This window comes from Rhopalosiphum padi, chromosome 2, assembly GCF_020882245.1.
Source record: "Rhopalosiphum padi isolate XX-2018 chromosome 2, ASM2088224v1, whole genome shotgun sequence".
NCBI lineage: Eukaryota > Metazoa > Arthropoda > Insecta > Hemiptera > Aphididae > Rhopalosiphum > Rhopalosiphum padi.
In genome coordinates this window covers 9955056-10019040 of record NC_083598.1, presented here as the reverse complement: position 1 = coordinate 10019040, position 63985 = coordinate 9955056, and the positions used below count along the sequence as shown (strand labels likewise).

At 27.5% G+C, this 63985-nt stretch overlaps 3 protein-coding genes across 6 annotated transcripts; 2 read left to right on the top strand and 1 right to left on the bottom strand.

Moving 5' to 3' along the window:
• The first annotated feature begins 14685 nt into the window (after positions 1 to 14685).
• On the top strand, positions 14686 to 18534 carry LOC132921496 (UBA-like domain-containing protein 2-B). Its single transcript, XM_060984550.1, has 4 exons — positions 14686 to 15286; positions 16802 to 16879; positions 16938 to 17046; positions 17800 to 18534. Exons 1-4 carry the CDS (start codon positions 15179 to 15181, stop codon positions 17901 to 17903), a joined length of 399 nt encoding a protein of 132 aa, XP_060840533.1. The 5' UTR covers positions 14686 to 15178; the 3' UTR covers positions 17904 to 18534.
• Positions 18535 to 20795: 2261 nt separating this feature from the next.
• LOC132919709 (dedicator of cytokinesis protein 1) lies at positions 20796 to 39710 on the top strand. 4 transcript variants are annotated; one of them, XM_060981499.1, is made up of 34 exons: positions 20797 to 20976; positions 21053 to 21267; positions 22350 to 22530; positions 22589 to 22685; positions 22743 to 22888; positions 23073 to 23196; positions 23265 to 23507; positions 23584 to 23798; positions 23860 to 23986; positions 24061 to 24270; positions 24347 to 24622; positions 24695 to 24866; positions 24925 to 25112; positions 25184 to 25284; positions 25355 to 25486; positions 26282 to 26461; positions 26554 to 26728; positions 29512 to 29622; positions 32413 to 32568; positions 32772 to 32965; positions 33684 to 33916; positions 34019 to 34209; positions 34303 to 34431; positions 35214 to 35327; positions 35403 to 35657; positions 35716 to 36052; positions 36244 to 36337; positions 36422 to 36649; positions 36707 to 37046; positions 37128 to 37231; positions 37595 to 37931; positions 38003 to 38126; positions 38199 to 38344; positions 38431 to 39710. In XM_060981499.1, exons 2-34 carry the CDS (start codon positions 21216 to 21218, stop codon positions 38521 to 38523), a joined length of 5805 nt encoding a protein of 1934 aa, XP_060837482.1. In that variant the 5' UTR covers positions 20797 to 20976; positions 21053 to 21215; the 3' UTR covers positions 38524 to 39710. The 4 variants fall into 4 exon arrangements, with proteins under 4 accessions (XP_060837483.1, XP_060837482.1, XP_060837481.1 ...); XM_060981500.1 differs by having other exon boundaries at positions 20796 to 21267; positions 38202 to 38344; XM_060981498.1 differs by having other exon boundaries at positions 20797 to 21267.
• Positions 39711 to 45494: 5784 nt separating this feature from the next.
• Positions 45495 to 46865, bottom strand: LOC132923084 (uncharacterized). The gene has a single exon (XM_060986893.1). The coding sequence runs from the start codon at positions 46863 to 46865 to the stop codon at positions 45495 to 45497; it is 1371 nt and encodes a 456-aa protein (XP_060842876.1).
• Positions 46866 to 63985: the final 17120 nt, after the last annotated feature.

Sequence of the window (63985 nt, the reverse complement as noted above, 5' to 3'; positions counted from 1 at the left end):
TATATCTATGAACATTTTTCCAACCCAAAATATATGACGGACAAGCTTAAATTATACTGTTTTCGTTCAGGGTCTTTAATTTCAAGTAGATATAACATATAAGAAATCCATGGCTTTATATATATAGTAGCAATATAATATGATTACGTGCACAGAATCAGTATACCTTATAAACGACCGAGGATTATATAAATTGGGTAAACAAAAATGTAATCGACTCGAAGTTCGATTTCAATAAGACATAATATCAGTGATATAATAACCACTCGCCGCACAGCGTATAATTTAACGCGATCGGCCAACACAACCACATCGACGAACCGAATAAGGGTGGTGATTTCTCGACAAGTAAATACGCTGCGACGAGTGTCTACGTCTATATATACTACCCCTCGCCATCCACTCAACCCTACAAGATTTTCTCTACGGTGTGAGATATTATTATTATTATCGCTATTATTTATCTCCGGACGTCTTCGTGCGTGGACAACAGCTGCTGAAAATTTTAAATATGACACCTTTAGCTTATGATCGTTAGCGGGGGAGGATCTGGGTCATCATCGCCCGTATTATTTTAATAGGTACACGTCAGACATACGATTAGGGGTCTGTGCCTAAATAAATAAAACTGTTCCATCCGCTGCAGACTACCCCTCAAACAGCGGTTTCGTTCGTCTACTCGTTATAAATCTTGCATTCGTTTGGCTGTGATGCAGTGCTAGTGATTTTACTCGAAAAACGTATATTTTGTTTTTCCATTCGACCATTTATCATTAAATAACCACACACATTGTCTTATGTGTACGAAATGTAATATGATACTATGGTAAATAATATTATGTAATATTTCATTGATGGTGCATTTGTATGAGTTGCGTTTGCGTTGTTAAACATATTATTATATTTATTCGCTCAACGGTGATATTTTCATGACAAATTATACTATAATATGATAATCCAAAAATACGTTCAAATTGAGAGATTCCTAGGACATTTTTTCAATACTTTAGTCTAAATTAGTATGAATCACTATATAGTCTGAACACAGTAATGAAAAACATGGAATACCATTTTCACGGTTAATCTATTAGCAATACCTACAGGTAGTTATAATTTTTAGTTTTAGTATATAAATTTAATTCCAGGCAATAATTCGTCGTTCTATCCAATAAAGCAAATATTGTTCAAGATAATTTTAAAAATATCATATTTTTAAACTAATAAAAGCGCTTTAAGCCAATTATAGTCTAGCAAATATTTGTTGTGCTTAAAACTTAAATGTTATAACATCAAATTATTATAAGATTCGTAATTTCAATTTTCCACCATCGTTCGTTGTATACACATTTTCATTACTCATATTTTCTATATTCTTAATTTATTCTTTACGATAATCAGTATAGTGTTAAATAAAACATAAGTTTTGCATAGTTAAATTAGTTTATATATAATTAATTAAATTATGAGGTCATTGATTTGTTACTTTTCGATAATTGCATGATAAAAATAAAATATTATAACATTTTCAGCCAAGCTATATTATGATATTCAAATAGTAAACACTAGTAAAAAATGTTAGATATTTTTTTCTTATATTATAGGTATTTACAAGCTTACAACATGATATATTGATGAAATAAACAATTATATGATAATTTAATATTTATAGTCATTAATCACTATGATTGGCAACTGTATCGACTTTGTAATATACCTATGCACATGACTTATCGTATTAAAAGTTGATCAAAAATATCAGCTAGTAACTTAACTGTCTTGACTAATGTATTTTTTAGCGATTTAATCACAGTTAATTAATGGTTTGGCAAAATGGCATGCTTGGAATTTAGATTTGAATTAAAGCTTAATCTGTGAAAAAAATTATTTCAATATTTATTATATTATACTTATATTATAGCTAACTCTATTTCAAAAAAACTAAAATTATAAAAAATGTAAATAATAAATTGTAATAATATAATAACTATATTTTATATTTATATATCATTTATCTACTATAACTTATGTGAAACATACATTTTTAAAAACATTTTATAACTGTTACAGCTATTTTTTTTTAAGAGTTGATATTTTTATTTTATATAATAACGTGTATTGCAAATAATATTAATTAATTGTAATCAAAAAATATTAGTAAAAGTTACTAAGATAATATTTTCGAGGTAAAATAAAAAAAGTGTACATACATAAAAAGTTAATACTAATATTTTTCCCTTAAATGAGGGAATTAATTTTATATTAATTTTATTAGAATGTTCTAACATTGTTAATTATTATCAAAACCAACATTATACACACATTTTTTTACACAATAGTACTTTTTCCTGAATTTTGTTAGTAAAAACAAACTACTGATTAACAAGTTAATAGTAATAATATTACCTACTACCTAGATCACGAAGTAAAATACATAATATTGGTAGTTAGTAGTACTTGCTTCTAATATGAGATTAAATTTTAATTAAATTTGTGTACCTACTTAAATTTCTTAATTATTAAACAAGATTATTTATCTAAACAAATATAGTTTTTTTTTTATAAATGATCATATACCATACTAGGCATTTTAAATTTAATAAATTAAAAATTTGAAAACAATTAATATCTACTATTTAAATTTTAAATGTCTCTTACAATTTATTTAATAAATTCAATATTATAATTTCCAATTGAACAGTTATACTATAATTTTTTTTTATTATTATTATTAGTACAGCTTCAATAACTTAAATTATTAGCGTACGACAATATTAAATATTAATGAATATGATTGAAGACAATGGTCTTCCTAGATTAAGTTGCACATATCAATATGTTTGAGAAATTATATGATTTTTTTTTTATGTCTTCGATTTGGCTAAGGATTTCAAAGAGGTTATCGGGTATTCTAAGGGTTTTTCTAGTTTCCATATAATTTCAACAGTACACAAGGAGGCGCTTGAGTGTTTGACTATAAGAGGTTCTCCGCAATTTGGCGCAGAATTGGTTTCTCCCTTTGCATAAGATGGTCATGGGGACATCTTCGAGAGTAACCTATGTTATAAAATATTATAAAAACAATATTTATTATAATACTTATAAGTAAATAAATTGTAAAATTAAATAGAAATATAAAACATTAATACTTTTTTTTAATTTCGATGAACTCTATGACGTCATTGATTACAAATTAATTTGATAACATTATTTTTCTCTTGTACAACATAACATTAGATAATATGTTTATATAATTAGTTATAAATGAAAATTTTGATAACATAGTAGCTTGATAAAATATTACAACTAATTATAAAAACTAAATATTAATTAGTCGAGTTATATACTTTCAATAGCAAACGTTATCAAAATAATGTTGAAAAGTCAGATAAAATATTTAAACTAATATTTAATAACAGTTCAAGTAAAAATTAATTTAACACATCATTTGAATGGCGATAAACTAATTTAATAAAATGTATTTATTTATTTATTTATTTTACAATAATTATGATAACTGTCTTTTTACTCATCAAATGTTTATATTTTATTAGATATAAAGAATAAATAAAAATATCAAGATTTTTTTTATTTATTACCTCAGCTATTAGTATTTATAACTTAATTTGAACATGACTTAGTTGTTATGAATAAAGCGCCTATTAAAAATAATGATATAATACGTATGATAATTAATTTATTGATTTAAAATCGAAACAAAACATTAAGTATATACATTTATTATTAGGATTGGAACACTTGCTACTACGGTATGCTGTTTAAGAGATGAGTTTGCATAAAACTAACACTACAAAAAAATAAACTATCGTTGATTATTTTCTTTTAAGAGCATCGCCAGATGCGTCATGTCAACGTTAAATCCCTACGAAGACACGTCGCCCATTACGTCTATTTTTTGGGATGTCAGCGAATTTAGAACAACATCCGTTAAGTTCCATATCTTTTACTGTGGCCATTATTTCAAACTTAACCCGACCAAAACTTCTCGAGGTAATCTGTAAAAAAATATTTGTGTGTCCAATTATCAAAACGTTCAACTTATATATATATATATATATATATATATATAATAAAAATATAATATGTATATTTATTATTTATATTTATTATATATAGTCGGACTATGTATGACAATATTAAATTAAGTGAAAACAGTATTTACATAAGTTGTGTATGTATTACGTACAATTATTATTAAAGTGTGAAATGATAAAGCCCGTATTGAAACAAGGATAAAATTTAATTAACATTAATGTGATACACTGAAATTTTATATTTAATTATTACTCTTGTTATATTTTATAGTAAAAAAAAATGTAGGTACCTACGCTATTACCTATTAATGTTTGGTTCCAAAACTGAAATATTTAACATTCAATGAAAATATAAATAAATGTAAATAAAGCCGATAATGACTCTTGAGTCAAATCATTGCGATATTATTTACGTTTTATAATTTATACTGAATTTTATTTTGTAAAATAGCAAAATAAAGTATTTCATATAATACTAATTGTATTTTTACGACGAAATGACGTTTCTCCGGAAAATTCAATTGAATGCTTTCACAGAAATATTTTACTCGAAGTGATGAATGATGATTGAGAATTATAACTTTTTTTCCTTATTATTTATAATTAGAAATATCTTATATCATCTTCAATTTAAACAAATATAGGTATATATTTTATATAATGACGTATATGTAAGATATATCGTAATTGTAGATATACAATTTAGAGGTAGGATTGCTTCGTAAAAATATTTTAAGTTCAATACTTATTGGTTACCAATTGTTATAACAGCGAATATAACAATAATAATTTATTTAAAAAAAAAACATTTTTTCCTTATAAAAGACTTAAAAATATAAATATGATGTACCTTATATTAATATATAAATGTATTATACAAAAAACAACTAACAATACAGTTAGTGATAACAGTTTATGAGCAAATAAAAGATTTGTTTGGATATTATTGAGCTTGGAAGTATTTTTTCTATATTTAATAAATATTATCTTATTAACAGTATGTATATTATACTATATGATGATAAGAGAAATATTTTTGATTTCCATATCAAAAACTAATAAATATATCTTAAAAAAAAATAAAAAATATCAAAAATTTTATTATATTCATCTTTAAATATGATTTATCTTACGTGAATAAAACCAAAAACTTCCTTTTTATTGTTTACTCGTCTTGCTGCTTATATTATACTATTGAACAATAGATTTTACTCAAAGAAGTATTGCAGAAAAGAAAAAACTTAGTTCGTACCGCTACCATGTTTACAGCTCTTTATAAATTGCTGATCAAAAGTAATTGAACAGAATACGTCATCAACAGCTAGCTGAAATTAATTAAACGGCAGCATCATAACAATACCTTCATGAGCTATATAAAACATACATACCTACCGTAAATATTCACAAATGACTAATGAGATGAGAATAATAATATTATATTATTTTACGACGGATGGGATTAATTTTTGGATTTTTTTAGTTTCCCAGCTCGTTCTAGTATTTTGCAATTTGCACGTCTTTTACTATAAACAGTATAAACATCGATTAGCTGCTTACTGGGAAAGCTGAATGTAGAATTCATCCTATTTACAAAACAGTAGTCTATTGATCTAAACTAGACCTTTTTTTCGGAGACAATTAACAAACAATAGGTTCCAATATACAAGATGTACTATGAATTGTGATTCAATAGTTAGGTTATATACATACTCGCACAATGAAAAATCAGCTTACACCAGAAAATTGATTATATTAATCATAAAAAGTTTTTATTATTTACATTAATATTTGAAACATACTTCATTTAATAATTTAGCATCGTGATTGACATTATCAACATGACTTACGTACATATTATTATAAACATTTTCTATAAGCTGCATTATATTATTATAATATGTCGTAGGTATATTCATGTATGTATAACTATAATTCCACTCTTTGAATTGTTAGTATAAACCTATTTAATATTCAAATATAATATTACAAGATTATAATTTATAATCATAATTTATGCTTAGGTATAAGATAACTTATAAGTGCATAGTCGCACAGTTAATTACTATTTACATATAAACTACCTATATTAATGATATGTATTATAAATCCAAGTTCAAATAACCCTATAATATTGGCCATTAAAGTATAATGAGGTGTTTAAATAAATGTGATATGGTCAATAACTAATAAGTTATCAATATTTTCACAGCTAATAAATGATGCAAAAATTGACATCATACAAGTTACCAATCAGTAATCGTGGTGTTACATACAATATAATGTTTTTCCTACACTGTTAGGATAAATAAAATATTTGTAGCATGTAATTTGTATGCGTATATATAACTGGTGACTTTTTTAATATAATTTACATATCACTAGGAAAATATATATATTGTATATACACTTGAAATGTAAACATTTCGTACCTTCATTAACCGACTATTGATAGGTATTCTGGTACAAGTATATAGTGTATATTTTTCATAAATTTAGTTAAATGTGTCATAATAATAATCCACTTCAATTTTATACGATTAATTTGTAGAAACCACTCAAAGATGTGCAGTTCAACACTTTACGCACTCGCGAACGGAGGACCGAAAACGGTTTGTTCGAATATTGGAAAATCGTTGAAAATCCGTCGGTGCAAGCGTGCGCAAAATAAACCATGATCGGCGGTAACCATATATTTTCATTGAAAACAACCGACAATGGAAAAATATTGCGGTTACCAGATTGCGAGTAGGAGTCCCATCATATATAATGTATACAATATAATATGGATCGTGGTCGCCGAATTTAAACCACCATTCACACCTGGGCTTTATTATCTCGCACAACCTCTCGGCTCTACCTACAAAGAATATCGAGGTATTACACATATGTTGTGAAACATTCAAATTTTTAGGTCTCAAACCTCCGGACCTCCCGTGATTTCCATCTGGTTACACCTCTCAATAGACATTATATTTCACACTTGTGTACGCTACATCCAAGCAGTAATGTCCTATGAGATCCATTTATGTACTATATACGCAAGTCTAAGGTAGTAAGGTTCAAATAATCCAATCATATGTATATGTTAGCCTAGGCCCTCCATCCCTTACTATACTCACCATCACGATTATACTTCTGTCCAACGTCTCCCGAATCTCTAAAATCTTGCTAACCACAAGATTGTATGTTTCATTTATCGTGTGTATATATAACTATTAATTTGTATATGCAAATATCTGATTACTAATATTAAATATCTAATTTAATTATATTATCTATAGGGCTAGGATTTCTACGCAGTAAAAAAAAGTAAAATATGTAAAAACAATTTTTTTTTAAATATTATAGTTAATATTATTACATGCTGTTATTAGATCATGTTGTTTAAATTTTCAAATGTAAACAACCAGCGATTAAATCGAAGATTTATATTGGCTGAAACTGCTTTCCACATCACACGATGTTGTTGGAGCATATTTAAATGACGTGATTTGTCCCTGATTTTAAGTAATATTAACATCTTTTTCTTCCGTTTTATAATCACCGTTTATAATACATTTTTAGAAATGTTTTGAATCCCTTCACCGAAAAAAAAATCTTCGATCATATTAACAAAAAAGTATGTTGGATTGACATAAACTTGTTGTTATACAGCCAACAAGATGTTTGTCAAACCAACTAATATATAGTTGTTAATAAGATAATAATGTCAACAATATAGCACTATTAGTACTATTGACAAATATATTGTTAAAATACTACCTGAAATTATCAATTGAATATACTTATCAGTGTAACATATATTATATGAATATACAATATACATACATATATTCTTCTTTAGTATTAAGTTCATTTTAGTTTAAATAGGTAGTATATTTACGATAATTTGACAAATAAACCAATAATTATAGACGTTTATTAAATAAATACCATTTAAAATTAACAAGATTCTCAATAATTTATATATATTCAATTATATGCATATTGTTCAAAATATGCAAAAAAAAGTGTACTATTTAATCAAAAATAAGCTAACTCGTGGATATATCTGACAACCAATGAATTTGGACTTAAGGAAAAAACATACAAATGCATAGAAATCCTAGCCCTAAATTTATCTATAAATACTATGGGTACAAATGCTATACCTTAAAAATCTATAATTCTATACTAAACAATTTCATTGCAATGGCTTTAGCAAAAATAAAATAAAATTTTCCAATACAAAATTATATAACAATAAAATTTCTATCAATAAATTTCAATCTTCTTCAAGAATATAAAAACAAATAATAAAAACTCTTATAACTAACTAACTCTTTTTTTTGTAAAATTATAAATATAATAAAATTTATAATTATTTTCAACTGTTAATACTTAGGTATTATTAAATAATAATAACTTATTTATTTATTTTATATATATATATATATATAATACTTTGTAGCAAAATTACTAGACATTATAGTACTTACAAACTTGGGAATAAGGTCCGTTACATAAGATCTCTTCTAATTTACGGATGGAAAATAATTATTGAATAATGTTATGAATTTATGATGAAGTTCTATACTTCTATGTAATTATCAAAAATTGTTAAGGCAAAGCTGTTTGTATATAATATTATATTAGTACCCTTTTACAAAGATTTTAGTGAACCTTTCAACTGAGTCGACCATATATTGTTGGTAAATGTCTTCTAACATTCTGATTTTGATGAACTATTGTTATCTTGATTTATTAGATACTTAAACAGTCATAAACAGCTTGCAAAACTCTTTAGAATATAAATTCATATTGTTGATATGCATCAAAGAGCCATCTGTCTCAGATTATTCTTGCGTTATTCATTAATAGTATTAACAGTGTTATATATTATCTACCTTTCTCATTGTTATTTTCGAATGACTTTAAAATGTCCAGAGAGTCAAAACAAAACAAGGATTGTTAATTTTACAATACAATCTAAACGCTGTGTAATTATTTAAGCTGCAAGCTTATGCAGTATTAGTATTAATCATCTTTTAGTGTATAACTACCAACTACGGTATCTCTATATGACATTATTTACGTACACATTTTCAGCGATATAGATTATATTATTAATGACACTTATCTTAACCATGTCAAAAATTCGATTATTTATCTAGAATATAATTGCTTAACAATAAGTTTATAATGCTTAATTTTATCGAATCGAATATTTTTGTTTCCAAATCACCAAAACTATTCTGTATTCATCAATGAGGATTCATTATTTTAATCTTAATTATGGCAAGCAGGCTGATCTTACTCCTTTGGACATTGCAAATATGAAATTTGCACCCATTACCATTATTGAAGTCGAGCCCTCGTTTAGTACAAATCTGTGTTACGACCAAACCGTAGATCATTTAACTTTGAAAATTTTAGCATGTATATGGTATCTCATTGCAATCAAGATCAAGATGAATACGGTTCAATTTCATAATAATTTCAATTCAAGTGTCTTAATTTTTTTTTTTTTTTTGTCATTTGTAAAGCAATTTTTAATTTTTTTTTAAGTAATGTTTTTTTTATAATTTGTTTATATTCCATATTTTTTTTTTTTATCACATATAAAGCGATTTGTTATTACATATATATTTACATATTTTGGTTTTTTTAATATTACATATTATATAAATCTGAGCTCAATTAATGACTAATGAGTATAGTCACGTAATACATTCTTACTTCTTACATGTTTATAATTTAGGTATCTAAAACCTATTATTATTATTATTATTATTATTATTATTATTTTCGTAAACTGTTTTCCTGTTTTCATTTTAGTTATTATTACATTCTTCACTATTATATTTTATACATGTATTGTCTGCACACTCACTGCACTTCCCTTCTCTATTCAATAAATTGAACAATGCCAATATATTTTTAATAGCATTTGAGATATTGATAAAGAAATATATTTTTATATTGCACCATCAATTCATATATATTTTACTTTATTTTATTAACCTTTTGGTTATCGTCCTTTTTTTATTAGATTTATTTTCAATATTTTCTTATTCGTCATTGAATAGCTGTATAAACTTGCATTTTATTTAAATTACTTTTTAGTTTTTTCACATATCCTTTTGAAGTACGTATACATTATAATATATTTCTAGTGAATAAATTATTATTTCTTTTATCTCTGAGTTAGGTAATTCTAAATAAAAGTTGTAAGTTTATAGATATAGATAATTCCGGGAACTTAAGTTAATGCAATATATTATTATCATAAATAATAATAATGAATAATATGGATAAAGGTGTTATTTTAAAGAATCTTTGAATGAGACATTTTTCATGAAATATAAAGTAACATAATATAACAATTTATTTATTTATTCATTTTTCCAGCATTTATTTTGTTATTAAATTTTTTATTTATGGAGTGATACATTTAACATAAAATACCCATCATAAAGCACTCATTATAAGTCATATATGTTTTATACTAACTAGATCACACTGTATACTATAACGTCGAAACTCAATACATTTCTTTAAATAGTTTATTAAAAAGCTGGTTAAGTGTGTACCACTGTACTACTCTACTGTTCAGTATGTGTCGATTGGGTCACTATAATGGATGTGTTGAATTTGAATTTAATGATATATCATTTTACTAACGAGAAACAATTCTTAGCAGAGACGATCTGTCAATATCACTAACTATATTTTATAATATTATGTTTATTGATATTACTAATTGCTATTGATGTAATTTATTTTACTATTATTACTTATTATTAATTTATTTTTTGCCATAAAATTGCATTTACTTGTATTATGTTATTGATATTTAATTATTATAATAGTATATACCTATTAATTATGTCATATTAAATTATTGTTATTAACTTTTGAATTAAATTCCTCAAAATTATAACATCCATCAAACGCTTATAAAAAAATATTGTTGGTACGTTATTAGTTTTCGATATTTTTTAATTTTTTTAACTCATAAGAAACCTATAGCTTTTATTAAATTTTCAAGATGTTTGAACTATTACAAATGTTTTTACCTATCTATAATAATTGTAGAAATGTTTTTAAAAAATTTTATCATTCTATAGAATTCTGATATAAATATTTACTGCATATTAATACTTGAATATTTGCAGTTATTTTAACAAAATTTTGTTTTATTTTATAAGAATTTACATTTTCTCTTAATATTTTATTTTTATTTTTCAAGAATGTTACCCAATTTATATTTTTTAAATCTTGTAGTTTTGAAATATCTATGTTTAATAAAAAAATAATAATAATATAGATGATTGATAAAATATAATTTATATAATAGTGGAGAATGGTGATGCTCTCAAAATAAATAACCATTAAGTTGTTGTTGTGAATTACAAATTTGTTATGTTTATTCTTAGAAAAATGTTAAATAAAAGAAACCTGGTTAGGTTTCTAATATACGCGTGTGACGGTGGTTAAATTATACTTTATAAGATTCAAAACATTTTTATACGAAATAAAAAATACCATACAATATTATACATCAATACTGACTGGCTTTGTTTATATAACGGTCACAAATAAAATTGTTATTGCTTTTTGATAAATATTATTCGACAATTATGTATCTAAAAACACTAATTATAGCTCAATAATTTAAAAAAATGCAGAAATAATTATAATATAAATTATAATTTATGGTATGGATTTATATTGTTATAAAAATACAATATATAAAAATATATAAAACAGTACCTACAGTTAAATTTTTGCGAATTACTATAATAATTATAATGATTTCTATAAAAATTAAAAACTTAAAAGTGTATACTTTAATGAGACACAATAAGAATATAAAACGCATGAGTGAGAATTTTAATTTTTTTCTTTGTATGATAAATGTTATATTATGTATGGTCTTTTAAATAAAAATGATATTTTATATTGTCAGCGCAATATTTTTTTTCTTACTCCGCGTAGAACATTGAAAAAACGCATTTACGTAAAATATTATTTCATAATTTTTGATAATCTTTGAATAAAATCATTTACCACAAAAATTACAGAGAATAATATTTTTCGAATTTTCATCATATCAGCTTAACATTTTATTATTATTTGAATTTATACTATGACTTTAAAAATAAAATAATTTGTTTTAATTTGATTTTACTCTATGATTACTTACTCAAAAACATAAAAAAATGATTTTTAATGAATGCATTTATAGTCTATGTAGTATGTTGTATTGTTGTGTGTGGGTCATTCCTGCTTTTTAGAATAGAAAAAAAAGAAAAACAAGTACACTAGCATCCTCTCATAAGATTGTGGTTTTGTGGTTATGCAAGACCCAACAATCCATTAAGGTATATACTATATATTATAATTCAAATACTACCTACTCATCAACGCCCAGACCAAACCACTGGACCAATAAAAACTTGAAATTTTGAATAATGGTTCTATAATGCTCTAGACTCTAGAGTTCAGATATGCAATAAAAAGGGATTTTAAAAAAATCGCAAAAATTCACCTAACCGGATAGACTCATATTATGGCACACACAGAATATTTTTAAAATCTTTTTTTGTGTATATATAATATGATTGCTATTATATACAAGAAATAAAATAAATATTATAATTGGATATAATTTTGTCAAAATCACAGGGTAAATCCTCTGGTATTATTAAATTTGTCACAGGCAACGTCGCGCGTACAGGATCAGGTATAATTAAATAATCTACTTTTCAAAATCAAAGGCTTTAAACGGATGACCCTCATGTGTTATGTAAATGTACAGTTTTCGACTGATTTTCATAAAAGTAGGCTAAATTTTATTAGGTCCTTACTTTTTACAACTCATAAATAATGAAAATAGCTTACTCACGAAAATTATAATTTTTATTTATATGTTGGTTACATAAAATAAAAAAATTATTATTAATAATTATGATAAAAAAATCGTCATGTTTGGAAAACGACTATGCAAATGACGGTTTAGATATCTACCTACTGCAACTTCAACATAGTATTTGTACAAAGTTTATAAATTTAGAACACTGAAAGTGAGTAAAAAAAATATATACATTCGTCATTCCATATGACCATATATATATACTACGCGAATCCGATCACAATATATAGGAACGACAGCAGTGACATAGCAAACCACGTTTTTTAGTAGTAATTGCTGATGAATCTTGCAGGGTGGTTAGGGGGTAGTAGGTATGATCATGACCTCATAAAACTCATTGGCATTTACTAATTTTTTGTCAAAGGATCAAGGATAATATAGCTGTAAAACCTTATATCTGTTTAATATAATATAGTATATGTTGTACTACCTAGGTACTATAATAATACGATACGACAATATATATAAATAGGATATAGGTACTTAGGGGTGGGGTGGGTCGTAAATAAATTGTTCGCTTCCGTATGAATTAAAGATACCCATACGCCACCGAACGACCAGTTCGAATGTTGTAATTTTTTTTAACGATATTACGCGCGCCCGCCGCAACTTGTGTAAGTCCACACACATCACACATACACGCGAGTACCCTAGGCGCGAACGCAAGAAAAATTTCGGAGGTGGTGTGAAAAAGTGTTCATAAATATCATACTATTCATTTGTAGGTCAGGTAATTAATTTTTTGTTCATGATATTTTGGAGTAGGGAGGGGGGGTTAAACACCTAAACCCCTTTGCGTTCTCGCCTTTGGGTACCAAACGATTGCAATATTTAAGTTTTTATTTGTGATTAGGTAGTAAAAATTAAATTTTAAAAAGATGACTCAGTCAAAAACATAAGCCAAAATATTTAAAAATAATAAAAGGTTAAAATACCTAGTAAGTTGTAAAAGTGTATTTAATTAAAAATAGAAAAATACAATCTATACATCACTGACAAATATAATATTTTTATAAATTGTGACATTGTATACTAATTATATTCTTTCGTGGTTTCATTTATACGAATTAAATCACAATTTTCCAATTTTTTAATCCGACCTTTATACTGATTGCATTTTCAAACATGTTTCCAGAAGAATGGGAGCTATGGAATTGAGCGTTATAAGTTCGATGAAAACTTTCGGATTAATTCTAATAAATCGTACGTTCTATTAGTTCAAATCAAACGGCAACAGTGCTTCAAAGTTGCAGTCAAAAATCGTACGCAATCGTGTTTTGCCGACATACACACACACACACACAGACACACGTGCGGTCGCGGGGCGGCGTTCGATCTGACCGATCACAAATACGATGGTATTTGCCGATCAGCTGCTGCTGCGGATCGGACCGACATGGCAGCCGCGGTTGTCCGAACACGGCGCGACACGACGCGACACGATCGGTTCGCGCGCGCGGGGTCGTGTACCCGGCGATACGTTTTTACGATAGGTCGTGAACGGTGGCGGCGCGCAGTGTGCCGCTGTGCGCGTGTGCGGCCGATAATAATGGTATAGAACGGTATAGGCGGTGGACGGCGGTCGATGACGGCGGGGGGAACGGGAATATCGGGCGCGGGCGGCGCGTGTGTGTGTGTGTGTGTGTGCGTACGTGTGTGTCAACGGGTACGCAGCGCCACTGTTGACTGTTTTTATTATTGTTGTTATTATTATTTTTTTTTTCCTCCTCCTCTCACACCGTGACCACCGCCGTGCGTGTGTGTGTGTGCGTATCGGCCGAGTCTTCTGCGCGTCACCGTCGCCGTCCATATGCGTCGTAACTCGTCGCGCACATAATATTGTTATTATTACTATTATTATTATTACTGTTGTTGTTGTTATTGCGGTGCGGCTGATAAAAATCCGAGTGAAAAACCGAAAGGAAACGTCGCGCCCGAAGAGATCGTTTCGTATTCGTCGCTGTCGCCGCTGCCGGAGCACCGACGGACGAGAGACGGATGTTGACGGTCTGAGCCGAGCTGTGCGCGCCGTTCGTTCCCCGAGACGTTTTTCATTCATTTCCCGGACGCCTCTGACGGTGCGCGCGCGCGCGCGCGACAGTCGAAATATCCGCGCAACGACCGTGCGCCGATCGCGCGATTGCCCTGCGTACCCGTCGTCGGCGGCCGCGCGCCGACAGGTTTTCCGGGGACGCTTTTGTCGTCCGCCATGGACTCGTTGCGCGAACAGGTGATGATCAACCAATTCGTGCTGGCCGCCGGATGCGCAAGAGACCAGGCCAAGCAGTTGCTGCAGGCCGCCCACTGGCAATTCGAGGTAAGCGCGCACGATTCGCATTGCGATAATGTTGTCACTGTCCCGCCGGCGGCCTTTATTTCCACCAGTCCGGCCAAACGCCATTGTTCTGCACCGCTGCGTTGTTCGTCCGTCCCGACGTTTGCACCGTTCTCGGCGGCGGCGGACGTCGATCGACGCTAAACGACGTTTCTACGCCGTTCTTCGACTGATCTAAACTACCTCTGTCGTAGCTTCGGAGTTGGGCGTAGGGGTTTGAGTTGTCCGATGGGCCGTCCCGAGGTTTTTTGTTCGTCCCCCGGTTGTGCTTGTGCCCCGTGACCTTGAACTTCAAACCAGCCTAATATTCTTTTCTCTCCGCGTCTGCAATGTTTTTCATTGTTCTCAGTCCCAACGGTCGATTGGTCGTCGTACCGGACCGGGTAGACCGATACGGTGGTCATTAATTTGCCGTTAAGTACGAATCAATACCGTTATCTCTCCACCGTAACCTTGTGTTGTAATGTTATCGAATCGTTCCATTTTCTAATAACTCATAGCACTTGTAGGTGTCAAAACTGTTTTTTATTTGCTAATTTTGCTAAATTAGAAAAATACATCACTTCTATTTTGTGTACCTGTATCTTTAATGTTTTCATGAAATGTGATGATATCCAATTATTTTCCCTACGTACCTGCCTAGTAAGACATTTTTGTCCTTTCATTTTTATTTGTTATAATCATCAATTTATTTTAGGTACCTATTATGATATTACTAATTGATCAATTTAACCTGCTTGATCTGACATTCAAAAATTTGCAGTTCTGAGCAAACATATATCATCGTATCTAGTCTGTAACCTTGTCCTCTAAAATTGTTGAATCATTCAGTTTTATAATACTTGTAGAAGATACCTGTGTCAGGCTGTTTTGAATTTGCTAAGTTAGACAAAACAAAATGTACATATCTAGATAATATTCATTGTGTGTACTTTTACTAAATTTGATGATGACGTTAAAATACTGTATTACTGATTTTAAATTTAACAATAATCCTCATAATAAATGAAAAAAAAAATTACTGTCTTTTATAAAATCTTAAAAATATTTTGGTTAGATATTAATTAGTATACAACCTAAGATAAATAATTTTGAAGAATGCAAATCAGATAAAACAAACCTAATCTAGAGTTATATTGTATAGTATTTAAATTTAATTTTATGAACTGTTTAATAGACTATTCATAGCCAAAATATAATATAATCTAAGAAACAGAAGACTCGTAATTATAATAACCGTAACAAATATAAAATAGTCTTTTTACTGGTAAAATTAATTACCTAATATAATTATAATATTTATGTTAGTTATTGTTTAGATTAGTTTATGTTTACATGTTAACGATAAAACGGTTTAAGCACCATAGATTCTTACATTCTTGCAGGTGTAAAGCATATTGGATATACAAATAACCATTTTAACGCCATCATGTAAGCGTAGTAAATGTCATATTTCTTGTAAAACAATTAACTATATTGAAAACTTTATTGTTTCAGACTGCATTGAGTATATTTTTTCAAGATTCTTCTGTATCAAGTTGCAGTCAAAATTCAGCACAGTTTGGGTTTGGACAAGTGAGTTATTTTTATTGAAAATTAACAGTAGCATTTTAACATTTATATCATTTTTTAGATGACACCGTGTAATACCCCAGCTACACCACCCAATTTTCCTGACACTCTGATTGCCTTTTCACGTATGACAACTTCATCTGAAAATTCAAAATTGGGATCATCACCAAGTGAGTATACAAAACCCCTTACATTATGCAACAAAAATATAAAATTTATTTATGATTTTATTTGATTACATGTTTTTGATATTTCATCTTTGACTTGATACTGCAATAGTGCAATTCTCACATCATCACCAAATGGCATAATGGTTTTCCTGATTTATTAGCATTTGTTTCCCACCGTGTTAACAAATTTTATTTTTTATAGACATAATTGATCACACTACAGAATGTTACACTGACTTAACCAAACTTAGTTTTATAACACTTAACTTTTCTTTTATATTTACACTTATATTTTCATTATTAACATTTATGTAATCAATATCCCTTGAAGTATCTGATTATCAAATATATAAATATCATTTAATAGGTATAAATAGAAGTAGATAGTTAATATAATGTAGTATATATAGTATTTACCGGACTTTAAGACTAATAGACTTTTTTAAACGTCTTAGCAATATTTTACTATTTCAATCAAATACAAATCTAAATAACTTATTTGGTTTTGCTTTTTTACTATATTCTAAGATCATTTCGAACTATTTTTTAATTTAAAAACCAATTTAATTTATTTTTAAATTGAAGTACCAAAATTATTATCAAAGTAAATTGTTCATCATTAATCCAATATATTGAAAATAAAACTAGTAGTTTATTTTACATTTTATTTATAAAAAAAAAAAAATAATCTTAATTTTGTGATAAGTATTAATTAAAATATTTTATACAAATTATTTTTATTGTATGTTCTAGGTATGTCTGTTTCTCCTCAAAATAGAACCTCATTAGAAAACAGTCAATCAAAGAGGCATCCATATGCACATTTAGCGTCAAACACAGTTTCAAATAACACATAGGGAACAATCATGTATATTTGTTATTTTTAATATAAACTTAGCCATATTATTGTTTTAGTGTCCAAAGATGACACATGCTTTTTGTAACTTTTTACTCTAGAATAATATTGTTTAGAGATATTTTATCATTTAATTGTTATTATATATATTATCATTTTTTTTATTTATTATTTTATTTCTGTTAGAAGATATTTTCATTAGAATAAGTTATTTATGAAACATAATAAATACTCAATTTAAAATTAAGTTTAATATATTGTAATCATAATTCAATTTCTGTCAAAAACCACTCTGTTATTGCAAGATGCTTAACATAATAATTATATTAGTTTTTGATTAAAGAGAAAGATCAAACTTGACATTATTTTTTTTATTATTATATATATTTTTTTTTTATATACATAAATAATTTATATTATAATAGTTAATATCTTATTTTTGTTTGTACAACTCAAAATTTCATTATGACTGCGTATCGAGTTTAACAAATACATTACACAACAACAATAATAATATGTCCCAACAGTATAATATGTGATACATAACTGTTGTAGTGTAATGACTAAACTTATTATAATTAAAAATAAAATATAAAATTGTAATAAAGTATATACATTATTTTGTTTGAAAATTATGTTTATTTTATTCTATCATTGTCCCATACCCCGTATATGTTTCAATTAATCAATTTCATAGGCATAGTCATCATGCCCGTATTGTGTTTTATCACAAATAAAAGTTACATTCGACTATATTAAGTGTACGTGATGTGATTATAAAAGGTATAACAGTTTGAAAAAAAAAACAAAATTGTGTAATAATAATGTTGCACATTTAAAATATATTATAATATTTTTTATGTACCTTGTTGTAAAATAACACATTTAGGTTTTATCATTGCCCCGTTTAACAGCCGTGTAGCTACTCATAATATGTACGTAGTATGCATATACCATGATGTATCTTGAACACAATAAATACATAATTTCCTAACAGCTAATGGATAGGTAATTGTTTTGTTGTCCCTCTCTGTTTAACGGTGTAAAAACAAAAACCGCGCTACATGTAATTGTACGAAAAACCGTTCGCGTGTGCAATTTTTATTACTATGTAAATATCGTCATCCGAAGGCCGTCCAGTAAGCCGTTAAGAGTCGAGTCTGTGTCGTAACATTGGTTATAATAAGAGGACGTATCCGCATGTTATGATTCCGTCTTACTTACGCACAGGCAACAAGCTAATTTTACGATAAGAATCCATTTTACTCTATATAACTTTTAACATTAGAGCGAATTAACCAATTATCAAATAGGTATATAGGTACCTAGGTAAGAATATTATTAACGGTACATCGTTGGTTTTTTGACGATTCGTTAAGATTTGTATTTAATTAAAATTAAAGTATAAAAAAAACCTAAAAGTTGCCCTATAGATAATATTCTTACTTTTAAATTAAATGATATATCAATTCACTTAATTATTCGAAAAATTACTTAGAAAAATGGATTCTTCCTAACATAAAATTGTCCATGTCATGCATGATAAAAACACGACATGCAGTTATGCAGGTGCGATATTATATTCTCTGATCAGTGATCACAGCTGCAGTATTTGTAAAAAAATAATTTAATTTGTCATGAAGTTTAATTGAAAAATAATTTTCCATTATTTTGAAATTAAACTCTTATAATTTATATAAGTTCTTCAAAATTTGTTCTTTAAATGTTGAACATGAATAACTTTAAAATGTACCTTTATGATATTGAACTAAAATACGTAAGTCATTGTACCCTCCCTATGTGTCATGTACTTTGCCACTTTGGTGCCCACTGTCCAGTGTGTTCAGTCGTTCAGTGAACGGCGTAAGCAGTAAGCACCACTTTCCACCTAACAAACCCGCTTGTTGCGCCACTGATATGTAAATAAAATTGCTATTAAGTATTATTGTTAATATTTAAATATTATATACCTTATACCAATTATACCTAGCTGTATTGGTACTTCGTTTGTTACTCGATACTTAAATGCTATTATAAGCTTTGTGTGTCGATTATAAATATAAATGCATTGCGTTAACAATATTTTTGTTTATATAAATTAAACTTTCGAATTGTTTTCTATATACAAGGTAAAAACGTAGACTCGTGGCCATATGAGAGAAGTTTGGAGCCGTCGTACTTCGATTTGGTCTGAGACCAGAATCCATTTTTAGAAGTTCGGCGCCACTGCGTAGTAGCGCGTTAAAGACATGTGCGTGCACGTGCAGGAACGCTCCGTTATTTCTTTTATACTTTGGTTATGCACCTGCTTATGATCAGCGATTGTTGATCACTTACTTTTTAGTTTTTACTACACACGACATACGTTTATACGATACCCACAATTGGAAAATTTCCTACATTTAATTATTTAGCTTTTTAAAAACGGTCACTGGTCAGTATTGAACCGTTTGGAGCATAGGGATAATATTATTATTACAAAGAACAATTTGTGTATGTCCGTGTTTAAAATCTGTAATTTTATCACTTGCCGCTTACAAATATTGAAATATGTATGTAATGGTGATCGTGATCAAAAATCTAAAATATTATAATTAATTCCTATATGACCATGATGCATAGTGCATACGGTATATACCTATGTATAAGCTGTATTTATTAATTAATAATTTATCATTATGCTCATTATTATAGTTTAGTTTTAGTTTACTCGTTCTGTGTTCACTATAGTGAGTACTGAGTAGTGACTAGTTTTTTAAGTTTTTCTTTGTAGTCAGTGTGTGAGTCGTGAGTGTGACTAACCTTATCTCTAGAGTCTATACCATAGTCACAGAATAACACTATTATCACTGTGTTATCGAAGTGTCTCTGTTGTGCTATAGTCATAATGGTTTCAATGTTTTGTGGCAACTGGTGAGCCTGGAGGGGCACGTCGTCGTCGTCGCCGCCGCCGTGCTGCTGATAACGTAAACAAAATGATTTCAAGCGTACAATAATAAAATTTGAGTTAAGCACTTCGAACGGCTGTCCGTCGGTTTTCGGCATCCGCAATATTCAAATTCTTCGTCTGAATCGTGAGTCGTAGGGAAGTTTTCACATCTAGTGAACCCTTTTATTTTCGTCCGTTTTTTTCCTTTTCCTTTTCACTAGTGGTGGTGGTGGTGGTGGCGATCGACCCGCCTATTCACCGAATCCTGTTTGTCGTACTAAAGGTGTCATCGAGACATTGACACCGTGTCCACTCCCTGGATACATGTGCGTGTACACCCTTGCAACATCGTCCCAACGAATCGACAGATGACGGTTTGATGACATGACTGAAGAAAATTGGACTCATGTCAGCGACAGAAAGAGATATGGAATCGGTGAGTCCTCAGTTTGAACAGGTGTATTATTTATACTATTTAAAACTATTAACCAGGTCGTTTGTTTTTTTATCTGTGCAACTTCTTGGTAATTGTGTGTTGGTTATGAGTTTTGCTTGTTTTGACATTCTGATACAGCATTAGCTACATCTCTGTCGGTTTATGCGACACTGGTGATTGCTGTTTGGTACTGAGAAATGAGAATGTACATGATATATGACATTATAATGATTTTATTTTATATGAAATATAAATACCCAACATTAATAATAATCATCTAAAAACTGTTTGTCTACCTACTTAACATCATTAATTAGAAATATTCATCCAAAAAATAATTGGGTAGTTTTATATCTATTGAATATTTTTATAAAGTACTTTTCTTAATTTTTAAATAGATTATATACCATTTAAAGTATTTATAATATGTTTAAATTACAAAAAACATGATAAAAATAACTAGTGCTTAGTGTTACGTCAATACGTTTTAATGGATAAGCATAATGATGTAGTATCTAAGTAACTAGTCGATTGGAAAATACTACTTAGTAATTAGTATTAAATTTTCATATGAATTGTTGTGGTAGATAAAGTTATAAGAATTGAATTTATTGTGATGAGTCATTATTTTGGTCAATTTAATAACTAGTGTATAAATCCAATTATTTATTTGAATATTAAATTCACAAATAATATACTAATTAATAACACAAGTAAAGCAAATTTATTTATTTTACAAAATTTAATTTTAATATAAAATTCTTGAACAATATTGACAAAATGAATTGTTAATTATGTTCTCTTATCTCATTACTAAACTATTTGTAATTCTGTTAAATGTGTTAGCCATCAAATACAAAAAATATTGTTACTCCCATCATTACCTACTATACAGATACAGGATGAGCTTGTTAGCGAATTTCAATGACATCCAGTATTTCTAATTGAGTGTTTTAAAACAACACCATAACTGCAAAAGGGGACAAACTATACTGTTTTATATTCTATTATTTGTTGCGTGTTTCATTTCATTTATTAGTATAATTTATTAATTTGTGACCTGAATATGTTTTGATTTGTAGCCATTCATAACTATCTTCAAAGTGGACCACATCGTATCAAACTTTTGGCTGGTGAATGTGTTCACGTACTGGAAGAAAGTGCTGAATGGTATTACGGGTTTACTTTTAAGAATAAATCAACCCACGGAATATTTCCTAAAAAATTTGTTCATATCATGGATAATGTCGTGGAAAAATTTGGGTATGTTTGATTTTTTAAACTATTTATTTAGTGTTTAACAATTTTGTATCATTATTAGGCCAGCTGAGTTGACAGTTTTAAAACAACCACAAATTGTACATGAATTAACCAGCGTTATCCGAGAGTGGGGTGCCATATGGAAACAATTATACATAGTAAGATTACATCATTTGTAGTTGTACACATATATATTTATTTATATTTTTTTTCAGTCTCACAACTCAAATTTTAAAAATGTAAAAAATAAAATGTACGAATTAATAAACTTTAGAAGTAAAATATTATCTGGTACACTTCCAGTAGACGAGCTAAAAGAAGTACAAAGACTGGCTACGTCTACCATAGATATTGGAAACAAGTAAATAAATTTTAAATATAAAAAAAATATATGTTTTTAAATTATTAAATCATAACTAAAAATCATTATTATTCAAACAATGACTCATATGTGGTGTAATTTTTTTTTGAAATGACAGCTTATATTTTGTGTTATTTTATTTATATTAAAATTAATAATATTATGTTTATTTTTTTGTTTTCAGATTATTAGGACTAGATATGGTAGTTAGGGATGAACAGGGTAATATTTTAAATCCATTACATACACCAACCATCCAACTATACAAACACCACGAAATTGCCACAGAGCGCATCCAAAATTCTCATGTAAAATTTGTGTTTATTTACTAAGATTGTTTTTAAAATTTTAAATATTATCATATTTATTTTTGTAGACTGCTGGAGTATATAAAAAGTCAATACAGCAAATCAACTATTTGTATAACTATACTGTGTATTTATCTGTACACAATTTTATGTGTAAAATGATGGATGATGCTGAACTGCTATTAACATTATATGATGCGAAAAGTGGTAAATCGTTTTCTGAAAATTTTGCTATACGATGGGCTACCAATAAAATGGACCAAGGATGGTCACAGACTGATATTTTTCATAATTTCAGAGCTTTATTCACAGTAATATGAAAAAAAAAAAGAATTGTCTAATTCATTTTTTACATGTCAAAAATATTTACAATTGTCTAATTTTTAGGACTTAGGAACCAGAGATCTAACTCGAGAAAAAGTATACTTAGTATGTTATATAATAAGAATTGGTGGTATGGATAATGATAGTAACAGTAAAAAGAGTTGGGCTACAACACAAATCCGTAGACCATGGGGTGTTGCTGCTATGGATCTAACTTTATATTTTACTCAAAAATTGGAGAGTGATGAAGACAAGCATCATTTTATGCCATTTTTACCGTAAGTATATTTTGATTTAATTTCTAATTACATTTTTAGTTAAATTTGTTTTTTTAATTAGATGTGAAAAGGATAACCTAGAAAATACCCTAAAGAGATATTTAAATCTCAGAGACTATTCTCATAAAGAACACAAAGGTCAAGGATTGTATGTTAGTTTTAAACTACTTCACGGGGATATTAAACAAGTATTTTAATAATTATTTTAGTATTATTTTTTTAATTTAAACAATATTTTACTTAATTGATCTTAAACTGGTAGGTGCGTGAAGAATGTCCACATTTAGTACTCGGTAATGTTGCCTTGGTGAGAAAAATGGGCTTCCCAGAAGTTATATTACCCGGCGATGTAAGAAATGATCTTTACTTAATGTTGGTAAATGGAGAGTTTTCGAGAGGAAGTTTGTCTTCATCAGACAAAAATATTCAAGTTACTGTTACTGCATGTAATGAAAAAGGTGTTAAGTTACTAGTAAGTTATGATTGTTTCTGATTTAAGATATAAGTAACAAATATTTAACTCTTAATATCTCTAATACTTATTTTAGGGTGTAATCATGCTGGGTGGTGACTCTGAACCACTTTCAGATTTTAATTCTGTTGTTTATTATCATGAAGATAAACCTCGCTGGTATGAAATTGTAAAATTAGCCATACCTATAGAGGATTTTAAAGGTAGTCATTTGAAGTTTATGTTCAAACATAGATCATCCAATGAAACTAAAGATAAAAATGAAAAGCCATTTGCACTGTCATTTGTTAAACTAATGCAAGATAATGGCACTACTTTGAGAGACACATCACATGAGTTATTGGTGTACAAAGTATATAATACAAGATTTTTATTTTTCTAAAAATTGAATATTTTATGTAAAATACAATATATTGTATTACAGATTGATCATAAAAAATTTGATTACATGGACATATCGTATCTAAGTCTTGCTTCAAGGAAAAATGAATTAACAGAAACAAATAATCATATATCTGTACCTGGTTTATCCTTGGCTAATAAAGATATATTCATAATACAGTCAAATATTTGCTCAACAAAACTAACACAAAATGGTATATTAGTAAAATATTTTTATGTTTATTATATGTTTTAGTTACATTGCTTTTTTAGTTGATCTCTTGGGTTTGTTGAATTGGACGAGTCACCCTGACAAATTACGTACGAGTTTATCTGCTTTAATGATAGTTGATGGCGAAGAAGTAGTTAAGTTCCTGCAAGATGTTTTAGACGCATTATTCAACATTCTCATGCATAATTCTGATTCTGATCTCTTTGACAATATGGTTTTTGATTGTTTGGTTAGTAAATATTTTTAAACAGCAATTTTATTATTTTCATTATTCATATATTTTGATGTATGTATATTTAGTTGTATATTATTGGATTAGTTTCTGATAGAAAATATCAGCACTTTCAACCAGTTCTAGATTTATATATTAAAGAAAGCTTTTCTGCAACATTGGCCTATAAGTGAGTTATAACCTCAAATACGTTTGAAAATGGAATGTTTTACAATAAATATAATTATTGTGTGTTTTAGTAAATTGATAGTAGTTTTAAAGTTCCATTTAAGTAACTTGGAACAAACTGACAAAGATCTTCTTTTAAAAATAATGAAATCATTCAAGTATATCATGAAGTTTATTGCTAGATCACGTTTTTTGTTTTCTCAGTAAGTATTGTTATTTTAGTATAATATTTAATTTTGTATAAGAATGATAATTATTATGTATAAATAATTATGATTAACGTTAGATTGGCATCCTAGGTTAATAGACAAACCTATAAGTGTTTTTATTATGTTTGTTTGATAACAAATCTATAAACATAAGTAGGTTTCTTTCATAAAGACAGTATATTTAATGATTGGTGATAAAAATATATCAAAAAATTAATTTTTAAGATCAGTTGTAGGAATAGGAAAAAGAGACTGATCCTTAAACTAATTGAGAGGAGTTAATTATAAAACAAGGGTTTTGTTGCATATAGAATTATAATATAGTTAGGTGGAACAATTATTGCCATATTTATTACTTCATTGGTAATTCTAACCAATTTCTATAAAATTAAAACAACAAAAATAGATTACTGGTAGCCTAGAATGAACAATATTACTATTATATATTAATATTTAATTTAAATATGCTGAACATTAGATTATAATTGTAGTCATGCCTATGAACAAATCATATCCCTGTCCAAAGTATTTCATTATTAATTATTAATAATAATGCATTTGTGTATGTTATTATATTTATATATATCTCATTAAATACCTTTTAACAACAATAAATTAGTAGTATGTCAAAAATAAATATTGATCCATTCTATATGTACTCCCAATTATAAAAATGTTACTTATCTATTTTTGTTATGATTGTAATTTGTTTATATTGTATTTTGTACTAGTTAATTGTCAATGTTGTTAATGTAATATGTTATATATGTATTAATTATATTTAAATAGATTATATGAAGGCAAAGGACAACAAACTTTTGAAATGTCCATGTACGAAATGTTGAAGTTGATATCCAATTTAATGTGTAGTAACTCAGATTCAACATTATTTTTACAAGGAGCATGTCTTAAATATATTCCTCATTCAATTCCTGACATAATGACTGTCTTTAGTACTACACAATTAAGGTATATAATTGTATTATTTATTACTAAGACTCAATGTTAGTGTGATTAGTATATTTTTACTTATCTGTTGCACTTAAAATTTTCTGTTAAAGTACATTACTGGTGGAACTCATTGGTAACTTACCCCCATCCAGACTAGTGAAACAAAAGTTGATTACCATGAGTGATATAGTTCATAGCCAACTTTTTTTAAACTCAGATTGCCGTGCCATATTACTCCCATCTATTCTTGCAAGAATTAAAGAGCTTTTAGAGTCTTCTGACGAGGTATGTATCCTATTTAAAACTAGATATTTCATTTAATTTTAATGTACTCAAATATTTTATCCAATCATAATAATTTCTACTAATATTTTACCAATTTAAAATAAACTGATTGATTTTTCTGTCATAAAATGTTTTATTTAAATTTATAATTCAAGTAATAATTGGTTGGTTGAAAATATTTGCTCACATTTCATTATTATTTTGTTGCATCTTGATTTTTGCAACGTGCATGCTCGTGTTTTAAATACAAATTGTGGCATAGTATATTCAATATATTTTAACTATCAATATATTGTTGTATACTCACATATATAGTGTCTAGACTGTTTTAAAACAAATCAATATTTTGAACATTTATTAAAAAATATTTTAAAACCACCTAGACACTGTGTATATAATGTATATTTTACATTAATTTTTGTTTTAACCCAATGGCAATATTTTTCATGTGTATAAAAACAAAATGGAATGAATTGTGTATAACTAAAAATGTGTGTTAACATAATATAATTGTATAAATATTTTAACATATTTCAGTATTATGAGAGTTTACCTCGTGGTTGCTTGTTGGCCTACCACTCACAGCACATTGGCAACCTTGATTTGTTTTGTGCTTTTATTGAAATACAATTTATCAATTTTAATTGTTTAAATTTCGCAAATACTAATACAGTAATACTAAAATATGTGGGTAAAATTATTTATAAAAGTACCAAATTTATATTTGTTTATCCTAAAATCTATTTTTATCTTGATCATTTATGTAAAAAAAAGTACTATCATCTTTTGCTATTTCTTCAGTACACTAAAAGTATCATTTTAATTCTTCTTTTTTATTCTAAAATTGATTTATGCATTTGGGTATTGGATAATAATTCATATTTATTTACCTATTTAATTAATGAAATTAATTTTACTTAATATCATTATTTTATTTCCAATGTTATAATATTAAGTATGATGTAACTTAAAAAAAAATATATTGTTATAATACGTTATTAAACTTTGAATGGCATTGAATAATTTATTAATTTATAATTAATAACAACAAAATATTTGAATGGCTTGTATACAATTTTATATTAAAAATTAACCAATAATATAAATACTGCATGTTTGTTTTGGGATTTAAAAACAAAAATTAATACATTTAATTATTTGATATACTAATATTTCTATAATAGTGATAAACTAATAACTAATGAGTAATGAGTAATGACTAATAATATTGAATTGGTTTTAGGTAACAAATAAATTAACTCAACGGAATTTTTTTTTACAATTCTGTAAAGTATCTGTATAAAAAATTATATTTGAGTACTTTTATGTTTGAAAACTATTTAAAAATAAATGCATTATTTAAAAGTTACATATTAGAAACATTAGTGTTAATTTAATTTAACATTTAAGATTGACTACATAGGATATTCGTATTTATTAAAAAAAATATTATTTAACAGTACATATTTCAGAAGTTTTTCAAAATTCTATAAAGCAATGGTGGCCAAACTTTTTTTAACTCTGGCCATAAAAAAAAAAACTTATTTTACTGCGGGCCTTTTTGTATATAAATTAATTTTTTTTTTACTAAATATAAAATATAGTTCTTTCGCGGGTCGGAGTTGGCCCACGGGCCGTAGTTTGGCCACCACTATAAAGTATAAGGTCATAAGCGTAAATTTGTGCTTAACAATATTGAATAATTGTAAATTTATTTTAAAAATTTCAGTTTAAATTATCTTAATGTACATGTAAAAACAGTTTTTGATTATTTTGAAAAAATAAGAATATAACACGATTAAAACTTTGTTAATATTTAATTAACATATACAATTATTATTTGAATTTTAACATAGCTTATGTCCATTGATTTAATCATTACATTATTTAATTGGCTGCACATCCGTGTTGGGTCCGAAAATTATATTAGTTTTAAATTTTATACAAATTGGGTCCGGACGTATATAAAAATTTGTAAATAATATGGATTACGTACTTTTTGGCAAAAAAATAATATACATTAAAAATTAGAATTTACTGATTAAAAAAAGTATCAGTGTACAAGTATTCTTATTGCCTGACGAAGTTGAAAACTGTTTTACAAACGATTTATTAAGTATTCAACCAGATGACGAATGATTACAAATGTTAACTGACAGTCTTAAGTTTGTAAAAATAGAAAGGAAAATGTTTTTTTTTTCAGAACTTAACTAGTACAGTATGATTTTTAACATGAGAACCCAACTAGTACAGTAAGCTTTTTATATGGGACCCAACTAGTATGTGCCGGTTTAATTTCTTAATCTGTTTAATATATCATTTGTTTTATTTTATTTTATGTATGGACACTTAAGTAAAATATTTTATATAAATTTATTTTAATAAATTATGATGTATTAGGTATAAAAAAAATATCGAACATATTAAAATAAACAAAGCACTATTATGTGCATTTATCTTGGAGAATTTAAGGAAATCGTCTTTCATAAAATGTTGATTATGTTGACAATGTAATCTTATATCATAAAACATTAAATAATGCCTTTATCTTTTATAGTAATAATAGTAAAATAATTAATATAAAAAAATCTAATTAAATATTTTTTTATGTAATTTAATTGTCGTTATTTTTATTGTTGGTCATAAACCATTAGCTCAATTTATTCTGAAATAACAGTTGGACTTTTTTTTTTTAATTTAATATCAATATAAGGTACTTATTAGAAAAAGAAAAAAATCTTCGTTAGGTGATGTTTAGTAGTAGTATTTATTAACTCCACCAGGCGAAAACTAGCATCGAGTTTCGAAACAAAACAAAATCAGTAGCAAAAATTGCCAAAGTGCTGGGAGAAAATGGCCGCAAGTTACTAGATTCTCCTGATATGAGTGATCAAGTATGTTAATTATAATTATGCATTTATACTCATTAAATAGGTTTTTTACTTTAAAAATTTAAAGCTTAAATTTAATTTAATTTTTAACTGTGTTTTATGCCACCAATAAATTTTATTAATTACATATTATTTCAGAGTAACATAACATAACAGTTAAAAATAAATATTTTTATGAGTTATGGTAATAGTCATGAATAGTCCATGTAACTTTTGTAACTCAAATGTATGGGGTACCTAGTACCTACTGAATTAAAATATTTAAATTAATTGGATACCGATACTTTTTAAGGAGTATAATATAGGCAATTTTTAGGCCTTTTCGCTTATCGTATAAATGTTTGTGTAGTAAGTGATGATAGTGTAAGTGTTGTATTTGAGTATAGTAAAAAAGAAATAGCCAAGTGTTGTACGTGGATGCACATGTCTATAATATTGTGATACATAAATATTAATTATTTTAGATTTTTGTCTAAAAGTATCAATATTTTGATAATTTGTATTAACTAACACTTATTTAACCGATACAATTTCTAAAAATATATTTAAATTTGTTATGAAGTTAACTTTAGAATGATTTTTTTACATTTTTATTTAAAATTTTGAGCGATGAATGTATTGATTTCACAATGTTTTTTCTTTGTTTGTGTATAATACTAGATAAGTTATCAATAAAATGCTTAGATTTTCGACTTTCATGGCGATTTTGGATAGCAAATTGGGTAGAAACTTTAGAGAGGTCAAAATTAAAAATTCCCTGTAATTTTTTTTATAATAATTAGGCAATTGGAATTTTTACGCTAAACTATAGTTTTTGACGAAATTGATTTGGTTATACTAGAAAACGAATAATCATAGATACTTTCATTAAATGTTTATATTATTATCATTTTAAATCTACAAAAATATATTTTAAATATTTAGACGTTTTGAGCCTTTTATAAGCATGAGAAATTTTCAATTTTTTTAGTTTTTTTTCTATAAAAAATTATTTGCTTGGTCAAAATTCTTAAAAATGTAATAGTGTAATACAATATCCTTCATAAGTTGTTCTTATATCTGTATAAAAATATTAAAAATATATAGACACAATTTTTTTTAAAATGCATTTAAAATTAGAATTGTGATGAAATTCGTCATCAATCATCATCATAACAATTTACAAATTATTATGTAGTTAAAAATTCATAAAAACTTCGTTTTGTATCTAAATGTTATAAATTTAATACAAAATTCCTTATAAGTAATTTATTCTCATATTATAAAATCTAAAAAATGCAGTAATTTTTTTATAGACATTTTGAGTTCAAATTTGGACAAAATTACTTACTTAAATAATAAATAGCAATGTTAATTATTTTGTTATAATTTAAAAACATTATACATACTACATAGGGACTTTTACTTATACTTTATTATTATGAATTTTACACAATGGCATTTTAAATTTATTTTAAGGTATTATCTATTTATATTATGGATCTATTTTTATTTTTTTACGGTATTTACAGAAATATGTTATTAAATTTTAAATTAGCGAAGTTAATATAAATAATATAATATTTTATAAATGTTTATTATTATTATAATTATATAATAAATGCAATATTTCCTGAAAAAAATATGTCAACATATTGTAATACTAAAAATAAAATAAATTACTTTAAGAGCTATATTTAAAAAAAATACGTGAAATATACTTGACGATATAGGCTGACAGGTCATTTCCTCTAACAATCGGTTTTTATTCATCATTGATTTAAAATTTAACACAGTGACTCATTGAACACCTAATGTACAGCAAAGCAGTACTTGCCTATCACCTACTTAGAATTAAATTTAATTTTGAAAGGATTGAGTTCAATAAAATGGAAAAGTCGTTTTTAATTAAATTTAAATTTCTAATTAAATTATGCTTTTAGAAGTCGTACCTGAATACTAAGATAATTGGTATGATTTGCATAATATATTATTAGATTATTAGATCATAAGTATAGATAGTAATTGTTAGACGGGGAAAGGAGGATTGAAAATGCTATTCCTCTCAAAAACAAAAATACATTCAGAGCCTTATAAATTAAAATTATTGACATTATTTTCTTGTGATATTAATTAGCTTATTTTGTGAAGGAAAATTTTAGCTCTGCCCCTAAAAAATTCAATAAAAAAATCTATGCCTATGATGATAAGTCTATTTTAGTATAAAACAGTTAGTATTGAATTTCTACAAAAAAATTAAACTTGATGAAAATGTATTTACTAGAACTTAAAGTACTTCTAAGTTAGCATTTTCATTTTATATTTTATCTATCTTGTATTTTTAAATATTTATCCTTTTGTCGTATGCATTTATAATTATAAAGTTATTTTTTAAAATTTCATCTCCTATTTTATATTATATATTGTTTCTATTTTATGGTCTTTTTATTTTTAATTAAGACTTAGCAACTATGGCCATTGAATATTATAGTTTACTGCAGCATTTAATTTGATATAATTTGAGTAATGTTTTTTTTTATTTTGTTAACATTAAGTTTTTAGTTTTATTCTCGTATAAATATACAAATATTATATTATAGCATAAACATTTGCTTTATGTATAGACGTCTTTATTTTTATGCAAATCGAATAATTTTTTAAATTATTATTATTTTGCAATATTGTGTATTATTATTATTTTGTTTTTTGTAGACTCTATTGTATACCACTTGGCCATCATCTAATTTCGATGAAAATAAACTAATTCGACGTGCATTTTTAATTTGTTTTTACGACTGTGTTCATTGTGTATAGGTGGAAATGTGTGTAAAACTGTTAGGCGATATTATGGATTTGCTGTATGTAGCTGACACGGGATCGACATTTCGTGATATCACCGAAATTATGCTTACTGTCATGCGTACGGTCATCCAAACCACCATAGCGATGAATCGCGAAGGGACATTAGTGGTAAGTATATACTATGATGATTTTTTTTAAGTATTTAATGTGTTAATATTTTTATTTAAGACAATATTTTAATTAACAAATAACAATGTACTGAAGTACTTATATACCTATACGAGTAAATAGTGGCAAGAGTGTTCACTGTCAAAATAATCATTCTGTCTTATTATAATATCGACTAACGATTTCGTATTTTTGTACTGTAGGGCTATCTCGTGTCTATCATGATATCGACGTTACGCCAGATGACCGCCGAACACTTTGACATATACATCAAAAACTTTCCTACAAAAATTGACTTGTTAGATTTCCTCATGGAAATACTGCTCGTCTTCAAGGATCTTGTTATACGGCCGGTATTTCCCAAGGATTGGTGCGAGATGATAATGCTTCAGAACAGGTATGACATTGCTGTACTTTTGAGCGCACTGCTCACTTTACCGTGTCCGCAATACATCACAATCATTGGCGCAACTAGGTAAAATGAGGTGCGCTGAGGCTTGTGCACCCCAAAAATATAACTATTTTAAAGTAAATTTTATTATTAATTAAAATAGTTAGAACTATATTGTATATATTAAGAAAAATAAGTAACTACTATATTCCCAGTTATTATATTAAATATTCAAGGAATATATAAATAATTTTGAAAAGTGACCAAAATTAAATAAATATAATTTGCATTCAAGAAAAATCTTGTCAAAATAGTTTTGGTTGTTTTTATTTTGTTAATCTGTAATTGTATTATCAATATTAAAATAAAGTACAATAATTAGTATACAAATATACATTTGAAATTATTGTTATTATAAATATATTTTAAAGACTAAAGGGTAGGGGTATGGGTTATCGAGGCAAAGCCTCACGGGTCTGAGTTCTTCAATTTTTGTGCATCCCTTAAAATATTGGTCTAGTTGCGCCTATGAAAATATTACATACTCGTATACAGAATATAACATATTAAATTTTGAAGTATATTAATTTTGGACTATAGTGTCCATTACCAAATCCATGAAATAATAACCTCCTCCTTCTCTAAATCTTGGTTAACTGCAAGTTTTTTATATTCATTCATATATATTCACAGCAAATATTTATTTTAATATTTCCTTACACAGTGTAATATTGAAGTCATTGAGATACTTTTCACACACGATCCGTGATTATTTTTTCAAAGACTTCGAACACCAAGCATGGAATAATTTTTTCCATTGTGCTGTCACATTCTTGACTCAGCCATCTCTTCAGCTAGAACAGTTTTCATCCAATAAACGTTGGCGAATTATCAGTCGGTACAAGGATATGCGCAGAGAAACTGGATTTGAAATCCTGAGCATGTGGTTTAACTTAGGTAAGGCTTTCATAGAACATCACAGTAGCATTGTCCATCATGCCTTTTTGGGTGGTACTTGATTAAGTTTCAGCTTTAAATTTTACTGTCATTATTTAATAGGGCAGTACAAAGTAAATTTCGTTCCTAGTCTGGTGGGCTCTTTCCTAGAAATGACATTAACACCTGAAGTCGAGTTGCGCAAAGCCACCATACCTATATTCTTTGATATGATGCAATGCGAGTTTTATTCGTGTTTTGATGGTCATGCAAACAAACGAGACTCAAGTAACATCAAAGCCAAATTCAATGAAGTAAGACTATTTTATTAAATATTATCCCCTGAATTTGTAACAAAATAATGTAAATATTGTAATGTGGCTTATCAAATTTATTTTGTTTGACAGTTTGAAAATGAAATGATTGCCAAACTTGATCACTTGGTTGAAGGTGGTAAAGGTGATGAACAATTCAAAGAACTTTTTGAATCTATAATGTTAAGGAAGTGTGAAAATCATTCTACCATGAGAGACCAAGTAATTAAAATATTTCATCCTTAAAGTTAAAAAGCTTTAGAAAGCAGACAAGCAGAGTATTTTACTTCAGGGTTATTATAAGTACTGGCAATTATTAATTGTGTAAACTTTTCCTGATTATTCCAATAATTTTAAGTACACAAAATAAATTAAATATATCTCATTACATTTTAGTACGGGTAAGATAGTTTAACAAATATTTATCACTATATACAAAAATATTTAATTTCTATTATTTTGTTATATTATGCAACAATTACACCAATACTAGTTTTTTTTTTTAATACACGGAGTTATTATAATTTATAACTAAATAGTAAATATTATTTCAAAGTAAAGTAAAATAATACAATTTCAATTTCTATTAATATTTTTCATTTGACAATATTCAAGTCATGAACCTAGAGTTGAACAATTTGAGTGATGTAGTGTTCATTATGTATTAGCATAACAGTTTAATTAAAGCACATACACGTATAGTTATCTCTGGGAAAATAATGATTATTAATTTTTAAAAAAAGTGATGCATATGACATGTCATACTAGCAATATAACACTATGCCTACAAAAACAAATATATTATTATATTATTATTTCTGCAGTTGTTTTTTTTTTTTTTTTTTTTTTTTATTGAATATTATACTTAAAAGTATCTTATGTTTAAGTATATGTGTATAATTATATAGGTCTTTTTATTATACTCGTTGTTTTTACTAAAAAATCTTACAAATCTTCAAGGAATAAAATAAAACATTTTTAAATATGGTTTTATTGAATTTCAGGGTAACCGATTTGTTAAAATAGTCACCGGTCTTCTGGAACGATTACTAGAATATAGAGCCGTTATAAATGATGAAAACAAAGAAAATAGGATGAACTGTACTGTTAACTTATTGGTAAGAAATATATAAAACCTTTTTTTAAATACTATGTAATATTATTAGTTCTATAAACTTTTTCTTTTCATCTAGAATTTTTATATGGATATAAAACGACAAGAAATGTATATCAGATATGTGAACAAACTGTGTTCTCTTCATTTAGAATGTGATGACTTTGCCGAAGCTGCATATACTCTCAGATTACATAGTGAATTACTATCGTGGTCTAATGATCTATTGCCACCTTTATTACGGTCTCCATTAAGATACCCGACATGCGACACACATAGACAATTAAAGGAAGCTTTATACCATGACATCATTGATTATTTCAACAAAGGAAAAGTAAAGTATTTATTAAGTTCAAATAATTTTATAGAAATTGTATTATACTATTTTTCAGATGTGGGAATGTGCTGTGTGCATGTGTAAAGAACTGGTGAGACAGTGTGAAAGTGAGACATATGATTATATACAGCTAAGTTCATTGTTACAACGTATGTCAAACTTCTATGATAATATAATGAAGCAGCTTAGACCTGAACCAGAGTATTTTAGAGTTGCATATTATGGCAAAGGTTTTCCTTCATTCATACAAAATAAAGTTTTTATATACAGAGGCAAAGAATATGAGCGTCTTAGCGATTTTTCAAATAGGACACTGAATCAGTTTCCTAACGCTATCTTAATGCAAACACTATCAAAACCTGGATCAGAAATCACTGAATCTTCTAATCAATGTATCCTTTTAAAAATGAAAACTTTTATATTGAAATTGTAGTGAATCATCTTGATTAACATTTTTAATAAACATTATTTATTTGTTTATATTAAATAAATGATTAATCAATTATACACTTTAAAATAATAATGATTTGATATATGAAAGATTTGATATTTTTAAATTCCCTTAACAATATAATTAATTTAGATATTCAAATTAACAATGTAGAACCTGTAATGGATGAACGGAAAGAACATTTACTAAGAAAACCGATCAGCCAGCAAATACTTAGACATTATAGGTAAACTATTATACTAGTTGACAATGTAATTTTGTAATTGAGTATATAATAATTAAGTATTTTTGTATTCTTTTATAATCTTAGGGTGAATGATGTAAAGAGATTTAAGTTTTCAAGACCATTTTACCGTGTAGATCCTAAGGTAAACTCAAATGATGATAATGAATTTGCAAATCTATGGATTGAGCGCACAGTTTTAGATACAACATATTCATTACCTGGCATATTACGATGGTTTCCAGTTAAACATTTTGATACGTATGAAATAAGCCCACTTAAAAATGCAATTGAGACTATGCAGGAAACAAATAAGTAATAAACGTCAAAGTATTTCTCCAATTAGTATTAAATTTATTGTCTTTATTATAGGTATCTAAGAGAGTTGATAATTGCACATCGAAATGATTCAACATTACCATTGAATCCTTTAACTATGAAATTGAATGGCATATTGGATGCAGCTGTGATGGGTGGAGTGACCAAGTACGAAAAAGCATTTTTTACATCTGAATATTCAGTGAATCATGAAGAAGATGAACAACTTATTGAAACACTAAAGGATTTAGTTGCTTCCCAAATACCATTATTAGATATTGGTGTAAAAGTACATAGTGCACGAGCTCCACCGTCCTTGACTCCTTTGCAATCACGATTTGAAGACTGTTTTGAAAAAATGAAAGTGCATATTGAAGAAAATTATGGCAAAAAAGTATGTTTATAACAAATTACAAATCTTACAAATTTATTTTTCAATTATTGTTGAGTATTTATTTATTGTTAATCCTTTTAGACTTGTGATATTAAATTTGATGTGATAAAAATGAGAAGACATACAACCGCAGGAAGCCGTTTTAATGAAAAAAGATATTCTGGTTCTAGCATAGGATCTACAGAGTGAGTCAATGGTGTAATTGTAGATAGCAAGAGAGGCATTTCCCTTTTTGAAATTTTGGTGGGAGAGGCCGAAGTATAACTTTACCCCTACCCCCAATTACAGCACCTATTTTGAATGATTTCTTATTTACATAATATTATTTAACTAAATGGGTACCTACGATTTGTTTCTAAGCCATACAATAAGTTTTAATTTTTTTAAGACTTGTGTAAAAATAAACAATTAAGTTATGATTTTGATGAATAAATGATTTTGCCTCTTCTCCTAGTTGTTATTTAAATGGTTACGTTACTAGTGTAAGACAATTAATTTACATTCATTTAAAGTAAAAAAAATTAATACTGGTTTACTTTCATTTTCAGAGGACAAAATGGTGTAACTAAACAATCTCTTATGTCAACAACTTCATTGTCTTCCAGCTTAGCTATCTTTGCAGGACCTGTATTAGTGTCTGGTTCGAATAAATTTGGTACTATTGGGGCGCTCACAAGAAAAGATAAAAAAGAAAAAAAAAGACGTAATAGGACTGTATCAAAAATGGCAACAACAAATGATAGAGATTTGAGCATTTCTAGCAACTCTGCTAGCAACAGTCAGTGGTATGCAGTGCCTGACGCTGATAATATGTCTTTAAGTTCTATAAACAGTAATCTCAGTGTATTTTCTTCTCCTACACCTGTCATTGAATTACGGCAAGAGGTAATTTTACAATAGTAATTCAATAACTATTTATCAATGAAAATAAATAAATGTTTGTCTTAAAAATATAGTTGACACCCAAAAGGCCTCTACGCTCAGAAGTGGAAAAAGAGAGGCGCTTAAGTCGGCCCAATAGTGGTCAATATCAATTTTCAAAGTTACCATCCATGAATAGTCTTAACAGAGATTCTTTAGGTAAGTAAACAGTAAACACTATAATATTTTAATAGAGTATTATTGTTAATTGTTTTTTGTTATTTTTACTAGTAGCAACAGATTCAACAGCAAGTGATGATGACACTCCTCCCCCATTACCTGCAAAAACCAGGGAATCGGATTATTCAAACCTTTCAGACAAGGATAGTATGGGTCTGCCAGATTATTGTAGTCCTATTATAATGAATAATATTATGGTCAGTGTTCATGTTTTATTTTGTACTCAATATGTATAAGTAAAATACTAAGTAATATATTTTTCTTATTATTGTTGCATGTCCAGTCAGAACAGCCGTTACAATTAATCAACTCACAAGAAAACAATAGACCTCCAACACCTCCTCCCAAGAAACCTCCAATGAAAGCTCCTGTATAAAAAATGTAAATAATATTTAATTTATTGCTTTTCCTTTTATAAAAAAAAAACTAATGAAGCTGTGACCTATGAAGAATGATTTTATTATTTTCGATATTTTTTAATTGAGTTCATCCAATTTAATTAGTATAACCATATAATATTTGTAATAATGTAATATTATATTACAAATTTAAATCAATTATATTTATACTAAACAAAGAATATAATATATATCTTTGATTATTCACCGATCAAATTTTATTAGTTTATATTAATATCAGTACAGCCTCATTTTTTTTCTTTTTGATCAGTGAAACCTTTTTTTGTTTTGTATTGAGACCTATTGGTGCAATAATTGTATTATGTGCTAAAAAAAAACTATTCTTTAATCTCATTTATAGATATTATTTGTTTTAATTTATTATATTCATATATTTGTGTGTTAGTAGAAAAATGTATATAATAATATGTTAGTGAAAATTATATAGAATAGAAACTTCATCTTCTTATTGTTTGTGGAATGTACTATCTGATTTTATAGACTGCTTTTTCTCTCCTCTTTTGTAATATGTATTATTTTCATATATGCATATTTATTATATGTATACTGTATAGTGTGTACACACACATATATATATATATATATTTATATCTTTACATATTTTAATAATAATTTTAAGTTAATAGTACTCGAGTTGCTCAAAACAACCTGTTTACAAAAGAACTGTCAGTAAACATGCAGTTACCATGTAAAATAAAAAAATTACCAGAGCGCATGTCAATTATTTTATACAGATTTCACAATAAATCCAATGGCCGTTATATTTTTATAATATACCACTAATATATTTATATAAAATTATATATATTTTTGTATTCTTTTAGTAATAACATGTTCATTGTTTTTACTACTATCTATATTTTTGTGTTTGTTTTTGTGTTTGTCGAGTGTTTGTGTATTTTATACTTAATATTATGTAGTATTTTTTTTTTATATTGACATGAACATTATTTGCATTTCTATTATATTATGTATATATAATATTGTTCAGTCATCCAGATTTACCAAAGGAATAAATGTTTTAAGTATTATTGTGTGATTGATTAATTTACACCATAGGTATTATTATTTATTATTATTGTCTACGAAATATTATTATTTATAATACCTAATAAGTAATAATAATAAAAATATTTTACATAAATGCCTTCAGTATGTACATGTCTGCTTCCTGACATTTTCTTTTAACATCAAAAGACCCTGCCGACTGGTCAAAAGCAACTAGGGTGGGCGGTAGAGTGTCTTATTCTCCGACTCCTCCTCTCTCCCATCACCAAAAAAATCTATTTTTTCGCCAAAAAAAAACAAGGAACGGGTGGGAACTGTTTACCACAATACTGCCACCCATTTTTAGCCCTTACAAAACTTTTTCACATAAATGTGGAAAATCTTAATATGGAATTTTTTTAGGTAACAGGAATTGTATCCTGTGAACGTGAATATAGAAGAACGACAACTTGTTTTAAGACTTAAGGTACACTATAGTTCAAAATGGATGTAGCAATTTATTATGATGAAAGTGCCGATATAATGTGAATATTGTGAAATAACGTAATTTTAATGATAAAACACCGTCAGAGAGGGCTTTCACTTGTACCGGAAACACTCCACCCCTTAAACGGGGCAGGTTAGTTTCGTATTAATAACTTCAAACAACACGGTTACACCGCATAATAGATTACATTACTTTAGTGAATAGTGACACGTGTACAAGTATGGAATTTAATTAGTGTGGTGGTGGACAATGTAGTATTCAGATTCTTCTTGAATAAATTATAATTTATTGAAATTAATTTTAGTAAATCTCATTAGAATCGGTTAATATACCAAACCTTGTAACGAGTGGTCATGTGGCTTATAACGTAACGTTAAACATTTTAATATTGTACTAATTAATTTATGAAAATTGAATTCATAATAAATAATTATATGTTATTTCAATAACCTAATTGAAATCGTAGGAAGTGTAAACATTTTTCTAACATTTATAGAAATCTAAAGGTGTGATATTATGAATGATACTCCTACGAAAATCCAAAAATAGATGTTTGTCAGTCAAATACTAAGGCAAATTAATTGGTGATATATTGATCGGGTCCCTATTTAAATCTGTATTATAAATAATAGTTATACAGTTTAATTATACACCTATTTATTATTTAGTGGTGAATTGTGCAATACAAATACAAAATACTTATTTTAGTATGCATTTTATAATGTTAATATTGACATTTTGTCATATATTTATTTTAACTCGGATTCTGATGGCAATCGTTGTTAAAACGTACTCACGAATAAGGTACCTATGTTTCTAAACCGTCTAAACTATATATATTGAATGTGTATCCCATGTACCGCATAAATATAAGACATCGACATAGGTACTGTACACTAAAGAAAAAGTGACGGATCTTGTAAGTTCTCATACAAGTTTCTGCAAAATGTGATATTTTTATAGGTCATGTAATAAATAACCTATTATTACGCAAGTTCTTCAAGATGACGCCACATGACCTGCATAATATGTGTTGTATCCGTCTTAAAAACGTACGACATATTAAATGTGTGTTTTTCAGCAATTCTAATTTTGTGAAATAACTAATAAATATTAATACCTAGGTAATATTTAATGGTAGATATAGAGATAATTTACCTACCATCAAATTAAAAGATAAAAATATTACCTACCTATCGGCTATCTGTTTTCGCATGGATTTTCTACGAATTTTTATTTTCAAGCAATTCACGAGTATACAAAATAGATAGATACCTATTACATTTTGAAAATGCTTGTATAATAATTCACTTTAAAATAGTTAATATTAACCTAAAAAGTTTAAAGCTTAAGGTTAATGCTAACCTTAAAGTTTAATAATCAATAATAGATTTATTCAATCTATTATTAACGTTTACCAGTTGGCAGTTACTTCACAACGTTGAAACTGCTAAACATGAATTGTCTATGTTATACGGTCGTAAGATGATTTGCTATGTCAGAAAACATTTTGCACCAACAATATTCTGTGAAACATGACGCGCCTGGTGAGTGGTCTGTTGAACCATAAAAAATATTGAGGCGTCATCAGTGATCAGTTCATATCGTGAATGATTAATAATTATTATTTAAGTGAGAAATGTATTATGTAAAAATATATTCTTGTAATCTTGTTGAAAATAAATTTTTTAAATGACACAATATTGAAGATAAAACAAAAAATAATGTATATTTTCCTATGGCAAAGAGTGAACCTAAAAAAGTCCCATTTTTTTTTTTACCAGTCTGACCATAAACAGATTGTGTTCCTTTCCTAATGCTCATTTTATAGTCAATAATTATTATAACGCGCGTAGTCGCGTACTTTTGGCGATTATATTTGAGTATCAAACTATCAAATTAACATTTCTGTTAGGCTTTTAGGTTATTTTTACAAAAATTTGATGAAGTTTGTAGGGGCTTTAATATTTATATAAGCTCATTTTATAAAATAAAAAAAATTAATTGTTGAGTCTTAAACAATCTCATTAAACACAAACGTCAGTAAACTTGTAATTTTTTTTTTCTTGTTCTACATTAACAACGTCTAGGTACGCGTTTTTAATTATCCACTGAAAACATTATAAAGTTTATTCGGTTTTTTTTTTTTTAATTGTAAGTTTGTTGCTCACTCACTATTTTGGTTCAGTGCACTCGGCACCGGATAATTTCATTACAACTAATCCGATGTGCGTAACGTTATTTTTTTTAATTTCTTGACGTTCCAAAAGTCTTCGAATTTTAGATACCTATACTATAATACTTTATTACGTTTTTTATAGAATTAAATAAAAATAATGGTTAGATGGGTTCGAGCATCACTTATATAGTTTATCATAGTTATAATATATACATCATATTATTTATACAATTGACAATTATACATTTATACTTAAATACTTCTATATTATATTACATATATAATGTATATATATGCCGATCACATTTAGATTTATGTACTACTTAATATTTTTTTCGATGTTAAGCTGTTCTATATAATTTAATTAATTGTTTGCGTGTTGAATATTGAAAATTATTCGCACAAACTATTGTCGACAACAGCTCATTTATTTCATATTTTAAGCCATTCCGTGACTAACAACGAGGACGATGAGGTGACTTAGAGGTGTTTTCCGTTTTGAAATTCCACTTATATAATATATACATCGACCCAAATAATGTATTTTTACAATATTTCAATATTATCATTTTCACGAAAACGGTTTATATATTTATGCTGAATTCGACGTCATCGCAATGTCGTTTGAAAAAAAAACCTATATCGAACGATGACAGCCGTGTAAATTTCGCGGGAGTTTTATGGGTTGGTATATACGTCATCGTTTTAGGCGTAAAACGTATATGCGAACGTTGACTTATGAGCTTACCGCCCGAACGCAATCGGATCGAATTTTTCAATAAGGATCATTTATACTGCAGCCGAGGACGCTATATATCTGTACGTTTGTGTATACCCAGTAGATTTAGTAGATTTCCTATATAAGCTTTCGCGATCTTCCCTAAAACGCCATCGTCAACGAGTGGTCGCCAATTGACGTGTGAACGATGACCATTACGCCCAGCAACGGCGAGAACCAGATTTATGTAAAACGAATAAACTGCAGATAAAACTCGACGGAAACGGTTTTTTTTTATATAGACTGCACGAAAATTATTGCCATGTCTGAGAAGAGATAGGGAATAAATAGAGGGGGGGATGGTAAGTACCTACGTCGAGACGACTGTAACGAGCGCGATGCAGGTGCCGGCGGTCCTATAATACTGCTTGTTATAATATACTGCAGTCTGCAGACCATTCTAACGACCAATACACTGGACATGAAAAAATAAACCGGAAATAGGAAATGATAATGCCAACTTCGGATCACGCCTGCAATCTCCTCGTTTCTGTGGACGTGATATTTTCGATGCCACTCGAGTACTCGACCCCCTAACTGCTATTTTTTGTTTCGATACAATAAGCTTATAAATACGTATCCTGGCATAGTGGCGTCATGACTAGTATTGTGTTACGTGTTACGAATTACTGATTAAGCATTTAAGTATATGTAGATTGTTTTAAAAGTCGTGGTGTCAAGTATGAAGTAAGTGACATCACAATCAATGGTGTGCATATCATGGAGTGTTCTATTTGACGAAAAACACGTTATTTCAAAAACTATTAACCTGTTTTAAAATATATTTTATTTACATAATTTTAAGTTGTTAAAAACAACGCTTCTTTAAGTAAAATATAATTTTTACTATTATTTGTTGTTACCATTTTATTATTATTTTTATAATGATAACATTAATTTTTTATTTTATAATCAGAAGTAGAATATTATTAGGAGTATTTTGATCTATAAAAATCAAATTTTAGACAAACAGTGTATTGCGTTTTTAAGTACCTATTTTAAGTTTAGATCAGCAGATTAGTAAACGAAAATTGTATCCCTGTATTATAGCAATTAGTAGTATAAATGTATAATCGTGGAAACTGTAGTAATTAGTGATCTTTATTTTAATATTTTATCTTTAATTGGTGTTCGCGATTTTAAATGGTAACGAATAATCACTCAAAACAGTCAAAACTAACCAGTCTATTAAATATTAAACCAATTTTCATTTTATGTAGACAGAGCGGTATTTAAGTTTATAAAACTTATATAGGTATTATAATATTCAACAAATAATCGCTGGTAAATGATTACTTAAATTAAAAATGATGTTTTAACTGGGGCAATCGCCAATCTATTATAACAAACAAACATATTAAACGTTGTTTATACGTAGTACGTACCTAAAATAAATAAACTTATATATCCAGAATAATAAATACATATTTATAAATTATGATTAATATCGTATTATCGTTTAGCTAAAAAACGTACAAATCTCTATATACACTGATATTTTGGACTCTGAACAGAGCGATAAATGTATTTACAATGGTGTGTGTCGTATATGTGTGGATGTGTGTGTTTCCGTCTGTCATCACCTATTGGGCAGTAAAAATGTTTCGATTTTCAACTTTGGTGATGGTTTACCTAATTTACCGTAATACTAAAATTAAAATAAATGACTTTAATCGCTACTTAGGTAGTTAGGTATATAAAAAAAAACTTAAAAAGCACACCATGAAAATATATTCTTATTGATATAAGTTGACTGATTTCTCCGCTCAAAATATTTGTTCGTATACAATGACAATATTAACTTTGCCGACAAAATTTATCGAATTTATATTTTATTCCCGTCGTTCTGCCGAATGACTTTAATAATATTATTATAAATTTAAAATGTAAATTATAAACATTATAAACTCGTATATATATATAGATTGAAAAACGGAGAGCTATACAATTAATATTATTACGAACGTATTGAAGTAGAGACGTAAGCTCTATGCATGTATATACGAATCTATCCGTTATATTATATATACTAACGAGAATTATATACCTACGCATTATTAAATTACGGATGTAACATTGCTTTTTAGTTTCTGAACGCAAAACCAACGCCGCCCACTACTTCAAAAAATAAAATCTCAATGCAATTTGATTTTTAATGTCAAAGCCCATTTTTTTCTTCAGATTATGTACTTACACGGGTATAGTACGACTACTACTCAAAGTCATAAAACCCGTTCAGTGAACACAGAACACACATGCAAAGACAATCATATTATAGTACGCGAGGCGAAAAGTGAGCCGCGATCGTCGCGCGCCAAGCGGCTGTTTTTCGTCAGGGTTACTCCGCCTATTCCTACTGTTTTCCCGCCTATAAAGTAATTTCAAACGACGTAATGTAGATGTTTTTAATAAATTATAATAAAAAAAAACATAATAAAATACAAATAACACAAGTAATACATATAATACATTTTTTTTAATTAATCATATCGTCTTCATCATCGTCTTCGTCAGTAGAACTGTCGTCGGGATTAATTGTCATTATAATAGGCTCCAAAATTTCATCTCTTAATCCTTCTTTTACCAAATCGTCTTCTTGAATTTTATCGCAGTGATCGCCACATTTTGCCCAATCTTCTGTTGTGACTGCATCTAAAGCACTATTTACTAACACTTCTATATCTGCCATTTTGAAGGTGTTATTTTTTTCCGCGACTTTACCCTTAACTTGCGCCCAGATTAATTCGATTGGGTTATATTGGCAGTGGTAAGGAGGAAGTCTTACCACTTCATGGCCCATTTGTAGTGCAATTTCGTCCAATTTATATTTTTTTTCTTTTGGCATCGTCAATTTGACTTTTTCCCGTAGTTCGCTTAATGTCTCTACTGGAGAAAAGTCTACAGATTTGTCTTGTAACCATTTTTGTACATCTGCCTTTCGAGTATTTGCCTTAGGATATTCTTCTGTTAAGGTAGAATGGTATGTGGCATTGTCCATTACAATTATACAAGGTTCTTCTAAATTGCCCAACATATCTATAAACCATTTTTGAAAAACGGTGGCGTTCATTTGAGAATGATAGTCAGCCTGCGATCCCGACTTGCAACGAAAAACCAGTTTTGAATTTTTGACAAAACCAAATGAAGGTGACCCAGCATGACACACAATAAGCCGACCGCCCTTACCAATAGGTACTTTTAATCCTTCGGTGTTGTCGGAGTTTTGCCATATGTGTCCTCGCGTATGATTTTGGTTTACCCATGTTTCGTCTAAGTAAACAATTGGCCTTGTATCGTTATTACGTCTAAACTCGTTCATTTTTCTCAAAAACTTAACCCGAGAACAAACAATATCATTTCTTTCCATTAGAAATTTACGCCCATCATTACATTTTTTGTATTTGAAATTCAAACTACGCAAAATATGTCGCACGGACCATTGTGAACCCGAATAATTAATTTTTTCATGCAACGCTCCCAATATTTTTGCACTAGTTGGATACTGACCATTATCATAAAAACTATGAACTGTTCTTCTGACAACTTCATTGTCAAAATCGTCCAAGTTGGTCATAGGTTTGGCACGTTTATAAGTTTTCCTTGGAGACTTAAATGAAGAAGGTTCGGCAGCTAGTTGATTTTCACCCACAGATAATTTTTTCCCTTCAGCACAAACTCGTTTAACACAAGCAAGACTTACGCCACACGCTTCAGCAGTCATTTCACGAGTTTGACGAAAAAAATTACTAATTTCTGGCTTACCTTTGTCACCAGCCAATGTTTTGAAATAATTATAAACATGAAAAATAACTTTCTTCGTTTGAGAATGTGTGTCTTGATATGCCATTTTAAAACTATTTTTGTATACGAGTAATTATTAAAGAAATAATTAAAATATTACAAACATTCAAACTTTAAAAGCGCGCACTTTAAAAACCAACCACGTAAGAACGCGGGAAATATGATTACAAACGTAGATAATAAGCGAATAAAAACACGTGTAAACTCGTATCTCGAATGTCGAATGACTAACCAAACGTTAACAAAATATTGTGGTATGCAACAGCAGCTACTGGCGCCTACTGCTAAAGGAAAATAAATTGGTCTCCAAAATACAATGAATTATACAATAAATTACCACCTGCCGTTTTTAAAATGCGCGGCAGCTGTTTCCATTGCACACAAACGTAGAACCCCTGAAACCAGAAAAAATGACCGCTTGGCGCGCGACGATCGCGGCTCACTTTTCGCCTCGCGTACTATAGTCTACAATAACGTAAGAGACTGCGGGTACGCCTATATATATAATATAGTAAGTATATACGTAAACATTCCTTACAAAAAAACACAATATTCCATTATAAGAATCATTGTTTCAGCGTCGTTTCCCCCAACACAGCCAATCACAGGTGATATTGTACGTTTTATATTATATCATCCCTGTCCGAATCAAAGTCAAACCTATTTGGTCGTGTTCGTGCACCGTTGTTCGCTCTTTCCATTAATGAGTGCACGTGAACTGTATTTTTTTTTTTTGCTTAAAAACTCGCTTTACGGGGAAACTTCTCGCGCCTCAAAGAATAATCTGATTTCAATATTTTTTTAGAAAGAGAAAAATGTTTACAGAACGAATTGGATTTGATTTTGAATAATATCAATTTCTACAAATTTTTTTGCTCGTTTTTTGTTTTAAGCAATATGACCAAAAATCTGCGTCTAACCCACCCTGTAGAAAATTATCCTCTTTTAAAAAAAAAATACATAAATGAAATAGAGGCGTAAGTTTTTCCTGTAAAAATTACGATTTTTATTTTTGGTTAACGGCTTTTGCAGGCCCACGGCGGGCGCCTAGAGAGTAACCGCATATACAACTGCACTAACGCTAATATTATCATTTACGACTTACACAAAAGTACAAAACCACAAAGGACATGGGCAATGGCGAAGAGATTGTATATTGCCTAAGTATTATTCTTTATTTAATAGACACGTGCACAGCCCTTACATCAATATTATTACGACTGGCGTACAGTGTTTATTTCAGAACTTCTATCCCAGTGGAGTATCGTAAATTTTCAGGGAGTATGCTATAGGAGTAAATAATAAAGAGATGTAAAAATATCGTATTCATTTTTCTCTGGGGAGGGGGGAGGGGTATTACACCTGCCCATCGAAATAAAAACTGCTGGCGTACGTTCGATAAATACCGTTCAGACAAAAATGTTTTCTAAAGTTTTATACTCCAACCAATTATATTCCAACATAATATTATATTCCTCCATAACTTAAATAAGTGTATTCAACGTTAAAAAATATTATTTTATTGCCTAGCTGTGAGCTGTTCCATAGTGCGATAACTATGACACTATGTCATAATTTTATTTAAATATTTCATATTTTTGTTAGTTAGTTGTTAATATTGTTACTTCAAGTAACTTACTTGTTAGTTGTTACTAATAATACTATTAAATCTATAAATATAAATAAAATAGTTTTATAATAACATATAATTCAGTAATTATACCTATACTATAATTAATTATTATGAAATCAATAGTTATAAATTAAAACTATGTTTTAACATAACTGAATACTGTTTAATGTATAATACGTTATGAATTTTAACTTATAATTATTTATTTTTATCGTCATAATTAAGTCACTATAGTCATAATAAACTAATAACAATTAACATGTAAAATGATACTTTTTAGATTAGACATCTGACGATATGACATACATATTATTATATTATTACTTAATATTTGCTGTATAATAATATTAATATATACTTTTAAATTTAGTGTCAGGCAGGACACATTTTGTTGTACAAAATATTAAAGTGTAATTGAAACAGATAGGCGCTTTGCAGTGAAATTCGGATAAAAAATATGTTGTTATATTTATTTATATAAATGGATTTTTCCTTATTTTATATAAATCAAAATTATTTATCTCTTATACGTAGAAGGTATCTACTTCAATAATTTTACAATTTTAAGTCGTTATGACAATTATTGAAAAAGAATCACTCACTACTATAGTTGCTTTCATAGACGGCTTAAAATTATTCCTAACCCTCGTAAATTATCTTTCCATCTTAACACTGCCTGGAAATCCCCGACGAAGGCTAAAAAGTATGATGTATCGTAGCCTTTTATTTAGCTATTTATATCAACTTAATAACAACAGTTAATTTAAAAATATACAATAAGAACTGATAAGTTTATGGACGAAAAACAAATTAAACTTGTCGTTCAGAGATAATAACATTTAACAAAATACCATTTTCATTTCTGTATCGTACTAATCGTGCTTTTAACTTGTTAATGTATCAGCATTTCATTGTGTTCATTGTTCATTTCAAATAAAAATTATGAAACACAATTTATATTAAGACAATCATGTTATACATACTAATGTCACATAAATCGGAAAGTTATATTTTTATTATATCAATATGATAAACCAACAATAATAACTTGTTACAAATTATAATCTTTACGAAAAATAAGAATGTGTTATTATTAACATTTAAAGAATGGGTTACAATATTATATTTTAAATATAAAATGATATTAATTATTTTCACACGATTTATTCCTTATCTGTGATTTTAACTATAAATAATAATTATTATTTATTGTACACTATACAGTATCTGCAATGAAACTGTGGCCTGTAGGAGTCTAAAATAATACTCATAATATATCGATGGTATAAATTATAATATCACAATTCACAATACGTTTATTATTCAACGACGTCGAGAAAAAAAAATAACTTTTTTTTGTTCTAACAACACGATTTATTGTCGGATTCTTGTTTAGATATCGGATCACGAGTGGGAGCAGGAATTGGTAATTTTATATTTTATTTTTATTTTTTTACTACTCTATTTTGTTTTTTTGTTACTGCTTACGCGTATAATATATTGTATTCACACAAAATATTTAAACAATTAATGTTATTTATACTTTTATTGTAAGAACATCTTTATACTTTTTTTTTTACAAAGCTTCGTTATAATTTAAAGCTGAATCCTACAAACTCTATACTATTGCCAATAGGTATATTGATGATGAATCCAATTTTTCACAAATTATAAACGGAGATTTGGGTATAATGTGAATAATAGCACCCACACATTTTATTTTTTGAGATTTTATTTTTCGATGTCATAATAATTATTATTAATTTTAAAATGGAAAATTGTTTTTGTATTCGGTGTCTCGTTACATTATGTAAAGCAAAATCAATATTTTTTTTACATATTTGGGTGCACTACAAATCCAATACGGGACGAATACTTTACAAACTATAACCATTAAAAGTATTGGCGTGGCTTGTAGAGCGGCGAGGAAGTCAATTTATCTCCATTAGTATTATGATTTGACCCCACAGACCGCCCCCAAATATACCTTTTTACACGTTAAATAGATATAAAAAATGACGTAATCCTTCGATAATATATTTTAATCTAAAATATGAATTCTACTGACAAATTACAAACAGAGCGCTTCATAATAATCGGGTTAAAAACAATTTTTTTACAAAAGGTAATAATATTGAATACAAATTATAATTAAATACAGTCGACAATATAGGCTACAGAAAACACTCGTTTCGCTTAATTTGACGAAAGTTATTAGTTAATGTTTTAAACGTCATAAACTCATAACAATAATACATTTATAAACTTCAAACGTATTGCAAGACAATTTTTGTATAATGTGTAGATATAATACTGTATTATTATATTCAGTGTTGTTACTTGTTTTACAATTAAAACTAAAATAATAATAATATAACTGGTAGGTGCATAGGTGCATCGACAGAAAATATTGTTAAATTTTCCAATGTTTACGTAATTTGAATAAAAAAATGTTTGATATGGAAGATTTATGAAATCTTGTGTAAAATGTTTAATGTATAAGTATTAAAATCACAACGCGTGTATTGTTTAAAAAAAGCATTTTTAGACCATACGTTTAAGTATAAAGTCCGATTAATAAGTAGGCAGACAGTGAGTGCCGCGATTAAAGATATTATAATATCTTTAATCGCGGTGAGTGCGTATTTGCGAGTTGTGTATTATTATAAATAATAGTATGTACTAATAGTATATAATATAATGTATACATATAACATATTATTATACATTATTACATTGAGCACATTCACATTTAAAAAGATAAGTTATTATAAAAATAAAATTATCAATTAATAATAATCGTTTAATGTGTTTTCCTAATTTTATAATTACTAAATCGTTTACAAAAATTTCAAAACTAATAGGTATAATATTTTATATTAGGTACATTAATTTTCATTAATCGAACAAATAATGGCATGGTTAAATTAGTTAAATATGAAAAATTCTAAAATATAAACAACAAATAAATAATGCTGTGTTATAGGTACAATTTATAATATAACGATCAGAGTATCAGCCATAAGTATTAATAGTCATTAACTAATTTAAATTCCCAAAGGATACAGAACTACATATGAAAATTTAGAAATATACCGATACCAAAAATTTACAATGTATCCTCTTGTAATGTATTAATACCTAATGTAAGAATCTTCCTCCCAATGTAAATTAAATTTCTTGTAGCCAATGGCCCCAGTTGCCGAGGAAATTGTTATCATAATAATAAAAAATAAAAAATATAATAAATTTAACACAATAATATTATATGCTAAGAGCCCTTTCCCTCATTTTTGTACACGATGAAGTATGATTAATAGCAATAATTATTCTCCCAGCAATTTTTACCTTGTGGCTTGTTAGCTTGTACCTATTTTTAAAAGATAAAACGATAAATCGACATACATCATATTATTATTCATATTACTATTTAATTCTTCTTATGAACTTATGAATACACACTACCATTAATATCATAGGTAACTTTGAATAAGTTGAATAAGTACAAAGACTTGACAGTTTACTATTAGTTATTATAAATAATTATATCCGAAGGGCGAAGACTAATAGAAAATAAAAATTCTAAATATTATTTCAACTAAAATTAGATATAAAATATAGAATATTTATGTTATATAAATAATACATATTTCATGAAATTAATATTCTACTTTTTTATGTACAATGCACAATTTCATATTATTTTAATCCATAAAACTGAAATAAAAGTAATCCATCACAGACCCAAAAATCAAGAAAGTTTCCGCGGGTCTCTTGATGAAACGTACGCAATGTACACCCACAGTGCGAAGTTCGTTGCTGCTTATTATTAATACTTCAAAGAGAATATTATGATATTTAGGATCACTTTTTTCATTGTAGAAAACGCGTGGGCATTGGCGTAACTTGGACTTAGTAGTTACAGGGGCTAGAATCCTAGAATATCAAAGTTTGAAATAAGCCATATAATCAAAAGATCTTACTTCGTCATTGATAAATAATTTTTAAAAAAAATTATACATTTTCTATTATTGATTATCTGAAATAACCAAAAACCAAATACATCAAAAAATATTATTATATTATACATTATATTTATTAATGTATTATAATATAATAATACATCGAAGTCATTGAACGCATGATAATTTTGTTTTTTGCATGAACTTAGTTTAAATGCTGAAGAAGGGGGCTAACTACGTATATTGATGGGTTAAGGGTTAAGCCCCTAGTTGCTCCGATGCTAGTGGTTTGTATTAATAAAAAATATTGTATTTTTATTAATAGCATCTAGTCGGTTGGTGAACCCGTGCTTCCACCAAATTACTTTATTTTATCTGACGCGTTCCGTTATGGTCATTTGTGAATATAAATAATAAATTATTAATTTTTCTTATCGGGTTTTTTTATTTAGAATATTACGGACGTCATCGTCAATGCTGTTAATATTAGCAGGCTAGAAGGTTTGTCGACCAGCCTGTGAGTGATCGACAGACTAATCAAACTCAAAATAATGACTAAAACAATGAGTTAAAAATAAAATTATTCTTACTAGTCTAAGCCCTAAGGCCGTGCTAGTTACTATCTTCATCTATAACCTTTTTATTATAGTCGTTTTGTTTTGCACGCTGTGATATTTTGTGTACACAAACGAAACGAATATCGAATTATTATGAGTATATTAATGGCATAGCACTGTTTAAAAGAATCGTTAAAAATAAAATAACGCACATTTTGCGTGTCTTGTCTTGTATTCAGTTTCTTAGGATTGAATTCAAATTTCTAAGAAAAGCACGAAACATTATTTTCTTGAGTACAGTGTTTAAAAGTAAAAAAAAAGCGATTAAAATGTTCACTATTTTTATTATTTTTTTTTAACAACTTTCTACCTTTTTAAATATGGTCACGTAACAGCTGTGTAACTTTTCAGTCCTTACATTTAATGTAAAACATTATATACTTGTAGTTTGTAGCTTTTTTCGTTAATTATTTATTACATCATTTTTTTTTTTTAATTTCCGTGAGAAAAAATAACCAGTAACCACGTATATTCATTCCTCATCGCGGGAGTCCAACGTATCAAATATTCAAATGTATCTATTACTTTAAAGTTCTACTAGAGAATAGATTTTATTTATTCTGTTATTCTATACTATTTTTATTTTTTATTTAGGTACTATTTAATTCAGTGTTTATGATCACCTTACCAATTGATAACGAATATTTGTATTATAGTATTATACAATTCATAGTCTCATAGATAGTAAAACATTATGATACTATATTACTATGTCATACACTTATACACGGCGAAATAGGGTGACTACCTACTGATTTTATTCAGAAATGAAATGAAATAAATTCGTATTGAGAAACTTAAAAAATGATAGAATACTCGTATTATAATTAATTATTGTATAACCTATACCGATTATAGCTTACTGTGTAGGTTTTCAACTCAGTATGTTTGTTGTTTTATTTACATTTTAAATAAAAATATGGTTTAAAATATTAATTTTTCATTTTTTTAGTTAGTTTTTAAATTATTAAAAAAAAAATGTTTATTTGTTAATCGTCTATTGATTTACTTAATAGATACAAAAAAGTATATTTTTTCATTTTTACCTTGAGTATTAATTACCAATAAATAATTACTTATCAATTATTAAAGTTTGGTTAAATAATATACACGCCTCTGTAATATTTAATTAAATAGGTACTATATACAATTTAAATATTCGTTATAATTAAAATATCTATACAATGTAAATGAAAAAATAATACATGATTTAACGTAGACGGTTAGTCGGTACTAAGTGCAAAATTCTTTTAGTCTTCATGTGGCCACTGAAAACTGAATTATTACTTATAAAGTTATAAGTTAGAACTCTTTTATGGCGTTTTGAAAAAAATTGATACAATGCTCAATGCTGAGTAAATAAAGTATAGGTCGAGAAAAAAATTGGAAAATTAATATACAGTTTGACGTGTAATAAAAAAATCGGAAATAACCATTTTCCTGTCAAAACCGCCGTCACGTTTACACTTTATATTAAACCATTTTACGTGACAACACAAGAAAAACTTGTTGCTGTTCCGTCTGTTGTGCAGTTACTGCAAAGACCCATCTCATTCGAAGTTGACTCTTTCACTAAAATGTCTAGTTCGTTTAAAAAAGATAAATTGCATTTCGACTCATTTTATACAATTTATCAACGCAAATAGGCTGTTAAGGAACGACACTTTTCTGTTTTATAGTTGTTTTAAAATGTAATTGAATTTATTTCAATCTATTTCAGATCGAGAAACAGACGTGATCGGTATTACGGATATTCAATTTTTACGTTTAAAAAATATTTTTTTTAAGTTCATAATAATAAGTTTGGTATTAATGTATAATACGTTCTAACCTGTATATGGCTTATTCTTGGAGTTATTCAAATAAACAATTTAAACTCAATCATATAAGTCCAAAAAAAAAAAAAAAATTCGGAGCATTAATTGACATTTTAAAATTGATACATTTTCAAACAGAACGCTTAATTTACAAGAGCTTTTTGAGTATAAAATAATACACAGTACGTTATAATATTAGATATATATTATATAACGCAGTTTGTTCATAATAAACGTAGTAACCCCGACATCGTTTTTTCTATGCTATGACGTGACGCTACCAAATTGAAAACAAACATAACCCTCCTTCGATTATTATCGAAAACAGCACAAAACATAAAATATTATACTGTATGCCGCACCGTTATTTTCTACGTTTTAGTTGATTGTCGACACTTGACAGTTATATTTCATAAATGTAACTGGTGCCGTGTGTATACACTGAACTATTAATAGTACAGTCTATACTCTATAGGATGATATTTTAATGTTCGCACCAAAACAAAATTATTTTTTTATCTATTTATCCATACCCAATCGCTCTTTGTTGTAAAGTTATCCGAGATCGTCTTGTATATTATATATTATACCAATAGGCTATAATGTATATTTTTTATAACGATCGCAGAAAATAACTATATTTTATAGTATTATAACAATATTACAGTGAATAGGATTTTACATTTTTTTCTAATAATTTAATTTATTGTGCCATTCTGTTTTTATGAGTAATTTAATCTCACGAACCACGCTTATTTTTGCATTTTATCATTTAGCAGAAGTGCATAATTTTTCATGTCTATTGAGTACTTTTTTTTTTTAAATGCGTAGTTAACAAATAGGGAAATACTAACATTTTGTAATTATTTTGTTAATTTGTTCACTTTTAAATTTGGTCGGTTGTGAAAATAATGATAATAAATAATAATGGTATTTCAATAGGTATACTGTTTGAAAATATTAAGTTAATTTGTCAGTAAAAATTAAAGTATTTAAATAATAAATTATACTATAATGTAATAATAATTATTATTTTATAAAGTTTCAATCAAATTTTGTAAATTTTTGATTTTTGATTTAATATTTTATAAAATATATTATTCAGCATATTATTATTATTGTTTTACTTCTTATTTCTTATTATTAACATAAATATTATTATAGTGTAAAATTGTTGTGAATAGACCAGAGTTTTTGATTTTTTTTTTTGCACACAACTTATAATGATTTATGTGGATTAAACCTATATTGTTATTCACTAACACAAATACTCAGAATGATGTCATCAATATATTATAATTATTTCTAATGCACCTGTATTTTAATTTATTTCCTGTACCATCTCGTGGTCTGTATAGTATCACCGGAGGTACAGTTTTAAAAACGATATGTGCTAAAATTAAAAACTTTAAATACTAAATATAAAATAGTAAATACTAACCAAACACTAACTGCAGAAGCTATATCATAATATAAATATTCAACATATTATTATTTTATATTTTTTAATTCAATTCTCTAAAACCTAACCTTATACATTATAATCACAACCTGACGGCTTCTTCCATCGTTTTCAGGTTAAGCAAAGTATATTATTATTATTATTTAAGTTTATTACACAACAATTGTATGTTACTTTTGTTTAATTTAGCTAAAATATTTATTTTTAGTTAATTTAGTTCTTATTAGTTCTTTCTATCCTTCCTAAACTATTACCAATAAGTAATGACATATTTTACCAAACATTCTCAAATCCTGACTAAATTTGATTTCAGGGCACTAAAAAACGAATGTTAGTTAATGTTTTCTACATTCGTATTAGTCATAAATCATAATAATCTTCATCCAATACATCATTCATCCTGCTCGTCACTATTCACAAGCTTAAGACTACATTAATTTCAAGTACTCACTTTGTCACAGTAACACACGTCGTACACGTAGAAATGTGATTTCTTAAAAATATTCGTTCTATATCATCATTTTAACTTTCAAGACTCGATATTATAATCGTATTTATATCATTATTTATATAGTTTGAATATAACGACGAAGGCAAGTTTCATTCGGAGTGATCGTATTATAGTGGTCGTACTCACTGCGCTTTTACGATAAACTCGGTTTTATATTTTTATTATTATTATTATTTATATCATTAAAATGGTTTTTTATTTGACAGTTAGTATTACTCAGTAATAATGTATTTCGAATTTTGATAGTGTATAATATCGTATATTGACATTATATTTATAAGATTTTCAACAAAGAATAGATAATATTATGAAACAGATATAATAGGTTTTAAAGTTGTACGGTTTTATACGTAAATAAACGTAATCGAATCGAATACAAATAAATGAAAACCATAAACTATTATTAGAAGATGACGAAAACATCTATTGAATAAGTTGATATTAAATTAACCTTGTTTTAAACAAATAATACGTACGTACACAGTGCATAGTGCATAATATTACATTTCCGGTTAAATTAAATCTTAAAATGTTTGCGAAAAACGCTATGGCTCGGCTGAGTTGAGCAAGTATACCTCCGCCCTTACTCATGACCATCACATGCTATTCAAATTTAGTGAAATCGAAATGCAAATCATTCATTTTTCATTACATAGAGAAACCTATAACATTTACCATTCCATTTAAATTATTATTACACACTCGATCTCGATCTTGGTTTATGATATCACCATAACGGTTTGCTTTTGATCGTTTCTTAATCGAAAATAATAGCGGGAAATTTTGCACCAGTATTAATGCTATTCTTACTAGTTTTTTCCCTATTATTATCTAAAAAAAATTATACGATAACAAATATTTTAAGATATTAAAGTGGATAGTGGTGTGCTGAATAATTTTCAAGCTTAAAACAAGTATATGTTTGTTCTGCGTGCTATACTCGTAGTTACTCACAACTCACATAATACTATTATTAGTTTTATACTTACAACTTACGTGTTATCTTCATAATATCTACATATATATTTATACATTTTGTGTAGATAAAAAAACGTAGAAAACGTTTATTTATAACATATTATTACGTACATCGAAATCATTTGACAAATTACAATTAACGGTATAATATTATGTATTGGTCAGTGGTCGAGGACACTCGAGGTACATACAAATATACAATAACATTTTTATCGATGAGGTATTATATTATGATATGTTGCATTGAATATTTATTATTATAATTATTATTATTATTATTATAAATACATTCACGATTTCGTTTATTTTTCTGTTTTCGAGTTTAAAAGCTTTGAAAAGACACCGGGGGATTTATCGTCACAGGAAAAATTTCGGAAAAGTAATGCCACAATTAACTTCACAGTGATTATGGTTCCACCCGTCGAACGTGCTTTTATATTATTATGATAAAAATCGCATGCGATGTAAAGGGAAACGGAGACCATCCAAAATGCGCTAAGGGCCCTAAGTGAAAAAAAAGTATTCGTCGCGGTTGGAGATTTTCGAATGATAGATATTTACGTGGTGAACACTTTGGAATGTGGCCGATGGTGGCTGGCAAGGGTGTTGGACCGAGGAGAGAAGGTTAAAATGTACAAATGTCGTACGATTTTTCGGTGGTTCAGTTCGGAATAAAAACTTAACCAACGCCACTGCAGCGTCGTGACTGTCGTTATTTTCTAAAAAAAGATACGACTTGCAAAAACTTCTTTTCCCGGTGGTCTCACGGGGCGAGTTTTACTGAGAAATTACGATCTTTGATCGGCAACAAAGTAAAAACAGCAAAAATCGAGCTCTGTCCGTTATTTTTTTTTTTATCTCTTGAACTGAGAATCTCCTAGGAATTTTTTTTTTATTAAAAATGTAATAGCCTACTTGTAGCTAGTAAATCTTAGAAGTGAATTCACTAAAACCGTCATAAAATATCTTTCTTATTCGTATGCAAATATAAAAGTATATATTTAAATGCGTGTTTGTTGATTTTAAAATATTCAAATTATTATTAAAGTATTATTAGAGATTAGAAATCATAGGTTTTATAAATTATTAAAGTAATAAACTAATAAATATAATAATAATAAAAAAACTGTTTTTATACGTGTACTTATCTGATTCTGCATTCAGAGATTTAGTTTTAAATTAACCCAAATCAATCAAAGTGAAAATGGGTTTGGCGTACAATTTAATTTTGTCTAACAAAAACTTAAGTGAAATTCCACACACTAATTTTCCAACACTTTATTAAATTTTCAATCTATAGTCAGAAACTCAGAAGAAACGATGATTTCATCACACCAAAAAATATTGTTAAATCTTACCTATGATTATAAAATACCTTATATCTGCACTGAGTAACTAATATCATTTAAACGGAAAATTGTCAAAATATCTTCATATATACCAAAAATAAAATACTGTACAAATTATGATTCTGATACGTAAATTATCTACTAAGTAAGTTACAGTTAAAAAGGAGGAACTCATTTGAAAAATAGAAATTTGTTTGACTACAAAATGTAAACAAAAAGAGGGTGTGACTGTTGGAGCATGTTTGGTGAATCACCCTGTATGGTAGCGCGAAAGTCCTACAGACGGTGCGATGGCACTTGCATCACCGTAAAAAAACATCTCTATCTATATTCTATCATCATTATTTCTTCTCGTCATCATCTGACAGACGCGGAATACACTATAATATTCGTTGTGGTAAATCCCACGTCAGCGGTACGTTACCGTATACGCTTTTGTGTGTGATGAATATTTCGTAAGTGTTATAACTTATAAGTATTGGATTACCGACGTATATCGGTATATTTACGTCACACGAAAAACCATTTAAATCTCATGACGTCTTTTGTAAAATAACTCATTTTACGAGTGCGACGAAACACTTAGATTCCCCGGCACCCGCTCACCGCAGCTCGCAAGCATTTTTAAACTCAATTTCCCATTTACAACACGTGTGTGTACCCAATACACATAACCCAGAATGATTCGTCCCGAATGCGTTACGTTGACCGAAATATAATATACACGTTATAATTTATTGGATTGAATAAATATACTGAAAATTAAATATAAAACGTGTAAGACGTATATTTATTATTTACTAATGATTATAATGTTTATAGAAACGTAATACATCGTACACGTCTTGTTTTTCTTAATTATCATTATTTATTTTTATTCGTACCAAAAACGACGCATTTCTACAGTATCCCCGGGGTGTTTGACGTTTGTGTTTAACTGCACGTGGCTTAAATTACCGTTCTAAGAGTATGCGGCGTAATACTCGTAAAAGTTAAATAAAATTATAACATAACATACATATAATTGATATGGATATTGTCGTAGACATTATGTTTTAACATACGTGCATAGATTCCATTTAACTTTTTTTTAAATTATTTAGTACCTACGCCCCCTGCGGTTTAAGTAAAATTACGTAACGAAACGACGAATAAATTTTATCAAATATTTTTAGGTACATTCTCTTCAGTTACTAAATAATCCTTTTTATTGTGTATTTTCAAATCTCCAAATATATATGATTATATAATATCCATGTTTGTAGGGTCTATGTTGAATTTATCGATTATCATCAAAATTGCATTATAAAAAACAAATTGAAATACAATGTAATAAGTACTATAAGCATTATTTATAAATTGAAAATTATAATATTTATAAAAATAACTTGCATATCGATACTTTAAATGTATAATAGTTTTTAATAATAATAATTATACTCATTTTATTTTATCCGTATTAACGGTGTTATTAATATTATTATAATCGTTATCAGTCAGTAAACACATTGTGTTTTGGTGGTAAAAAATGAGTTTAAAAATAGGCATTTCTGTTCGTTTAAATTACTTAAATCAAATCATTCGACTAGTTTATCACAATATCAGCTGAATCAAATCATTCGACATGGTTCACTATCCAACATACTCAATTGATCCAGTCTATTATAATTTAATATTGTCATAATAACAAATATTTACCAAATCTTTTATACAAATAAATTACAAATGAGTGGCATATTATTTGTACATGAGTTAATATTGCAAATTTGTAATTAAAACAAAATTAATTTTCGCACGTAACCTGTTTTTTTGCTCAAAAACATGCCTTACAGAATCAATTCTCACGCCTAGTAGAATTATCCGATTCTGATTATTTTTAATTTTTTGGAAAGGAACATCAAAATTCTTTTTCTGAACTATATAATACGATTTTTACAATTTTCAACTAGTTTTTAAAAAAAAAATATATTTTTGTTTTAAGAAATGTACCTAATCAAAAATTAAAATCTAATGCGCTAAAGAAAATCCTCTTTCTACGTAACAAAATAAAATAAAGAATAAAATTAGATCATTAAACGACATCTATTACTCGTATAATATGAGCCGTGAGTTTTTCCCCCAAAAATGTATTTTGAGCAAAAAACAGGCTAACATTTTATAAACTAGATTATGTAATTTGTAATAGTTTTTTTTTAATTTTTAATTTTCATATCGCACGATCTGTTAACAAATAATATATCAAACAATCAATAAATGTGAACATGATGTGTATTTAAAAAGATTCATAATTTACAGAATAAAGAAGAACTTTGAAAAATCTGTAATTGAATTTTAAAATATATTTTGTAAATACTAATACATGATTAAAAAATTCGTTCTCAAAGCTCAATAATTTTTTTTATTAATAAATCAAAATATTATATTATAGTATAAAATTTAATAATTAAAATATTATGATTATCAATTATTTTTAAGTGTAGCTTGTGTTAGAGACAGAGACTAGAAAGTATAACAAATTTATACTAACAAATGAAAAATTTGAATTTTTACAATTTTTTTCGATTTAAAAACAAGAATTTTAATAAAAGAAAGAAAAAGAAACAAAACAAGTTATTATTTTCATATTATTCAGTATTTAAGTGTATCTATGTAATAATATATTAACCTCATATAGCATAAAATTAAAACACGTATGCCCTAAATAGTCAACAAATGATTGACCAATAAATTTCATTGAGTTTTTGACAGGAATATTATAATATTATAATAATAATATAATATTTTGTGTAGGTATTGTGTTGTATTTTATTTTTATTTCTTGATCAACGAAACATTGTTTGTGACTTGTTTTCAATAAGAATCATATTTATGAATTACAGTGGCGTAGTATGGGTTTCAACTTAACGTATGCATTGAAAATATTAAGTGAGCGAATTTGTAGGGGCTTCGCCATCCCTCCCCCTCTCATTCTAAAAAAATAATTCTGTTTTCAAAAATACAATATTGCATACATGAACAAAGTAAGTTTCACTTTATTATTATTTTTTATTTTTTTCTTATTATTGATTATAAATATTGACCATTTTATCATATTATGTAGACTGTAGAGTATACTATTATAAACATTTGTTAGTATGATCTACGGTCATGGATTTTTGAGTTACAACAAATATTTTTTTTTCTTTTATATTTTAAAATACTTGGACATTTTTACTTTTTACCCATCCTTTTCTAATAAACCAACTAGTACAAATTATTTACCAAAAACTACTCCCAGAGTTGAAAATTAAAGCATTTTTGATACCCGTAAAGGTGAAGATAGACAGAAAATAAAATATTGTAAAATCAATACATTCATCGGTAAGTTCAGTCGTTCAGAAGTTAAAAGCAGTTTTATTTACATTACCTGGGATCTGACCCGAGTTAACGAATAATGAAATAAATTCATTTATGCATAAATGTGCATATTTATTTAGTTTTCGAGTACTTATTTTTTGCCAATTTGTAGGCATGATTATTTTGAAATATTTAAAAATTAAATTATTTAAATATACGTATGGGATTTATTTTCGCTCTTTGCCAGATTTTTTTTTTATGATTATAGTATAAAGCGTGGCTATTCAATATTTATACACACAACTGAGTATATTATAATCATATATAGTTATGTACTTATAAAGCAGTATTGTTCAAAATTATATACATTATTTTCTAAATATAATATACAACCACTAACGATTAAAGATAAATATCGATAACGACGATAACGCAATATAACAAACAATGATGATTATATTGTTAAACTGTTCATACACGCACAATATTACTAAAATAATAAAAAAAAACATTGAGTTCAGATAATAGTAGGCCAGGAAGTCAATTTAACCCAAACAATAATCATTAAAAAAAAAAAAATATAAAGATACATTTAACGAATTCTTTGTATTAAAGTTAAATAAACAATATAAATGATTTGAATTATTATTATTTGGAATACTAAAGTATATTGAATAAGCGTTATTATTTTAAAAATCTTCTTTTATTGGCGTATGACATACAGTTTTTCCCTTTCAAATCCACGACAATAGCAAACTAAAATTATTGATCATAATAAAAAAAGAATACAACATTAATATAATAATATAATTTATATATTAAAATAATACAAGGCTATTGATATTATTAGTACGACCATGTATTTCATTCTTTGCAGATTTGTAAAATAAATATAAACATATTTTTATTAATTTATTTGACCGAAATTGTTGGGTTGAATTTTGAATTAATATCGCAATTTTATATTTTAAGTATCACAACATAAATATGCTTGTATTGTCGTAATTAAAAAAAAAAATCATTAGATTAACAATCTCTTTCTTAATTGAGTAAAAAGTTATACTGGATGTACATATTGTAAAATCGTAGTTTTGCGATTTACATTGTTAAAAGCTTTTTAGTAGGGAAAGAATTTTTCGTAAAAAGTGTTACATTGCAAATGCAACTATATTATGTTAGTTATACGAGCCGATATGCTGGGTACATGTCAACATTATTTTTATATTTTATATGATCGGCTGTGTATACGATTTGTAACAAATATTTATCATATTGATTATAATGTGTTATAATATGTTAATATATGATTCTTCGGAGGTACTTTTAGAAGCAGTTAAAATGTATTATATAAAAAATTGAGCATAGTTTGTAGTAAAAGATTAGGTTTAGTATACTACATATATAGTCAATGTAGAAAAATTTCACTATTTTCAAAATAATCGGAAAAAGCTAACAAAAATAATTACACAAAAACAGTTTTTGTTATAGCCTATTTAGTTTT

What these genes read in the sequence shown, in the direction of transcription:
- LOC132921496 (XM_060984550.1), top strand. Translation starts at nt 15,179, where the DNA reads ATGGACTCGTTGCGCGAACAGGTGATGATCAACCAATTCGTGCTGGCC. An exon ending in CACAGTTTGGGTTTGGACAA is followed by an intron (nt 16,880 to 16,937) that starts GTGAGTTATTTT and finishes ATCATTTTTTAG; the next exon opens with ATGACACCGTGTAATACCCC. An exon ending in AAAATTGGGATCATCACCAA is followed by an intron (nt 17,047 to 17,799) that starts GTGAGTATACAA and finishes TGTATGTTCTAG; the next exon opens with GTATGTCTGTTTCTCCTCAA.
- LOC132923084 (XM_060986893.1), bottom strand. Translation starts at nt 46,865, where the DNA reads ATGGCATATCAAGACACACATTCTCAAACGAAGAAAGTTATTTTTCAT.
- LOC132919709 (XM_060981499.1), top strand. Translation starts at nt 21,216, where the DNA reads ATGACTGAAGAAAATTGGACTCATGTCAGCGACAGAAAGAGATATGGA. An exon ending in ATGATAATGCTTCAGAACAG is followed by an intron (nt 32,966 to 33,683) that starts GTATGACATTGC and finishes TTCCTTACACAG; the next exon opens with TGTAATATTGAAGTCATTGA. An exon ending in TTATAATGAATAATATTATG is followed by an intron (nt 38,345 to 38,430) that starts GTCAGTGTTCAT and finishes TTGCATGTCCAG; the next exon opens with TCAGAACAGCCGTTACAATT.